Below are 71,637 nucleotides of genomic sequence, written 5' to 3'. Positions count from 1 at the left end.
GTCCGCGCCGCCGCTACCGACCAATCGGAGCCCGACACGTCACCGCCGCCGACCCGCCGCCGCCGCGGGCCCGGAGAGCCCAGAACCGGCCCCCGCGGCCCATCTCCTCGCCGCCACTCGCGCCCGCGCGCCCCGCTGTCTTCCTCCTCGACCCGCGCCGCCCCGATCCGCTCCGGCGGCCGCGCGCCAAGTCCGGCGTGCCGCCCGCCGCCCGGCGTCCTCTTCTCCGACCGCCGTCCGGCGTCCTCTTCTCCGACCGCCGCCCGGCGCCTCCACGCGCGCCGCGCCTCGCCGCCGCTTCCCCGACACCGGCGAGCACCGCTCCTTGCCGTCCTCCGTCGCCGGCCCCCTTCCCCAGCTCTGGCCGGCCTTCTCCTTGCCGCCGACGTCTCCGGCGAGCACTATTCTAGCGACCTCGGTTTCTGTGCCGCCCGATCCGGATCCAGATCTGGAAATCCTAACGGTTGACCTAATTTGCCCAGTTTCAGTAATTTTTGCATATTTTCATCATGCCATAACTCATCATCCGTGACTCCGTTTTGGGCGTGTAGCATATCAAATTGTTCGTCTCGACGAGTACTACATTTCATTCCATTGCACCATGTTCATTTGAGCTCATATTGATGTCCCAAATGCTATTGCAAGAGTGCTAGTTTATATTAGTTTCAGATTCTTATCAATAAGTGGACATTTGTCATTTTTGTCATGATTGTTGTGTGCCTCCTATGAACTTGAGCCCTACATGTGATTTGAAGTATGCCATGTCATCTTTACAGGGGTGTATGCCATGTATTTTTGTGATCATTATGGTGACTAGCACCAGCAAGCAAAGTAGCTCTCATAATGTTGCTGATTTCAGGGACTTAGAAATCTTCTAAGTCATTGCCCTGATAATATTTTTATGCCATGTATTCTTGCTGCTACAGAGTGATCCATGCCTCTTGTGAGCATGATCAGTAAGGATATTTTGTAGATATTGTGGTGCTCTATCCATCCATGTCTTTGTTTGCAATTACGGAGCAACCTAACTTGACTCAATCGAGCTCTACTTTTGCTATAAAATGTTCCTGGCAGAATGTTTACATGTTAAGCATTTTTGCCAAGGTTGTTGTAGTTGATCCATGCATGCTATGATGTTGCTCTTGCCATGTTTAGCTTCTATGCCATGTCTACTTGCTGGGTGTATGCTTAGTTTATCATGCAATGCCTTGTGGTGAGTGCATCGAGCTCGTAAATATGCCTACTTAATATCTGTTTTGCCATGTTCCAGTTTTTCTATTAAGTCTGAATCTGTTAACGTAAATTGCTATGTTCACATGGTTGCCATTGTATTTTTTGATCCCTTTTGGCTTATGGTCAGTAAGGGACTTTTGTTGTATGCTTTGAGTAGCTTCATGCCATGCTTTGATTTGCCATGATATGTTCCTGTAGCATGTTCTTATCTTGCTCTAAACATTGCTTCCCGATGTTAAATTCCTGACATGTTGTTATTTTCACTAAGTCTGTAACCTGATATCTTTTACTTTTTTGCCATGCTTGTTTGAACCTGCTATTGAGTGAATTAGCCGTAGCTCAGTGTTCATCTTTTGTCAAGCATCTTTAGTGGATCCCTGCCATGTGCTTTGTTGCTATGTTAGAGTGCAGTAGCTTGTCGTTATTGATGCATTTAGATGGCTTCGTGCTGTTAATCGCAGATCGGTGCCATATTTGTTTTGCTTGCCATTTGCAAACTGTGCATCCGATTCCAGTGATCGTTATATCGATTTCGACCGAAATCAACCCCTCTTTCCAGCGGCACTCTTGGTTTTCCAAGTTGAGGCCAGGTTCAATCTTTCCTTTCCGCCACATGCATATGCATTGCATATTACATCCCGCATATCATGCCTTGTCTTTGCATCATGTTGCTTGTGCATTGCACGTGGTTGATTGTGTCTCCCTTTGCTTATGTTCTTGCTTTGGGTAGAGCCGGGAGACAAGTACGTGATCGAGGAACCCGTTGAGTATGCTTACGAGGATCAAGCTAATGTCAACTCGGAGAACTTTGCAGGCAAGATGACCATACCCTCGAAATCACTTCTATCTTTGCTTGCTAGATGCTCGCTCTTTTGCTATGCCTATGCTACGATACCTACCACTTGCTTATCATGCCTCCCATATTGCCATGTCAAACCTCTAACCCACCTTGTCCTAGCAAACCGTTGTTTGGCTATGTTACCGCTTTGCTCAGCTCCTCTTATAGCGTTGCTAGTTGCAGGTGAAGATTGGAGTTTGTTCCTTGTTGGGACATGTTTATTGTTGGGATATCATTATATATATCTTGTCTCTTTTAATGCATCTATATACTTGGTAAAGGGTGGAAGGCTCGGCCTTATGCCTGGTGTTTTGTTCCACTCTTGCCGCCTTAGTTCCCGTCATACCGGTGTTATGTTCCTTGATTTTGCGTTCCTTACACGGTTGGGTTATAATGGAAACCCCTTGACAGTTCGCCTTGAATAAAACTCCTCCAGTAATGCCCAACATTGGTTTTACCATTTGACGCCTAGCCTTTTCTTTTCCCTTGGGTTTCCGGAGCCCAAGGGTCATCTTTATTTTAAACCCCCCGGGCCAGTGCTCCTCTGAGTGTTGGTCCAAACCGAGTAGAGTGCGGGGCCACCTCGGGGCAACTTGAGGGTTGGTTTTACTCGTAAGATGTCTCATATGAGTGTGCCCTGAGAACGAGATATGTGCAGCTCCTATCGGGATTTGTCGGCACATTCGGGCGGCTTTGCTGGTTTAGTTTTACCATTGTCGAGATGTCTTGTAACCGGGATTCCGAGTTTGATCGGATTGTCTTGGGAGAAGGAATATCCTTCGTTGACCGTGAGAGCTTGTGATGGGCTAAGTTGGGACACCCCTGCAGGGTTTTGAACTTTCGAAAGCCGTGCCCACGGTTATGGGCAGATGAGAATTTGTTAATGTCCGGTTGTAGATAACCTTAAACTTAACTTAATTAAAATGAATCAACGGAGTGTGTGGCCGTGATGGTCTCTTTTCGGCGGAGTCCGGGAAGAGAACACAGTCTCGTGTTATGCTTGAACGTAGGTTGATTTAGGATCACTTCTTGATTATAGTTTATCGACCGTGCCTTTGCCTTCTCTTCTCGCTCTCTTTTGCATATGTTAGCCACCATATATGCTAGTGCTTGCTGCAGGTCCACCTCATACCTTTTACCCTTCCTATAAGCTTAAATAGTCTTGATCGCGAGGGTGTGAGATTGCTGAGTCCCCGTGACTCACAGATTACTTCCAAAACCAGATGCAGGGACCGATGATACCGCTCCAGGAGATTCGACTGAGCTCAAGTGGGAGTTCGATGAGGACTCAGGACGATATAACGTTTCTTTTTCAGACGATCAGTAGTGGTGCCCAGTTGGGGCGATCGACGACTTTGTTGCATTTGGGGTTGTTCTCTATTTTGGTTCCGTAGTCGGACCTTGTTTGTATCAGGATGAATGTAATGATATTTATGCTATTGTGTGACGTGGCGAGTGTAAGCCAACTATGTACCTCTTTTCCTTATTTATTACATGGATTGTGTGAAGATTACCCCACTTGCGACATTGCTTACAATACAGTTATGCCTCTAAGTCATGCTTCGACACGTGGGAGATATAGCCGCATCGTGGGCGTTACAACTAGCCAAACTGATTAGAGTCATATGCTCTCAAGCAGCTGGTCTTGGGTTCGAACCATGGTACTAGCGCAACCTCTTTTTATTCCAGTGTTATCTACTTGTCGCCTAGCGAGCTGGGCCCACTAAGCCCGGACTGCACTCCCGAGGACGTGAGGCACGCCTTGTACGAGCAGACCATGCCCAACCTGTGGTCCATCCTGGAGAAGGATGATGTCCGACGATTCCTCAACCTGTACGCCCGCCACTCGAGCAACATCGCCTGGGGCCTCATCGTCATCCCGGAGGCACTCAACCAGATCATCATCTAGGACGCCATGCGGTGCGCCAAGGTCATGCTGGAGGGCAAGGCGCCCGAGCTCGAGGTCGATGGCGTCCGCGAAAACCCAAACTGCGTGAACAAGCAAGGCTACTTCCCCCTGCATGAGGCCGTCGAGAGGTTCTCCGTGGACATGATCGGGCTACTCAACCACGGTGCGCTGACGAGCATGCGCATACGATCAAACACAACCAGTAGATCTCCACACTCTCCATAAACACATGCTTACCGTAAAAAATAATGGCCAGTCTTTTGTGTGTGGGAAAAATGGTCGGTCATAGCCACAAATAAAAAAAGATAAAAATGGATAGAACTATAAACTTATTTATAGTCACTTTCAACTAAGGCCACCCTCGCATTTGCAAAATCCACTATCCTAGTAGAATGGTAGAAACAGATTCTTCATGTAGAGCACGAATGGTCCCTCCCTCCAACTATTCTTTTTTTTTTCTTTGAACAACGCAGTAGAGCTGCATTTAAATTCATTTTTTACTGCCTCTCAACTTGTGAAGAGTGATATTTCAAACTACTATATAAGTTCTGTTGGCCAACCTATATAACGACTTAAATTAACATGTTTAAATTGGATGATAAATAGAATATTTTTCGGTATTAGCTTATAAATGTGCTAAAACTCATAATATATACCATATCCATATTTTAATTTATTTTCCTAAAAATGTCATCTATACGACAATTAAAATAATCGCATATGCTTTACTTTGAGGTAGAAAGCATGCATCATATTAAAAGACAAAAGAAGACCTGTTTATGTGATTTATGTTCGTGTTGAGTCGAGTCTCCTAAAAAAGCCTGCACTTTATTACTAAATAAATAAATGCAAGAATTACACAAAGAAAGTTATACAATACAGGTCTAGCCACGTGTTTAGACAGGCCATTTGGGCACGGTTGTGTCTCACCCACAGCGAGACACAAGAAAGTCTCGCCTCAAGGACGCTCTAAATGGGTAGGCCCATAATCACGCATGTAAAAGTTTAGTGTCTGTTATTGACGAAGCTATGAATTTAGGGTAGGGTTATGGACCTGCCCTAACTGTCCTATCCAAGGACATCTCTGAAAGAAATCACCTTTCAATCGACTTGAATGTGTCCCACTCGACAGATTCGAAGACACTCGACCAAGAAGCAATCACTCGACCAAGACCCAACCACTCGACGGCCAGGAGACCTAAAGGCGCCCCGCACACTAACGGCCGGTCATTAAGTAGTTTTTATGGTAATCATAACACTTTATTACTAGCGTTACCAGTAGCGCCCTGCCTTAATGTACATTGAACCCTTCGTAACGGGGGCTGGCCGGGATCCTGGCGCACTCTATATAAGCCACCCCCCTCCTGCGAGATAAGGGTTCGCACCTCTGTAACTCATACACACATAATCCAGTCGACCGTCTCCGGGCTCCGAGACGTAGGACTTTTACTTCCTCCGAGAAGGACCTGAACTCGTAAACCTTGCGTCCTTACAACCTCTCCATAGCTAAGACCTCACCTCTCCATACTTACCCCCCTACATTACTGTCAGAGTTAGGACCACGACAGTTGGCGCCCATCGTGGGGCAGGTGTTTTAGCGTTTTATTGGAGGAGTTGCGATCTTTTCCGACCCGAATCATCATGGTTTTCGACGGAGTTTTGGTGGAGGGCCGCGAGATCCGTCTCGGCGCTCACGTTCATCGCCGACGACTCCGCCTGGCTTCAGGAGGCTCCGCTCGACGTGGACGCACTCCCTGTCCGCGGGGCAACGCACTTTCGCGCGTGCGTCCGCGGCGTTCTCCTGCGGCAACTGTCGACCCCTTACCGGTCGGCTCCTGTGCTGTCCTCCCTCCCCGTTTCCCGCCGGCGCAAGCGCTCCGGTCGGTCGAGACTTCAGCGGTGGGTGAGACACGCGGTGGCCCGTCAGTCGGCCATCCCTCAAGTCGCGGCGATCAATCCCGACGGATCCCTCTACGGCCTGTTCGACTGGCTCCGAAGAGACCGCATCCGAGTGGGACAACAACGATCCGGCGGCGGAGGTTCTGATGGTCGATGGACCGCCCAGTCCCCCTGATTTTACCCGCACCGACGGAGACGCAGGAGGAGGCAACCCGTCGCATCCCCATGAGGAGTATCTTCCCGAGCCTCTCACGTCACTGCAGAGAGAAGAACTTCGCCGCCGGAACATGGATGCGCTGCACACTCCTATCGTTGGAGAAACCCCCGAGGCTCGCGCCTTGGAGGACGCGTGCCTGGCAAACTTGGCCGAGCACACTCGACTGGAGAACCTCCAGTGAGCACTCGACGAGCGGGCGCGACAACGGGTTCCCGAATCTAGTCGACGTCAGCTCTTCCCGCCCCCGCAGGTATATCGGACTCCAATTCAGAATTTAGCAGCTGCGGCCCGTATAGCGGAGTCGATTCAGCCTTCCCAGTCGGAGGCTGGCAGAGGCTTGCTGCAGATCAGAGTGTTACTCCGGGCAGCAGGAGATCAGAATTCCGCTGTTTCTCAGTCACGGAACAGAATCCACAGCAGATCCGTTGCCGCGGACACAGTCCAGTCGGCTCACAGCCCGAGATCACCCCCGAGGCGTGAGGGACGCGGGGACCGGCGCGACCAGTATGGAAACCATGAGCAGTATGATCACCGAGTCGATCGTGATGGTCGACGCCGAGTGCCCACGCCTCCCCCGAGGAGCGGGTCGTATGTGCCTCGCCAGCAGGATGACAAGCGCCCTCATAGTGGTGGGCGAAGGATTCCAGTCGACCCCAGAGGGCCAGGCTTTGACACGAGATCCATCCTCGTCCAGGGTCTGGTCGACAGGAACAGAGCTCACCGAGAAGGCCATGACAGAGATGCGCCTGCCAGCAGCAGAGTACATGTTTCGGGGCCAGAGTGCTTTAGTAGAGCCATCAGGGCTGCTGTGATTCCTCTCAATTTCAGGTCGGCGACTGGAGTCAGTAAGTTCACTGGCGAGTCCAAGCCTGATACTTGGCTTGAGGACTACCGAGTGGCCGTCCAGATTGGCGGCGACAATGATGAAGTGGCCATGAAGCACCTGCCTCTCATGTTGGAGGGCTCGGCCAGAGCGTGGCTAAACCAGTTAGCACCTAGCAGCATTTACACTTGGGAAGATCTCTCCCGAGTGTTCGTCACCACATTTGAGGGCACATGCAAGCGACCAGTAGGACTGATGGAACTGCGGTCTTGTGTGCAGAAGCCGGATGAAACTTTGAGGGATTACATCCAGAGATGGATCACGTTACATCACTCAGTGGAAAATGTGCCTGACCACCAAGCAGTTTGTGCCTTCAATGAAGGCGTCAAGTACAGAGAGCTAAATTTGAAATTCGGTCGAACCGGAGACATGTCCCTGAATCGGATGATGGAGATTGCCACCAAGTACGCTAATGGTGAAGACGAGGATCGACTCAGAAGTGGCAAGCTCAAGTCAGTCACCCAAGAAACCGGAGGCAATTCCAATCGGAAGCAGAAGCGGAAGGCCGAACCAGCGGCCCCCGGGGAAGCTTTAGCTTTAGCCCAAGGAAAGTCTAAAGGGAAACCTAAAGGACCTTGGAACCCCAAAAAGGTTAAAGACCAGGAGGGAAATGATGTGTTGGACTTACCGTGTCTTGTCCACATGAAGAAAGATGAAGAGGGTAATTTTATTTACCCGAAATATACCACTCGGCAGTGTCGACTCTTGATCCAGCAGTTCCAGGGTAAGCAGCCCAAGGGAAAGGAAAAGGAGTCAGACAAGGTCGAGGACAAAGAGGACAGTGATGACAGATACCCTCAAGTCAATTCCACCCTGATGATTTTTGCTGATGTTGAGAGCAAAAGTTGACTGAAAGTTATTAACCGAGAGGTGAATATGGTCGCTCCGGCGACACCTAGTTACCTGAAATGGTCTCAGACTGCCATAACATTCGACCAGTCCGACCACCCAACACACATCACCACCCCTGGGAGGCAAGCTTTGGTGGTCGACCCAGTTGTTGAAGGCACTCGACTGACCAAAGTCCTGATGGATGGTGGCAGTGGTTTGAACATATTATACGCCGAGACGTTGAAGGGGATGGGCATTCCGATGTCCAGACTCAGTGCCAGCAACATGAGCTTCCATGGAGTCATTCCTGGGAAGAAGGCTGAATCACTCGGCCAGATTGCTCTTGATGTGGTTTTCGGTGATTCCAAGAATTACCGCAAAGAAAAGTTGACATTTGAAGTTGTAGACTTCCAGAGTGCCTATCACACTATTTTGGGAAGGCCGGCTTATGCATGCTTCATGGCCCGACCATGTTACGTGTATCTCAAATTGAAGATGCCTGGCCCCAAAGGTGTGATCACCATTACGGGCAATCGGAAGAAAGCGGAAGAATGTTTTCAGAAGGGTTCGAAGATCGCCGACGCACAGATGGCAGTGGTGGAGTTGCAGGAATACCAGAAGACTGCAGACCCGAGTGATCTGTTGCGAGCGAAGAAGCCCGCTACAGAGTCAGCTTTCCAGTCAACTGGCGACACGAAGACAGCTCACATCCACCCGACCGACCCCAGCGCCGCCCCGACTCATATCTCTACAACACTTGACTCCAAATAGGAAGAAGCGCTCGTCCAGTTCCTCCGTGAGAACTGGGACATCTTCGCATGGAAGCCTTCCGACATGCCTGGTGTTCCCAGGGAGTTGGTTGAGCATCGCCTGAGAGTCGACTCAAAAGTAAAACCTATCAAGGAACATCTTCGACGGTCCGCCATCCAAAAGAGAAAAGCTATTGGCGAAGAGGTGGCTCGGCTCTTAGCAGCAGAGTTTATCCGGGAAATCTACCACTCTGAGTGGCTCGCCAACGTTGTCATGGTCCCCGAAAAGGACATGTCACTTCGCATGTGCATTGAATTTAAACATATCAATCGGGCTTGCCCGAAAGATCATTTTCCTCTCCCCCGCATCAACCAGATAGTTGACTCGACTGCGGGATGTGAGCGACTGTCTTTCTTAGACGCCTATTCCGGGTACCATCAGATCCGTCTGTATGGACCTGACGAGATCAAGACAGCTTTCATCACTCCATTCGGGTGCTTCTGTTATGTTACCATGCCGTTCGGCCTTAAGAATGCCGGAGCCACATTCATGAGGATGATTCAGAAGTGTTTACTCACTCAAATCAGTCGGAACGTGGAAGCATACATGGATGATATTATGGTCAAGTCACGGAAGGGTTCCGACCTGCTGACTGACCTTGCTAAAACCTTTGCCAACCTCAGGAGGTATGATATCAAGCTTAATCCATCAAAATGTACATTCGGAGTCCCTGGCGGAAAGTTACTCGCTTTTCTCGTTTCCGAACGGGGAATCGACGCCAATCCAGAAAAAGTTGGCACTATACTCCGAATGAAAAGCCCTGTGCGAGTGCACGACGTCCAGAAGCTTACTGGTTGTTTGGCCGCCCTAAGTCGATTCATATCTCGTCTCGGTGAAAAGGCATTACCTCTTTACCGATTGATGAAGAAGTCAGACAAGTTCGAGTGGACTCCCGAAGCTGATGCAGGGTTTGCAGAGCTCAAAGCTCTGCTCTCCACCCAGCCAGTGCTTGCTGCCCCAATCAACAAAGAGCCTTTGCTGCTTTACATTGCAGCCACAGGACAAGTCGTCAGTACGGTACTTACGGTCGAGCGGGAAGAAGAAGGGAAAACCTTCAAAGTTCAGCGCCCAGTATATTATATTTCCGAAGTCCTGACCCCATCGAAGCAAAGATATCCTCACTATCAGAAGCTTGTATATGGGATTTATATAACCACCAAGAAAGTTGCTCACTACTTCTCTGATCATTCCATTACAGTCGTCAGCGACGCTCCATTATCAGAGATCCTGCATAACAGGGATGCAACTGGTCGAGTGGCGGAATGGGCGATTGAACTCCTTCCCCTTGATATCAAGTTTGAGGCAAAGAAAGCTATCAAGTCCCAAGCAATCGCAGATTTCATCGCCGAATGGATTGAACAGCAGCTGCCGACTCAGATTCACTCGGAGCATTGGACTATGTTCTTCGACGGCTCCAAGATGCTGAGTGGTTCCGGTGCCGGAGTGGTGTTGGTCTCCCCCAGAGGAGATAAACTCAGATATGTTCTTCAAATCCATTTTGATTCCTCCAATAACGAGGCAGAATATGAAGCACTTCTATACGGGTTGCGCACGGCCATCTCACTCGGCGTCCGTCGCCTCATGGTCTATGGCGACTCAGATTTGGTGGTTAATCAGGTGATGAAGGAATGGGATGTCAGAAGTCCAGCCATGACTGGTTATTGCAATGCAGTGAGAAAGCTGGAGAAGAAATTCGAGGGGTTAGAGCTTCATCACATACCCCGACTGAAAAATCAAGTAGCTGATGATTTGGCAAAAATAGGTTCCAAAAGAGAAGATATTCCCAGCAATGTGTTTTTGGAGCACATCCACACACCATCAGTCCAGGAGGATCCCTTCACGGAAGAGGCCCCGCAGCCAAAAAGCGCCACGGATCCGACTGAAGTTGAAGTTCCAGCTGTGGTCGATCTGATAATGAAAGTGCTGGTTATCACTCCCGTCTGGATAGAACCGTACATTGCGTACATCCTAAGGAAAGAACTTCCAGAAGACGAGGAAGAGGCTCGACAGATCGTCCGTCGATCCAAGGCCTTTACAGTCATAAAGGGACAGCTGTATAGGGAAAGCGCGACTGGGGTCGGCCAGAAGTGTATCACACCAGAAGAAGGTCAGATGATCCTTAACGATATTCACTCGAGGACCTGTGCTCATCATGCGTCCTCTCGGACCATTGTGGCTAAAGCATACCGAGCGGGGTTCTACTGGCCAAGGGCCAATGAGATGGCTAAAGAGATAGTCGACAAATGTGAAGGATGTCAGTATTACTCCAATATGCCGCACAAGCCCACGTCAGCCCTGAAAACCATTCCACTCATCTGGCCCTTCGCTGTTTGGGGGCTGGACATGGTTGGGCCACTGAGAACAGGCAGGAGCGGCTTCACTCATGTGCTGGTAGCAGTCGACAAGTTCACCAAATGGATTGAAGCCAAGCCTATCAGGAACCTCGATGCTTGCACCACTATCAGTTTCATCAGAGAGTTGATATTCAGATATGGAGTTCCGCACAGTATCATGACGGACAATGGGTCAAACTTCGACTCCGACGAGTTCAGAGCCTTTTGCGCCTCTCAGGGCACTCGGGTCGACTATGCTTCGGTCGCTCACCCCCAGTCGAATGGACAAGCAGAAAGGGCAAATGGCCTAATTCTCAAAGGACCGAAACCCCGATTGATGCGCGATCTCAAGCACGCAGCAGGTGCATGGGTCGACGAGCTCCCATCAGTCCTTTGGGGATTGAGAACAACCCCGAATCGATCGACCGGAAGAACCCCATTCTTTCTGGTCTACGGAGCCGAGGCAGTCTTACCGAGTGACCTGCTTCACAACGCTCCCAGAGTCGAGCTCTACTCAGAAGATGAAGCAGAACAAGCCCGGCAGGACGCAGTCGATCTCCTAGAAGAAGAAAGAGAAATGGCCTTGATCCGATCGACCATCTACCAGCAAGACTTGCGTCGATTCCATGCTAGAAACGTGAAGAACCGAGCCTTCCAAGAAGGAGACTTAGTCCTTCGAGTGGATCAGCAGAAACCACACAAGCTTGCTCCTACTTGGGAAGGCCCCTTCATAGTCACCAGAGTCCTCCACAATGGAGCACACCACCTCTACAGTGTCGATCGCCAGATTGATGAGCCACGAGCCTGGAATGCGGAGCTGCTCCGCCCCTTTTATACTTGAATTCTCACTCGGACGAGATGTAATAAGGAAAACTCCTGTAGTTTATTTATCAAAGACAAGAGCGTTATAATTTTCCCAGTGATTATTATTGTTTTTGTTTGCATAAGAAATCCCCCAGTGGGTGTCTTAGCTGCGAATCCGCTTCGCCTAAGTTTGAAAAATCCTACCGAGTGGAGAGCAATCCTCCCACTCGGGGGCTTAGCTGCAGTCCAGTACTCGCCTAAGTTCTCCCACTCAGAGACTTAGCTGCAGTCAGGCACTCGCCTAAGTTTGAAAAATCCTACCGGGTGGAGAGCAATCCTCCCACTCGGGGGCTTAGCTGCAGTCCAGTACTCGCCTAAGTTCTCCCACTCAGAGACTTAGCTGCAGTCAGGCACTCGCCTAAGTTTGAAAAATCCTACCGAGTGGAGAGCAATCCTCCCACTCGGGGGCTTAGCTGCAGTCCAGTACTCGCCTAAGTTCTCCCACTCAGAGACTTAGCTGCAGTCAGGCACTCGCCTAAGTTTGAAAAATCCTACCGAGTGGAGAGCAATCCTCCCACTCGGGGGCTTAGCTGCAGTCCAGTGCTCGCCTAAGTTCTCCCACCTAGAGACTTAGCTGCAGTCAGGCACTTGCCTAAGTTTGAAAAATCCTATCGAGTGGAGAGCAACCCTCCCACTCGGGGGCTTAGCTGCAGTCCAGTACTCGCCTAAGTTCTCCCACCTAGAGACTTAGCTGCAGTCAGGCACTCGCCTAAGTTTGAAAAAACCCTACCGAGTGGAGAGCAATCCTCCCACTCGGGGGCTTAGCTGCAGTCCAGTACTCGCCTAAGTTCTTCCAAACACATCTCAATCCTCAAGGACGACGAAGGGCAGGTCGACTGCCACCTTCTCCTGGAGAGCTTCGCCACAAATACAATGCGCGATTCATCCCGCTCTACAGTAACGAAGTAAGAGTCGACTGCCACCTTCTCCTAGAGAGCTTCGCCACAAATACAATGCGCGATTCATCCCACTCTGCAGTAACAGGGTGTGGGTCGCCGCCGCCCGCCCCTGGGGAGCTTCGCCACAAATACAAGGCATGGGTCGACTACTTCCCCCTCCTTCGGAGCTGTGCTGCGAATACAGAAAGTTGTCTCAAATAAAGGTTGGGTTCACTCAGCAGGAGATTCATAAAGATATTCAATGGTAAACCAAGTTCAAATAAAATCCTAAAGGTTCTGGATCACGGATCGAGGTACTCGGGCATGCGACCCGAAAAAGTTTAACGGTTACAAAAACCACTCGGCATTCCGAGGCAAATTTAAGGTGGGACATAAGAGTTTGTTCACTCCGCGGGAGGAGGGCTGGTGTAGCGACCAGACCTCAAACAGTCTGATCTCTGTGCTCCGGTGTCATCCCTGGATCAGTAATGCTTACACCACACAGTACTCGGAGGATTTATAGCAGAGTAGCAATCACACACTTATTACATCGAGTGTCTCAAAAGAGAACTTATTACAATAAGTATGGCTTAAGGCCATCTAATAACGATAACAGCGGAAGGCTTGGAAGATAAGTGAGTCCATCAACTCCAACGGCATCACTGAGTATAGAACCATGACCTAAAAACTCCTTAATCGTCGTCTGAAAAGTTTGCAACATTAACGTTGCAGCCCGAAAACGGGTCAGCACATGGAATATGCTGGCAAGGTAACACAAGAGAGAATAATGGAATGAAACAACTATACTATATACATATTTGGCTGGTGGAAAGCTCTATGGTTACAGTTTTTGCGTAAAGCCAATTTTCCCTACTACAAAGGAATAAATTAGTTACTATCATGGTGGTTGTTAAACATTGAGAATGGTTGACATCATTCTCAATCCCAATTAAAGTAGCATCATTAAAACCCATCAAAATTAATTTAGAGTAACATGTTGAGATTCACATGATAATCCAGGTACTAGATACTCAAGATTTGTCCATAACCGGGGACACGGCCAACCATGAGTAGTTTATTACACTCTGCAGAGGTTTGCGCACTTTTCTCCACAAGACTCGATCGCCTCCGTTTGGTTTCTCGCACTACAGGGTGTTTGAGAAGACGGATGACCGAGACATAGTCTTTCAGAAGCGCTAGCACCTTACGATCGGGTAGACCGTACCACCTACATCCCCTACATCTGCTAGTCTACCACTGTAATAGTTCGCACAACTTAGTCAACTATGCCAGAGCCCATAATGGCTTGTGGCTGCACACGGAAGTTTCTAGTATGAATAATCTCATGATCCCTTTGAGCCTGGGTGGCGGTCCAATAAAAACAGGCAAGTCCTGGTAACCCCAGGTGCCTCAATCCACCCAGATGTGTGTTAGGTTGCCACCTTAGATAAACCATTAATTAACAATCTCACATCTGTCATGGATATCACTCACCCAATCCACGTCTACTAGCATAGCATGGCATAATAAGCAAACGTAGAAGTAACTCCCAAAGGTTTGATAATAAACAGGTAATAGGTACTACCTCATCTACTTCCCATCCCACAATTTAATTAGATCCTAATCATGCAATGTGTGAGGATTGGTCTAATGCAATAAAACTGGGTTGTAGAAAAGGTATGATCAAAGTGTTACTTGCCTTGCTGATGATCCGCGTAACCTAGAGATTCGAAGTAACAGGCGGCGCACTCCGGGTATTCTATCGCAGACAAACAACAAGCATACAATAAGTACTCATCTAATGCACAGGTAAAACTCAAATAGAAGATCTAACCAGAAAATTCAACTTAAGAACCCTGGTTGGCAAAAGAATCAAATCGAACTAAGCAAAAGAGATCAAACGGCGAAAGAAAATAACTTCGTTCTAGTAATCTGAATCTAGGGCAAATTTTACAGTAGCAAAAACTTGTTTAAGTTGATTATTCGGAAAGAGGGTTTCGAGACGAAACTCCAGGCGCTTGAATCGCCTGATTCCGATAAACGAGCGAAAAGTTATACTATAACGAAAATCGGATCAGAAATCGCGATCAGAAAATAACCGCGAAAAATCCGACGAAAAAGAAAAACGACGAACAGAATTTTTTTTTAAACAGCACGGAAAACTAACGGGGCGGCGGCGAACCTCGAAAGGCGCGCTCTCCGGCGACGGCGGCGGCGGCTGGCTAGGGCGGCGGCTAGGGTTTCGGTGGTGGCGGGCTGGCTCTCTCTCGCGGGCCTCGGGCGCTATTTAAAGGCCCCGGGCGGAGGTTTCCTGGCCGGGTACGGCCTGGAGTCGGTTCCGTTTTTTTAATCCGCTCGGAAGAAAAATAAAAAGAAATACTAAACGGACTCCAAAAATCACGAAATAAATTTTGCCGGGTTCCTAAAATCAAGCCCGATAAAGTGAACATTTATATGGGCCCAAACTACAACTTTGAAAAACGCGCATTTTTTCTAAATTCAAATAAAATACCGAAAAACTCCGAAATAAAATCTTATTTGATTTTTTTATTAAATCCTCAATATTTCTATATTTTGGGAAAGTCATTTTATTCCTGCTCTCATATTTTTGTAATAGAAATAATTGATGATAAAATAAATAAAATCAAATGATCCTGTCTACATAATTTGAGAAAACTCAAATACGTACATAATGAAATCCTCAACTCTCTCCGTGGGTCCTTGAGTTGCTTAGGATTTTCTAGGATCAAAACCAAAAGCAAAATAAAATATGATATGCATGATGACCTAATGTATAACATTCCAAATTGAAAATTTGGGATGTTACAGCTGGCAGGCTCGACGGACTCATCCAGGTCGACGCCGTCGGCTATCCGAATGGCTGCAGCGATGAAAGTCTCCATAAAGGTTCGGAAGTCATGCTTCTGGGTGTTGGCGACCTTGATTGTTGCCAGCTTGTTTTGTCGCACCTCCTTGCAGTGGACATGAACCAAGGACAGAGCCACATCAGCGCCGCACCGAGCAGAAGACTTCTTCCACTCCTGCACTCGGTCAGGGATTCCGTTAAGACGAGTCATCAAAGACTCGAGATCGTTTTGGAGCGTGGCCTCTGTCCAAAGTGCCGGGTTGATCCGTGACATGGCGACCTTCAGTCGAGCCAAGTAGTCCACGGCACCGTCAATGCGAGATTCCAGTCGGAGCAAATTCATGGCAGCTTCATCTTTCACGGGAGAGTTGATTGGATCCAAACCTGGTTCGATCCGCCCAGTTTCCTCTTCAAAGTTCTGACAAAACTCTGCATTCACGATCCAAGGATAAGTCAATTTTCATACACTGAGTTGACACCAAAAAAAATCAGTCGGAACTAAATGTGCACCTTCAGGCTTGACATACAACTTCTTGGCAAGGCTCCTCAGGTAGCTCTCCAGATCGTTCCTCCTACGAGCAACGCCTTCCATCTTTTCGGTCAGGTTGAGGTTCTCCTTCTTCCAACGTGTGCACTCCCTGTTGGCTTCATTCAGAGCAGTCTTTAGCCTGGTGTTCTCTTCTTCCAACTGGCCGACTGAAGCCAGCTTCTGTTCGGCCAGAGCGGTCCTGTCATCAGCCTCCTTCTGGGCAGCAGACAAATCCTGATCCTTTTTCGCCAAGGCCTCTCTCAATTTTTCTACAAAGAAATGATGATTGATTCAGAAATAGCAGAAGGGGGCTCGGGTCTAAAACTGACCAGTCGACAGACTTGTCTTACCGGCGGCGCCGTCTCTGACCGTCTGCAGTTCTGTCCTGGCCAGCTCCAAGTCAAGTTTCAGTTGAATCTGCTGACTTTCCAAATCAGCGAAGCGAGCTCCAAGATCACAAGATTTCTGAAATCAAAGGGGAGAAATTATTCCATAGCAAAAAACGACAAATACTAAGACTATAGTCGACTGCCCGCAGTCCACCATAGTCTCGGGGACTACACCCAGTGGGTGCACTTTGCGTGCCCCCACCAGTTCTGATCCCACTCAACCGGCCCGCCGGAGTCGAGTAGTAAAAAAAAGAGACAAAGTAGAACTCAGACCACAGTCGACTGCCAGCAGTCGACCGCGGTCTCGGGGACTACACTCAGTGGGTGCACTTTGCGTGCCCTGACCGGTTCTGATCCCACTCGACCGGATCGAGCGGAAGAAACAAACTACCAGTTCGGTTTTACTCGACAAAATACAAAGACTACGGTCGACTGCCAGCAGTCCGCCGTTGCCTCGGGGACTACACAGTGGGTGCACTCAGCGTGCCCCCACTAGTCCAAAAAATTCAATCGACACACCCAGTGGGTGTACAGATGAAAAGATTTTCGAAAAGAATCTTTAGATAACATATTCTAACAGAACAAGCGGCGACCAACTAACCTGAACATTGCTCTGGAGAGCCGAGCTGGCGTCATAGGCGGCTTGGCTGGCGTCCCGCACCGTCTTCATCTTCTCCATCATAATGCCCGCCTGGCGTATGGCTTCCCTAGCAGCATTCACCTCGTCCTCCGGGACATGATGAGTTGCAAAAAGTGAAGGCGGGTCGACAAGGGCCTGAGCAGTCGAAGAAGAAGGCAAGGCGCTCGACAGGGGCTCCGCGAAGGTAACAGAACCCCGATTGACGTCACCAGTGTCCTGAACGACTGGTTCCGCCCTCGGCGTCGACTGCAGTGCCTCACTTACAGGAGCTCGCCTACTCTTCCTCGCCAAAGACCTCTCGGGCTCTTCATCATCATCAGGGAGGTCAATAATGTTGGGAGCTATACAAAGTTCAAATTGCCAAAATCACATCACCCAATGATGCACGATGCAGTTGAATCGACCAAAGAAAGATAGTATGGCAGAAATCATACCCGGATTAGAAGTGACCGCATCCTCCATCACCTCATCATCATCCCTGTAAGCTGAGGTCCCGGAAGTGGCAGCACTAACAATTCCAAAGCTCGTCCAGTTAAAACAAGAAAAATAAACAGCGCGGAGCGTCGAGCGAATACAAGGAGAAACACTCACGCGGAGGCGACAGGGATATCGATCTTGATCTTCGGCAGCGCCTTCCGAGTCTTCGGTTCTGCAACTTTGGGGTGCTTTGGCGCCTTCTCAGTCATGGTTGGTGAAGAGATCCGAGGACGCTTCGAAGACTGACCAGCCTGAGCAGTCGCCTTGTCGCGGGCACTCGGCCGATCCTGGTCAAGCTTGGATCGCCTCTCTATGCGAGGAGGCGGCTCGACTTCTTCCTCATCACTCGAGTCGTCGCTTCCTCCATCCCCTTCACCATCGGAAGTCCACTCGCCACTTTCGCCACCACTCGCCTCGCCTTCCTGAGCTTGCTCTTGCTCCCCGTCGGGCATCGAATACATTTCAATAATGGCCTAAAAGAAAGCAGGGAGAACAAAGTCAGTCGACGCAATACAGACAGCTGCGCGAGTGAATTCAGATTACAAGCAAAAACTCAGAATCAGACCTTCTCTGGTGCATGAGACTGGTCGAATGGAGGGACTCTCCTGGCTCCCCTGGGGTTGTCCTTGTTCCCGGTAATGCTCGACAGCCACTTCTCCAGTGTGTCGTCATCGACCTCCTCCGGGTGGATCCGAGTGGAGTCTTCTAGACCCGAATACATCCACATAGGGTGGTCTCGGGCTTGGAGAGGCTGGATGCACCGCTAAAGGAAGACCTCCAAGAGATCCATACCAGTGACCCCGTCACGAATGAGCTGGACCACTCGGTTGACCAACACCTTCACGTGCGCCTTCTCCTCCGGGAGCACCTTCAAAGGGGAGGGTTTTTCCACTCGGTCCACGGTAAAGGGAGGGAGGCCGGTCGATTGCCCTGGCGTCGACTGGTCTTTGCAGTAGAACCAGGTCGACTGCCATCCGCGAACTGAATCGGGAAGAATCATGACCGGAAAGGAGCTTTTTCCCCTCGTCTGGATGCCAAGACCCCCACACATCTGGATCACTTGGGTCCTCTCGTCACTCGGATTAGCCTTTTTCATTGTCTGGGAGCGACAAGTGAAGATATGCTTGAAAAGACCCCAGTGAGGTCGACAACCCAAGAAGTTCTCACACAAGGAAATGAACGCGGCAAGATAAACGATTGAGTTGGGGGTAAAATGGTGGAGTTGAGCCCCAAAGAAGTTCAGAAACCCTCGGAAGAAAGGATGAGGGGGCGAGGAAAACCCACGGTCGACGTGGGTGGCAAGAAGAACGCGCTCACCCTCCCTGGGTTGCGGCTCGGATTCCTTCCCCGGAAGCCGCGCCGAGTCGTAGGGGATCAGCCCTCCCTCGGCCAGGTCGTCGAGGTCCTCTTGGGAGATCCTCGAGTCGGTCCAGTCGCCCTGGATCCAACCCCTCGGCAGGCCAGTCCTCGAAGAAGATCCGCCCCGGCTCGTCGCCTTCCCCTTCGATTTCACCGTCGCCTTCTTCGCCCGCTCCAGAGCCGCTGTCCTCTCCTTCACCATTGTCGCCGACGAGACGCGTGCGGTGCGGTGGCGCTGGGGCGAGAGCGAGCGCAGCAGAGAGGCGTGAGGAGGAGAAGAAGTAATGGGGCGCACTGTTCGGGGGACTCCGGTCCAACGCATTATATGAGGCCGCTTCCGAGTGGCTGACTGGTAGGCCCAGACGGCACCGTCAAATCCCGTAACGATCGCGCGAGCGATACGTGGCAAAAAAGGTGGCGCGGGGATCGAGGCGATTCCGCTCTATCCCATCCGATTACTGCGGCATCCCCTGTCCCGCGCGCTTCCCAAAATTCGGATCCCACTAAATCCGCGGGCAGCAAACAAACTTGTCAGACTAAAAGATCTCCTCCGCACCGTCACTCGGAGCCTGACAGGTAAAGAAACTCACTCGACGAAGAACTGAGAATGGATCAAGGTGACTAAAAAGGAAGTTGCTGTCATCACTCGGGTCCGTTGATCCGAAGCAAGACATGCTCACGGCATGAAAAACAAGTCGGAGAGGTCCTCAACTCCTTTCTCACTCAAACCTCGATCCATTCGGGGGCTAATGACGAAGCTATGAACCTAGGGTAGGGTCATGGACCTGCCCTAACTGCCCTACCCAAGGACATCTCTGGAAGAAATCACCTTTCAATCGACTTGAAGGTGTCCCACTCGACAGACTCGAAGACACTCGACCAAGAAGCAATCACTCGACCAAGACCCAACCACTCGACGGCCAGGAGACCTAAAGGCGCCCCGCACACTAACGGTCGGTCATTAAGTAGCTTTTATGGTCATCATAGCACTTTATTACTAGCGTTACCAGTAACGCCCTGCCTTAATGTACATTGAACCCTTCGTAACGGGGGCTGGCCGGGGTCCTGGCGCACTCTATATAAGCCACCCCTCTCCTCCGAGACAAGGGTTCGCACCTTTGTAACTCATACACACATAATCCAGTCGACCGCCTCTGGGCTCCGAGACGTAGGGCTTTTACTTCCTCCGAGAAGGGCCTGAACTCGTAAACCTTGCGTCCTTACAACCTCTCCATAGCTAAGACCTCACCTCTCCATACTTACCCCCCTACATTACTGACAGAGTTAGGACCACGACAGTTATATTTTTCATTTTTCATTTTTGTTTAGATTTTGAAAAAAAATATTTATTTATAAAAACATATTTTATTTCAAAATTTTAAAAAAATCATCGCGAATTTGAAAAATGTTAACACAATGTAAAATTTTGGTACTGTATTTCAAAATGTCGATTGAATTTTAAAAAATGTTCATGATAGGGAATATAAGTTCAACCATTATAAAAATTGTATGTGACATTTTATTACATGCTTACCCAAGGTAAAAAAGTATTTATGTAATTCAAAGAAAATGTTTCGCACCATTCAAATAATGTACTCCATCCGTAAAGAAATATAGATCATTTAGATGTAGTGAACTAAGCGCTCTTATATTTCTTTACAAAGGGAGTAAATTATCTATATCTATATCTATACCTCTATATCTATATCTATAGTCTATATCTATAGTCTATATCTATATCTATAGCTACTAATAAAGCAAGGTGTGTTTCGCCGATTTTTTTCATCCATTCACCATCGACTTTTTTTCTACCCGAGGTGGTACTTAATTCTTATTCGTTTGTCTGCTTGAAAAGAATTTTTCGTACGTGGGCCGCATGCTGTGGCCTAGTGAAGGCAACCCACTTATATTTCCGCCCACGCACCTGAGAAATTCTATTTTCCGCACAGGTCGACAAATAGTCGGAAGTTCGCATAGGACAACCAATAATGGGCTAGTCCATTTCCCGGTTTTTCTGTGTTTTATTTCTATTTTTATTCTCCTTCCCCTATCTCTTTTCCCTTCCAATTTTATTTTTATTTTCGAATTTATTTAATAAATTGAAAATTCTCAAAAATATTCAGACTAAAAATAATAGTTTTTTGAAAATGTTCAACATTCCAAAATGTTGTTGCTAATTCCAAAACTTTGCCCATTTCTTAATTGTTTTATAGTTTTTCAAAATTGATCGAGATTTCTAAAAAGAAAATGGCATTTCAGAAAATCCTCAAAATTTTAAAAATATTCATGTTTTAGTGAAATTTTCAAATTTTCAAATAATGTTCGTGTATAAAAGATACTCATTCTCTCAAAATCTTATGAATTTTCAACATATGTTCCTGTTTTAGAAAAAAGTTCACAAATTTAAATAATGTTCATGTTTTTTATAGAAAAGTTGGTGCTTTCAGAAAAATGTTTTTGAATTTTAAAAGATGTTTTCTTTCATAGTTTGTTCTTGTTTTTTTAAAAATGTACATAGTTTAAACAAGGTTCAGGATTTAAAAAATTGTTCGTATTTTCTAGAATATTCAGAAATTCGTACCTTAAAATCACCTCGATTGAGAGTATTGAAAGGAAGAGTAGATTAAATAACTCATTTCCTGCAAAAAAAAGAGATTGAATAACTAATGGGCCTTCTCTGGCGTATGATGACGTAACAAAACTCTTAAATGCCATCGAGCAATGAATGAAAAATAGCGGATTGATTCCTTCACACGCGCCGAAACCGAGAAACTAAATGTTCCTTTGTCGTGTGCACAAAGGGTTTTGCTTGCACATGTAATTCTCATTGACTTCAAATGCATACTATTTCATCTCCCATTGCAACGTGCGTGCATATGTGCTAGTATTTTAAAAATAGTTCACATTTTCAACATTTGTTTGTGACACTTTAAAAAATATTTATGAACTTTTACATAATGCTTTGCATAATTCATAAAAAATTAACATATATTTGAAAAATAATTAACACATATTAAAGAAAGAGTTCAAAAACATGTATTTGAAAACATGTTATTCATGTATTTGAAAGAGCATTTAAAAAATGTTGTATTTGTATATCAAAATGTATTATGTCTATAAAAAGTGATATAAAAACAGATAACTAAAATTTTAATCATGTATTTTATAAGTTTAGACATGTATAAAAAATGCTCCTGGTGTACATAAAAATGTTTACATATTTTGAAAAATGGGAAAAAGCGAAAAAACTAGTGTAAACCATGATAGAAACAAAGAAAAAAAAAGAAGAAAAACGAAACATAAAAAAGCAGAAGAAACCAAAAAAGTGCAAATTCGAAAAAAACCTTACAAAAAAACTGCCACCAAGCAACCACTGCTACAACAATGGCCAGATATAGCAGGACCCACGCTATAGGCGAGACGGAGCTTTGTCTTGCGTTAGGCGCCAGAGTAACCGTTTGGGCCGTCTCGAATTCTCAAAGATGGAAAAACAAAAACCACGCAAGAAGAACCGAAATCACTAATTGAGAGGTTGTTCTTTCAAATATCATTTCCACCTCCTAGGTTGCGACAAGTGACGTGCTGCATGTTCGCCACTTGTCGCAACCAGGGAGTTTTCCTATTTTCGTAAGTCTGTTTATTCAAAATGTTTTATCTGTTAAACCGTGCATCCAAATCTTGAACCGTTTTCACTGTTGGATTCCTTGCGTCGAGATTTTCAAAACTAGATCCCATGTTGATAGGTTGTGACAAACTTTTTTTCCTGAAAAAATTGGATGAAAAAAACTGTATCTCTCACGAAAGGAAAAAACAGAAAACACGTTTTTCTCCGTTTTTGAGAGGCACGACTGTGCCTCTCGCGGAAGCAAAATCGTGCCTCTTGAAAGTGCGTTATATCGACTAGAGGGGGGTGAATAGGCAATTTTTATGAAAGTCTTCAAAACGTGGAAATTTTGAAGACAAACGATAGAAATAAACTTATTACCATGCAGCGGAAGGTAGACTACACTAGGCAAACCATAGTCAAGTATTCAATGAAGTGAAAGCACATTGACTAATAGCAGCTATGTAGTAAGGATCAGGTAGGAAGATATTATGAAGCCAAACAGAACACGCAGTCACTCAGTAAAGACAGAAGATAGTTCAATCATACAATGACTTCACAAGGACCAACAGTAAGTAAAGGAAAGGGAAGGATGAAACCAGTGACTCGTTGAAGACAATGATTTGTTGGACCAGTTCCAGTTGTTGTGACAACTGTACGTCTGGTTAGGGCGTCTAGGTATTTAAACTTGAGGATACACAGTCCCGGACACCCAGTCCTGAACACGCAGCTCAGGACACCCAGTCCTCACTGTATTCCCCTTGAGCTAAGGTCACACAGACCTCGCCCAATCACTCTGGTAAGTCTTCAAAGTAGACTCCCAAACCTTCACGGACTTCGTTAACCGGCAATCCACAATGTCTCTTGGATGCTCAAAACGCGACGCCTAACCGGCTGGAAGATTCACAGTCCTCAAGTGTAATAAGTCTTCAAATCACACCGACAAGAAGACTTAAGTGATGCCTAACACTCTTAGGCTCTGGGTGGTTAGGGCTTTATCCTCGCAAGGAATTCTCTCTCAAAGGCTTCGAGGTGGGTTGCTCTCAAACGACAAAAGCCGTAGTCTAACTCTGAGCAGCCAACCGTTTATGGTTGTAGGGGGTGGGCTATTTATAGCCACTAGGCAACCCGACCTGATTTGTCCGAAATGACTCTGGGTCACTAAGGAACTGACACGTGTTCCAACGGTCAGATTTCAAACTCACGCGGCAGCTTTACTTGGGCTGCAAGCAAAGCTGACTTGTCTGACTCTGGACAAGTTTCGCTCTCATAGTCTTCACTCGAAGACATAGGTTTTGGTTAAGCATCACTTCAGTCATTCTGACTGGTTCTCTTGGACCCCACTTAACAGTACGGTGGTTCCTATGACTCAACAAATAAGAAAAAGAACTACGAAAGATCTAAGTCTTCGAGCTCCATAGGCTTCATGCGATGTCTTCTCTTGTCATAGTCTTCAATGTGAATATCTTCATATACCACCTTTGACATCAATGTCTTCATACATTTTTAGGGGTCATCTCTGGTAGGAAAACCGAATCAATGAGGGACTTCTACCTGTGTTATCCTGCAATTCTCACAAACACATCAGTCCCTCAACTAGGTTTGTCGTTAATACTCCAAAACCAACTAGGGGTGACACTAGATGCACTTACAATCTCCCCCTTTTTGGTGATTGATGACAAACTAGTTGAAGTTTTCAACGGGGAATATAATATGTGAAATTGTAAATAATAAGGAATTGTCTTCATAAGTTGCAAGGGCTCCCCTTGAAGATGTGCATATAAGTAATTTGCTTTTGGAATGCAAATGCACATGGCAGGTTGTGCTTATGGAGATCCTCTTTAACTTATGATGACAATCCACTATGTAAGTGAAGGTATGTGAAGATAATGACATGCATAATGGAAAATGGACGTCTGCAAAATGATCTAAGTGCGGAATTTATCGCCGCACATGCGGAATTTATCATCGCATCACAAAGTGGAAAATAAGTAGCAGACGACCATTGAGTTTAAGTGTTACAACTCAAAGAAGCAAAAGTATCAAAACAAGAGTTGTAAACATGAAGCAAAATATAAAGCACCCGTCCATATGAACCCGCTTGAAGACTATCAAACTCATATGCTTATCCCCCTTTTGTTAGTAAGGACCAAAAAAATTTGAAGACATAGAGCATCTACTCGTTCCCATGAAGAGTAGGTGAAGCAGCAGGGTCGTCGGTGGTGTTCGACGGTGCAGAAGAATTTGGAGCAGTGTCGAAGCGTGCTGAAGGAGGTCGCGGTGAAGTAGCATCGTCTTCATCCTCGATCACTCTGACATTCACAGTTGCAGCAGAGGAAGAGAACTCAGAGTCTTCAAGAGATGGAGTTCATCGCACCACTGCCCTTCGAGGAGGTGTGGAGTCAAACTTGAAGCGCTCAGAGAAGCCATCCTCTTGAAGATCATCTTCAGAGCACATCAGCGTCAGCCCCTTCCATGTGCGTCGAGAGGTTTCATGGGAAACAAAAGCATTTTTGGTGGCAAGATTGCGAATGCGGTTGACATCCACCAAGAGGCTTTACATTTGACGCTTCAGCCAGTCATGATGCCTATCCTGTTTCTGATGAAGAGCCACCAGAAGCTCTCGGTCATTAAGAACACGAGTACGCTTCTTGGGTCGTTGGGCAGTTGTGCTGTTGGTGGCTTCAGTAAGGGCAGGATGTGGTGCACGTGTAGTTCTAGCCAAAGGATACATACGAGTGACTGCTTCAACTCCTTCAATGTTCTGAGAAAAACTTTGATGCTCCGCATTCTGAAGACTTAGAGGTTCCTTGGCAGGCTCAGGATAAATGGCTTCTGGTGGCTGATATGATGATTGCGATCAGATGGCTGATATGAGATAGCGGAGTGAAGTTTGATCAGCCGCATTACCCATGGGGCGTAGAACTTCAAGTAAAAAGATCAGAGCCTGATGCAGCAAGTTGGAGAATGAAGAAGTCCTGGGCATTGAAGCATTTGCCATGAAGAATATAGAAGAACAAAGTCTTCATTGCACCTTCCAGCTTGGCATGTGGAGAGTGTCCTTTGATGGGCCAGAGAGTTCGCCTTATGATATGATAAATAGTCCTTGGCAGATACTCTAGGTCTTCAACAAAGAACTCTTTGGGATATGCATCATCTTGGGGCAATGGCTTCATCATACTGAGCATCTGACTCATGTTAGGTTCAGACTTCTGAAAGATGCTCTCCATGAAGGAAATATGCCCTAGAGGCAATAATAAAGTTATTATTTATTTCCTTATAATCATGATAAATGTTTATTATTCATGCTAGAATTGTATTAACCGGAAACATAATACATGTGTGAATACATAGACAAACAAAGTGTCACTAGTATGCCTCTACTTGACTAGCTCGTTAATCAAAGATGGTTATGTTTCCTGACCATGAACAATGAGTTGTTATTTGATTAACGAGGTCACATCATTAGTTGAATGATCTGATTGACATGACCCATTCCATTAGCTTAGCACCCGATCGTTTAGTATGTTGCTATTGCTTTCTTCATGACTTATACATGTTCCTATGACTATGAGATTATGCAACTCCCGTTTGCCGGAGGAACACTTTGGGTGCTACCAAACGTCACAACGTAACTGGGTGATTATAAAGGAGCATTACAGGTGTCTCCAAAGGTAGATGTTGGGTTGGGCGTATTTCGAGATTAGGATTTGTCACTCCGATTGTCGGAGAGGTATCTCTGGGCCCTCTCGGTAATACACATCACATAAGCCTTGCAAGCATTACAACTAATATGTTAGTTGTGGGATGATGTATTACGGAACGAGTAAAGAGACTTGCCGGTAATGAGATTGAACTAGGTATTGGATACCGACGATCGAATCTCGGGCAAGTAACATACCGATGACAAAGGGAACAACGTATGTTGTTATGCGGTCTGACCGATAAAGATCTTCGTAGAATATGTAGGAGCCAATATGGGCATCCAGGTCCCGCTATTGGTTATTGACCGGAGACGTGTCTTGGTCATGTCTACATTGTTCTCGAACCCGTAGGGTCCGCACGCTTAAGGTTACGATGACAGTTATATTATGAGTTTATGCATTTTGATGTACCGAAGGTTGTTCGGAGTCCCGGATGTGATCACGGACATGACGAGGAGTCTCGAAATGGTCGAGACGTAAAGATTGATATATTGGAAGCCTATGTTTGGACATCGGAAGTGTTCCGGGTGAAATCGGGATTTTACCGGGTTACCGGGAGGTTACCGGAACCCCCCGGGAGCCATATGGGCCTTCATGGGCCTTAGTGGAAAGGAGAAAGGGGCAGCCCAAGGTGGCTGCGCACCTCCCCCCTCCCCTAGTCCTATTAGGACTAGGAGAGGTGGCCGGCCACCCCTCTCCCTCTTTCCCCCTTGGGAATCCTAGTTGGAATAGGATTGGGGGGGGGGGAGTCCTACTCCCGGAAGGAGTAGGACTCCTCCTGCGCCCTCCTCCTTGGCCGGCGCCCCCTCCCCCTTGGCTCCTTTATATACTGAGGCAGAGGCACCCCAGAAACAGACAAGTTGATCCACGTGATCTATTCCTTAGCCGTGTGCGGTGCCCCCTGCCACCATATTCCTCGATAATACTGTAGCGGAGTTTAGGCGAAGCCCTGCTGCTGTAGTACATCAAGATCGTCACCACGCCGTCGTGCTGACGGAACTCTTCCCCGACACTTTGCTGGATCGGAGTCCGGGGATCGTCATCGAGCTGAACGTGTGCTCGAACTCGGAGGTGCCGTAGTTTCGGTGCTTGATCGGTTGGATCGTGAAGACGTACGACTACTTCCTCTACGTCGTGTCATCGCTTCCGCAGTCGGTCTGCGTTGGGTACGTAGACAACTACTCTCCCCCTCGTTGCTATGCATCACATGATCTGCGTGTGCGTAGGAATTTTTTTGAATACTACTTGTTCCCCAACAGTGGCATCCGAGCCTAGGTTTTATGTTGATGTTATATGCACGAGTAGAACACAAGTGAGTTGTGACGATACAAAGTCATACTGCCTACCAGCATGTCATACTTGGTTCGGCGGTATTGTTGGAGGACGAGACGACCCGGACCAACCTTACGCGTACGCTTACGCGAGACCGGGTTCCCTCGACGTGCTTTGCCATAGATGGCTTGCGGGCGACTGTCTCTCCAACTTTAAGTTGAACCAAGTATGGCTACGCCCGGTCCTTGCGAAGGTTAAACGGAAGTCTATTTTGACAAACTATCGTTGTGGTTGATGCGTAGGTGAATTGGTTTCTATAAGCCGTAGCAGCCACGTAAAACATGCAACAACAAAGTAGAGGACGTCTAACTTGTTTTTGCAGGGCATGTTGTGATGTGATATGGTCAAGGCATGATGCTGAATTTTATTGTATGAGATGATCATGTTTTGTAACCGAGTTATCGGCAACTGGCAGGAGCCATATGGTTGTCGCTTTATTGTATGCAATGCAAATCGCGATGTAATGCTTTACTTTATTACTAAACGGTAGTGATAGTCGCGGAAGCATAAGATTGGCGAGACGACAACGATGCTACGATGGAGATCAAGGTGTCACGCCGGTGACGATGGTGATCATAACGGTGCTTCGGAGATGGAGATCACAAGCACAAGATGATGATGGCCATATCATATCACTTATATTGATTGCATGTGATGTTTATCTTTTTTATGCATCTTATCTTGCTTTGATTGACGGTAGCATTATAAGATGATCTCTCACTAAATTATCAAGAAGTGTTCTCTCTGAGTATGCACCGTTGCCAAAGTTCATCGTGCCCAGACACCACGTGATGATCGGGTGTGATAAGCTCTACGTCCATCTACAACGGGTGCAAGCCAGTTTTGCACACGCAGAATACTCAGGTTAAACTTGACGAGCCTAGCATATGCAGATATGGCCTCGGAACACGGAGACCGAAAGGTCGAGCGTGAATCATATAGTAGATATGATCAACATAACGATGTTCACCATTGAAAACTACTCCATCTCACGTGATATCGGTTATGGTTTAGTTGATTTGGATCACGTGATCACTTAGAAGATTAGAGGGATGTCTATCTAAGTGGGAGTTCTTAAGTAATATGATTAATTGAACTTAAATTTATCATGAACTTAGTACCTGATAGTATCTTGCTTGTTTATGTTGATTGTAGATAGATGGCTCGTGCTGTTGTTCCGTTGAATTTTAATGCGTTCCTTGAGAAAGCAAAGTTGAAAGATGATGGTAGCAATTACACGGACTGGGTCCGTAACTTGAGGATTATCCTCATTGCTGCACAGAAGAATTACGTCCTGGAAGCACCGCTGGGTGCCAGGCCTGCTGCTGGAGCAACACCAGATGTTATGAACGTCTGGCAGAGCAAAGCTGATGACTACTCGATAGTTCAGTGTGCCATGCTTTACGGCTTAGAATCGGGACTTCAACGACGTTTTGAACGTCATGGAGCATATGAGATGTTCCAGGAGTTGAAGTTAATATTTCAAGCAAATGCCCGGATTGAGAGATATGAAGTCTCCAATAAGTTCTATAGCTGCAAGATGGAGGAGAACAGTTCTGTCAGTGAGCATATACTCAAAATGTCTGGGTATAATAATCACTTGATTCAATTGGGAGTTAATCTTCCAGATGATTGCGTCATTGACAGAATTCTCCAATCACTGCCACCAAGCTACAAGAGCTTCGTGATGAACTATAATATGCAAGGGATGAACAAGACTATTCCCGAGCTCTTCGCAATGCTGAAAGCTGCGGAGGTAGAAATCAAGAAGGAGCATCAAGTGTTGATGGTTAACAAGACCACTAGTTTCAAGAAAAAGGGCAAAGGGAAGAAGAAGGGGAACTTCAAGAAGAACGGCAAGCAAGTTGCTGCTCAGGAGAAGAAACCCAAGTCTGGACCTAAGCCTGAAACTGAGTGCTTCTACTGCAAGCAGACTGGTCACTGGAAACGGAACTGCCCCAAGTATTTGGCGGATAAGAAGGATGGCAAGGTGAACAAAGGTATATGTGATATACATGTTATTGATGTGTACCTTACTAGAGCTCGCAGTAGCACCTGGGTATTTGATACTGGTTCTGTTGCTAATATTTGCAACTCGAAACAGGGACTACGGATTAAGCGAACACTGGCAAAGGACGAGGTGACGATGCGCGTGGGAAACGGTTCCAAAGTCGATGTGATCGCGGTCGGCACGCTACCTCTACATCTACCTTCGGGATTAATATTAGACCTAAATAATTGTTATTTGGTGCCAGCGTTGAGCATGAACATTATATCTGGATCTTGTTTAATGCGAGACGGTTATTCATTTAAATCAGAGAATAATGGTTGTTCTATTTATATGAGTAATATCTTTTATGGTCATGCACCCTTGAAGAGTGGTCTATTCTTATTGAATCTCGATAGTAGTAATACACATATTCATAATGTTGAAGCCAAAAGATGCAGAGTTGATAATGAAAGTGCAACTTATTTGTGGCACTGTCGTTTAGGTCATATCGGTATAAAGCGCATGAAGAAACTCCATACTGATGGACTTTTGGAACCACTTGATTATGAATCACTTGGTACTTGCGAACCGTGCCTCATGGGCAAGATGACTAAAACACCGTTCTCCGGTACTATGGAGAGAGCAACAGATTTGTTGGAAATCATACATACCGATGTATGTGGTCCGATGAATATTGAGGCTCGTGGCGGATATCGTTATTTTCTCACCTTCACAGATGATTTAAGCAGATATGGTATATCTACTTAATGAAACATAAGTCTGAAACATTTGAAAAGTTCAAAGAATTTCAGAGTGAAGTTGAAAATCATCGTAACAAGAAAATAAAGTTTCTACGATCTGATCGTGGAGGAGAATATTTGAGTTACGAGTTTGGTGTACATTTGAAAAACTGTGGAATAGTTTCGCAACTCACGCCACCCGGAACACCACAGCGTAATGGTGTGTCCGAACGTCGTAATCGTACTTTACTGGATATGGTGCGATCTATGATGTCTCTTACTGATTTACCGCTATCGTTTTGGGGTTATGCTCTAGAGACGGCCGCATTCACGTTAAATAGGGCACCATCAAAATCCGTTGAGACGACGCCTTATGAACTGTGGTTTGGCAAGAAACCAAAGTTGTCGTTTCTTAAAGTTTGGGGCTGCGATGCTTATGTGAAAAAGCTTCAACCTGATAAGCTCGAACCCAAATCGGAGAAATGTGTCTTCATAGGATACCCAAAGGAGACTGTTGGGTACACCTTCTATCACAGATCCGAAGGCAAGACATTCGTTGCTAAGAATGGATCCTTTCTAGAGAAGGAGTTTCTCTCGAAAGAAGTGAGTGGGAGGAAAGTAGAACTTGACGAGGTAACTGTACCTGCTCCCTTACTGGAAAGTAGTCATCACAGAAAACTGTTTCAGTGACACCTACACCAGTTAGTGAGGAAGCCAATGATAATGATCATGAAACTTCAGATCAAGATACTACTGAACCTCGTAGATCAACCAGAGTAAGATCCGCACCAGAGTGGTACGGTAATCCTGTTTGCAAGTCATGCTACTAGATCATGATGAACCTACGAACTACGAAGAAGCGATGGTGAGCCCAGATTCCGCAAAGTGGCTTGAAGCCATGAAATCTGAGATGGGATCCATGTATGAGAACAAAGTATGGACTTTGGTTGACTTGCCCGATGATCTTGAGAATAAATGGAAAGAAGAAGACTGACGCTGATGGTAATGTTACTGTCTACAAAGCTCGACTTGTCGCAAAAGGTTTTCGGCAAGTTCAAGGGATTGACTACGATGAGACCTTCTCACCCGTAGTGATGCTTAAGTCGTCCGAATCATGTTAGCGATTGCCGCATTTTATGATTATGAAATTTGGCAGATGGATGTCAAAACTGCATTCCTGAATGGATTTCTGGAAGAAGAGTTGTATATGATGCAACCGGAAGGTTTTGTCGATCCAAAGGGAGCTAACAAAGTGTGCAAGCTCCAGCGATCCATTTATGGACTGGTGCAAGCCTCTCGGAGTAGGAATAAACGCTTTGATAGAGTGATCAAAGCGTTTGGTTTTGTACAGGACTTTGGAGAAGCTTGTATTTACAAGAAGTGAGTGGGAGCTCTGTAGCATTTCTGATATTATATGTGGATGACATATTGATTGGAAATGATATAGAATTTCTGGATAGCATAAAGGGAATATTTGAATAAAAGTTTTCTATGAAAGACCTCGGGTGAGCTGACATATTATGGCATTAAGATCTATAGAGATAGATCAAGACGCTATGGACTTCACAAAGCACATACCTGACAAAGTTTTGAAAAAGTTCAAATGGATCAAGCAAAGAAAAGGGTTCTTTGCCTGTGTTACAAGGTGTGAAATTGAGTAAGACTCAATGCCCGACCACTGCAGAAGGAGAGAGATGAAGATGTTCCCTATGCTTCAGCCATTAGGCTCTATCCTGTATGCAATGCTGTGTACCTAGACCTGATGTGTGCCTTGCTATAAGTTTAGCAGGGAGGTACCAAAGTAATCCAGGAGTGGATCACTGGACAGCGGTCAAGAACATCCTGAAATACCTGAAAAGGACTAAGGATATGTTTCTCGTATATGGAGGTGACAAAGAGCTCACCGTAAAAGGTTACGTTGATGCAAGCTTTGACACTGATCCCGGACGATTCTAAATCGCAAACCGGATACGTGTTTACATTAAACGGTGGAGCTGTCAGTTGGTGCAGTTCTAAACAAAGCGTCGTAGCGGGATCTACATGTGAAGCGGAGTACATAGCTGCTTCGGAAGCAGCGAACGAAGGAGTCTGGATGAAGGAGTTCATATCCGATCTAGGTGTCATACCTAATGCATCGGGTCCAATGAAAATCTTTTGTGACAATACTGGTGCAATTGCCTTGGCAAAGGAATCCAGATTTCACAAAAGGACCAAACACATCAAGAGACGCTTCAACTCCATCCGGGATCTAGTCCAGGTGGGAGACATAGAGATTTGCAAGATACATACGGATCTGAATGTTGCAGACCCGTTGACTAAGCCTCTTCCACGAGCAAGACATGATCAGCACCAAAACTCCATGGGTGTTAGAATCATTACAGTGTAATCTAGATTATTGACTCTAGTGCAAGTGGGAGACTGAAGGAAATATGCCCTAGAGGCAATAATAAAGTTATTATTTATTTCCTTATAATCATGATAAATGTTTATTATTCATGCTAGAATTGTATTAACCAGAAACATAATACATGTGTGAATACATAGACAAACAAAGTGTCACTAGTATGCCTCTACTTGACTAGCTCGTTAATCAAAGATGGTTATGTTTCCTGACCATGAACAATGAGTTGTTATTTGATTAACGAGGTCACATCATTAGTTGAATGATCTGATTGACATGACCCATTCCATTAGCTTAGCACCCGATCGTTTAGTATGTTGCTATTGCTTTCTTCATGACTTATACATGTTCCTATGGCTATGAGATTATGCAACTCCCGTTTGCCGGAGGAACACTTTGGGTGCTACCAAACGTCACAACGTAACTGGGTGATTATAAAGGAGCATTACAGGTGTCTCCAAAGGTAGATGTTGGGTTGGCGTATTTCGAGATTAGGATTTGTCACTCCGATTGTCGGAGAGGTATCTCCGGGCCCTCTCGGTAATACACATCACATAAGCCTTGCAAGCATTACAACTAATATGTTAGTTGTGAGATGATGTATTACGGAACGAGTAAAGAGACTTGCCGGTAACGAGATTGAACTAGGTATTGGATACCGACGATCGAATCTCGGGCAAGTAACATACCGATGACAAAGGGAATAACGTATGTTGTTATGCGGTCTAACCGATAAAGATCTTCGTAGAATATGTAGGAGCCAATATGGGCATCCAGGTCCCGCTATTGGTTATTGACCGGAGACGTGTCTCGGTCATGTCTACATTGTTCTTGAACCCGTAGGGTCCGCACGCTTAAGGTTACGATGACAGTTACATTATGAGTTTTTGCATTTTGATGTACCGAAGGTTGTTCGGAGTCCCGGATGTGATCACGGACATGACGAGGAGTCTCGAAATGGTCGAGACGTAAAGATTGATATATTGAAAGCCTATGTTTGGACATCGGAAGTGTTCCGGGTGAAATCGGGATTTTACCGGGTTACCGGGAGGTTACCGGAACCCCCCGGGAACCATATGGGCCTTCATGGGCCTTAGTGGAAAGGAGGAAGGGGCAGACCATGGGCATTAGGACTAGGAGAAGGTGGCCGCCCCCCCCCTCTCTCTCCCCCCCCTTGGGGAATCCTAGTTGGAATAGGATTGGGGGGGGGTCCTACTCCCGGAAGGAGTAGGACTCCTCCTGCGCCTCTCTCCCTGGCCGGCGCCCCCTCCCCCTTGGCTCCTTTATATACTGAGGTAGAGGCACCCTAGAACACACAAGTTGATCCACGTGATCTATTCCTTAGCCGTGTGCGGTGCCCCCTGCCACCATATACCTCGATAATACTGTAGCGGAGTTTAGGCGAAGCCCTGCTGCTGTAGTACATCAAGATCGTCACCACGCCGTCGTGCTGACGAAACTCTTCCCCGACACTTTGCTGGATCGGAGTCTGGGGATCGTCATCGAGCTGAACGTGTGCTCGAACTCGGAGGTGCCGTAGTTTCGGTGCTTGATCGGTTGGATCGTGAAGACGTACGACTACTTCCTCTACGTCGTGTCATCGCTTCCGCAGTCGGTCTGCGTTGGGTACGTAGACAACACTCTCACCCTCGTTGCTATGCATCACATGATCTTGCGTGTGCGTAGGAAATTTTTTGAAATTACTACGAAACCCAACACTCCACAGCTTCACTGTGAAGTTGACAGCCAGATTCATAGAGATCGCCAGGAGTGGGTAAACCAGTGAGCTCAATGATGTCAAAGGCTTTGGCTTCGTGATGAACATTTCCTGTCATCCACTCTAGGACCCAAGTCTTCGGATCTCTGTTGTACCCGCGGATGTGAAGTGTGGCATAGAATTGGAGCAGCAACTCTTCATTCCAATGCTCTTGGTCGGTGACGAACAGCAGCAGTCCAACCTCTTTGAAGCAATCCAGAGCTTCTTCCAGACAGGGCTGACCAGCTATTGCTTCAATGTCAAGACGCTTGTGTGGGAAGATGCGACCTTGATTGTATAGAATGCAGGAGTAATAGCTTCGCTGCGGATAGCTTCAGAACCGATCAAATGATATTCTTTTCCCTTGAGTAGGGGTTTTTGGAGCTATTGAAGAATGTGTTGTCTGCTCTGAAGCCATTGACATTGAAGGATTCAGGTGCTGATGCAGAACCTGGAAACCTGGGCAATCTTGGGATTGGCTTCTGTACCTGAGGCCTGTGCTCAACATGATAGTCGAACTGAGGACCGGCAGCAGGCGCAGGAACAGAAGCAGTGGGATCAGTGGCTTCGCTGACTTCTGGTGCTTGGGTTGGTGAAGGCTCCACATTAGCTTCAGCCATGACAGCGTCAGTGGCTTCATTGGTGTTGATGGTGGCAGCCTCAAGATTTGCAACCTCCACTTGACGAGCTGGAGGGTCGGTCATAGTCACGTTCTCTTCGAGAACAGTTTCTTGGTGGGGCAGGGGAGTAGCAGCTTGTGGGCTTCTTCTTCATCGGCTGATGCAGCCAGAATGTCTTCAACAGCTTTAGCTTCAGACTCAGAGACTGGAGGCCTTGGTCCTTTGTGAAGCCTGCGCAACGCTGGCGACGCCTGTGGAGTTGGAGTTGGCTGGACCTCAAAGTCTTCTTCCTCTTGTGGGCGATCAGCCCATGAAGCATCCTGAGCAATTGGCATCAGAGGACGACCAATGCTGATGAGTTCGCTGTGCCTTAGCACAGGCGATGATACTTGTTGGTGCTCGATCTGAGGAAGGACTGCATCATCTTCAACATGATCTTGGTGACCAATGTCTTCAGCAGCGATGGGATCAGCTGCTGGAAAGTCTTCAGCTTCATGAGCCTCTGTGAAAGCAGACTCATGGACAGTTAGTTGACGTTCTTGCGGTTCAGCGTCAGGGTGAACCATGGAGATGGGTTCAACAATTAAGGGCTCTGTGGGAGCAGCCCGTTCCTTCTTGGTCTTCCTCTTCTTCTTGGAGGGGGCAGTAGCAGAGGCTTCAGGATGTTTCCTCTTCCTGGCTTCAGCCTCAACAGTCCTCGTCTTCTTCAGCTCTAAAGTGGTTGACCGGGCCTTTGTCTTCGAACCAGTCATGCTAGTTGGGAAGATAATGGGATCTGCTTCCTGCCTTGGTGCGTTGGGTTCGTCCATAATGGGCTTCTTCTTCTGCTTAGCAGCCATCCTGGGATCAATGCCCGGACGCCCAAGGGCCTTGCGCTTCTCAGCCTCGTTGTAGCCTTGCACACACTTGTCAGCCAGACTCTTCATGCGCTCATGAGAACTCTGAGCTTCTGCGCGTTTCTTGAGAAAGGCTTCTTTGAGTTCATGCAGCATAATCAAGACATTCGACAGTTTCAATAGAATGCATATGACTTGGAGAGATGGAGTTTGAGATAGAGAGCATAGAGAGGTTAGGGTCCGATCACATTCACTTAGTTCAAAAAACTCAACATGAAGACATAGCTATAAGTAAATGCTGTAGAGGACAGAACACTAGTATATATATATTCAACATAGAGAAGATAATTATGAAGACATGTTGAAATTTAAGCCAACCAAATATGAAGACATAGCAAATGTAACGCCATGAGTGAAACACTTCGAACAGAACCTTTGATGGTGGCGTTACCCACCGTATAGGAAGTATTAGACCCAGACACGGCGCACAATTATCGTGGCGTTCCGAAGTCAAATTCCACATTAATGTATTCACACTTAGAATGTATGTCTTCATTGATTGAGGATATACTTTACTTCGTGTGTTGCACATCTAAGTCAACAATATGCATAAGTGTTAGGATGTGTGCCTGATCACAGGACATTTGAGGATTCCAGGATATTTAGCTCACACCATAACTTGCAAAATCTCTTCTCATCCAAGGGCTTGGTGAAGATATCTGCCAATTGCTCTTCAATGTTAACGTGTATGATATCAATATCTTCCTTCGCAACATGATCTCTGAGAAAGTGATGACGAATTTCAATGTGCTTTGTCTTCGAGTGCTGAACTGGGTTGTTGGCAATCTTGATGGCGCTTTCGTTGTCGCAGTAGAGTGGCACTTACTTCAGATGAATGCCATAGTCCTTGAGTGTTTGCTTCATCCACAGAAGCTGAGCGCAGCAAGATCCAGTAGCAATGTATTCAGATTCAGCAGTGGAGAGAGATACACAGTTCTGCTTCTTTGAAGACCAACATACAAGTGATCGTCCCAGAAAGTGACATGTGCCTGATGTAGACTTGCGATCCACTTTGTCATCAGCATAATCAGCATCCGAGAATCCAACCAGATCAAACTCTGAGCCCTTTGGATACCATAATCCTAGAGTTGGGTTGTGAGCTAAATATCGAAGAATTCGCTTCATAGCTAAGTGATGCGACTCCTTTGGTGCCGCTTGGAATCGAGCACACATGCAAACACTAAGCATAATATCTGGCCTAGATGCACATAGATAAAGTAAAGAACCAATCATGGAGCGGTATACCTTTTGATCGAACTCTTTACCATTGTCGTCGGGACCCAGATGATGTTTGGCTGGCATTGGCGTCGTGAAGCCTTTGCAGTCTTGCATACCGAACTTCTTCAGGCAATCTTTGAGATACTTTTCTTGAGATATGAAGATGCCGTTGCGTTGCTGTCGTATTTGAAGACCGAGGAAGAACTTCAGCTCTCCCATCATGGACATCTGATATTGCTCTTGCATCATATATCCAAACTCTTCGCTGTACTTCTGATTGGTGCAGCCGAAGATGATGTCATCCACATATATTTGGCACACAAACAGTTCACCATCATATGTCTTCGTGAAGAGAGTAGGGTCGAGAGAACCAGGTATGAAGCCTTTGCTCTTCAGGAAGTATTTGAGTGTGTCATACCAAGCCCGAGGGGCTTGTTTGAGGCCATATAGTGCCTTGTTGAGCTTGTATACCATGTCAGGATGTTTTGGATCTTCAAAGCCAGGCGGTTGTGCAACATACACTTCTTCTTCAATCTTGCCATTGAGAAGGCGCTCTTCACATCCATTTGATATAGAAGTATGTTATGATGATTTGCATAGGCTAGCAGTATGCGTATGGCTTCCAGTCTAGCCACAGGAGCAAATGTTTCATCAAAGTCAATGCCTTCCACTTGAGTATATTCTTGAGCAACGAGACGAGCTTTGTTTCTGACAACTTGACCATGCTCATCTTGCTTGTTGCGGTATATCCATTCGGTGCCTATTATGTTGTGCTTCCTAGGATCAGGACGCTTAACCAGTTCCCATACATTATTCAGCTCAAACTGTTGAAGCTCTTCTTGCATAGCTTGAATCCATTCAGATTCCATGAAGGCTTCTTCAATTTTCTTGGGTTCTGTTATTGAGACGAATGCGAAGTGCCCACAGAAATTTGCTAGCTGAGTTGCCCTTGAACGAGTGAGCGGACCAGGGGCATTGATGCTATCAATTATTCTCTTAATCTGCACTTCATTGGCAACACAAGGATGTACAGGGTGAAGGTTTTGTTCTTGCTGATCATTGTCATTGTTAGTGGGATTGTCTTCAGGCTGAGCATTGTCTTCAGGTTGATCAGGTGCGGAGATGATAAGTTCCTTTTCAGATTGAGCTTCAGAGGGTATGATTTCTCCAGTTCCCATTAGCTTGATTGATTCGTTGTATGGAACTTCATCTAGCACATTTGGGAGGTGCTCTCTTTGTGAACCGTCTCATCAAACCGCACATCCACTGTTTCAACCACTTTATAATGAAAGAGATTGAAGACTCTGTAGGAGTGCGAATCCTTTCCATATTCAAGCATAAAACCCTCATGTGCTTTTGGTGCAAATTTTGAAGTGTGATGTGGATCCTTGATCCAGCACCTGGCGCCAAATACTCTGAAGTAGCTGACATTTGGCTTCTTGCCAGTAAGGAGCTCATAAGATGTCTTGTTCAGAAGCTTGTGAAGATAAACACGATTGATTGTATGGATGCAGTATCAATGGCTTCAGGCCAGAATTTTCTTGGAGTCTTGTATTCATCTAGCATCGTTCTGGCCATCTCTATGAGTGTTCTGTTCTTGCGTTCGACGACGCCATTATGCTGTAGCGTGTACGGAGCTGAGAATTCATGTGTGATGCCCAAAGTATCAAGATATGTATCAAGGCCAGTGTTCTTGAATTCAGTGCCATTGTCACTTTTGATGTGCTTTATCTTGGCGCCATAGTTGTTCATTGCTCGATTGACGAAGCGTCTGAAGACATCCTGCACTTCAGTCTTGTAGAGGATTATGTGCACCCAAATATATCTAGAATAATCATCAACAATGACAAAGCCATAGAGACAAGCAGTAGTAGTAAGAGTTGAGTAATGAGTGGGATCGAAAAGATCCATGTGGAGTAGTTCGAAGGGTCGAGTGGTTGTCATGATTGTCTTCGAGGGATGTTTGGCCCTCGTCATCTTTCCTGCTTCACAGGCACCGCATAAGTGATCTTTCTTGAACTTGACGCCCTCGATGCCTATGACATGCTTCTTCTTTGCAAGGGTGTGGAGGTTCCTTATGCCAGCATGCCCTAGTCTCCGATGCCAGAGCCAGCATTCTGAAACTTTTGCTAGAAGACATACGGCAAGATGTGGTCCTGCTGAGAAATCTACCACGTACAAATCATCTTTCCGATACCCTTCAAACACTAGAGACTTGTCAGATTCCATTAGAACAAGGCAGCGATATTTTCCAAACATTACGATCATGTTCAAATCGCAAAGCATTGAGACAGACATTAAGTTGAAGCCAAGGGATTCAACAAGCATGACTTTATCCATGTGTTGATCCTTTGAGATTGCAACTCTACCTAGACCCAATACCTTACTTTTACCAGTGTCAGCAAATGTGATGTGACTCTTGTCGGATGGACGTAAGGTTGAGTCCATAAGAAGACTTCTTTTGCCAGTCATGTGATTGGTACACCCACTATCAATAATCCATTCTGAAGACGCTGGTGTCGTACCCTACAGTGCAGTTACGGGGATAGGCTTCACGAAGAAAATTGTGAAGCAAAAACATTTGACGAACCAGTGGGTTATGAAATCTTAGATCCAGATTAGAACTAATAGGGAGAGTAGAAAGCGATTCAGGAACGAAGTACATAGTAAGACCATTCGGGCATTCTCCTCCTACAGGATTTTTGGAGGAGACTAATCATCATGATGATGGTGATCAAGATGTTGATGATGATGTTTACAAGAATAATTGAAGCAGAGATTAGAGGGAGTGTTAGGATTAATTATTAATTAGTTTAATTAAGGAAATCTCTGTTTTATGGAACCGACATGTGGTTTTTTTTCCGAACAGTCGCGATCTAATCTAACGAACGCGTCCCTCTATTCCCGTTCTCTGTAACAATCGCGCATGTGCGATGCGCCTCTTCAGGAGGTATAAATATGTACAACATCATCATCAATGGATTAGCGATCATTATTGTTCATCGCCTCGCACTGATTCTTTACAAAGCCTCTCACGTCCGGCGTAGCACTACACATCGTCGCACGCGGTGCAATACGACGGTATACGAGCCCGTGGTAGCGACGGGCGTGGCTCGGGCCGCAAAGCGTACGCCAACGGGGACGGGCGAGCGCGCAACACGGCGGGGGGCGCGTCCACCCTGACCCTGCTGCCGCGCCGGCCGGTGGCTCTCGCGTTCAAAAAAACGGATAAAAAGGCGTTGGCGGCACCACACCCCACCCCACCCCACGCAGGTGACGAAAAAGCCGGCGCCCCACCACCAGTCCCGTCCCGCTGCGACACATTCTCCACGCGTATCGTGTGCAAAAAAAGAAAAAGAAAAAGCTCCTCTCAGACCTGGACCGGACCCGTCTACGCACACGTACGTGCGCGCCTCGTTTGTTTCTCGCCAGCCAGCCAGCCGCCACACATACATTTCCCTTCGTACGGTACAGCTGGAGCAAGCGCGTACAGTACGCACGTAGTACAAAGCGGGAGCGCGTATCCCGATGCGCGGTAGGATCGGGATGCACAGGCGAGGGGGAGGGAGGGAATGGAAGCGACAGGCGCTCTGCGCGCATCGGATGCCCTCCGGGACCCGAGGCCGAGGGAGGGGCTTGCGCCCCAGCGGAAAGTACGGTCCTGCCCCTCCTGCGTGCACACCTGTCCGTCGCCGGGGCCTCGAGCGAATACGACCTCCGTTTCTTTTCCGACGAGCTGGCTGTCGTCCAGCGAAAATACATTTATTGCTTGGATTTGTTTTCCTCGCGGCGATACGAGGCGGGTCACGTGGGCCCCACGCGCCCCGAAAAGTCACACGCGCGAGGTTTGCAGATCGAACCCCGGTGACTGCGGAATTTGCGGAATGCTCCTAAATAACGATGGAATTTGTAAATGCCAGTGATGTTTGTGTCATGAACTAAAATGCGGGAAACACAGGGGTGCGCGTGGGAAAGACGCGCGGGGGTCAAATCCGGCACAGGCCGAGGTCAGGTCAGGCCAGGCCCTCCTCCGTGCTCCGACCCCGCATTTCAAATTTCCTCAACAGCCTTCCTTCCTCCTCCGCTCCGCCTGCGCCCCCTCCGAACAAGCACCTCGCCGGCCGCCGGCCGCCGGCCACCGCCGCGCGGCCTCGGATCCGCCCCGCGCCGTCGCGGCCCCCCTGGCCGAGCGCGCCATGGAGAGCGACGACGAGGAGATGCGCGACGCCTCCTCCTCCTCCTGCTCCGTCGCCGACGACGACGACGGGGACGCGGGGTTCCAGGAGGAGGAGGGGGACGGGAAGGAGGGGGTGATGGTGATGGAGGTCCGGTGGTTCGAGGTCGACCTCGACTACGAGTACGACGCGCCGCGCTGGTTCGACCTCGCGCAGGACGAGGCCCCCGCCGAGGCCGCCGCCGCCGAGCTCTGGTTCGCCACCGCCCCCAGCTACCCGCCCTCCCGTACGTCCCCCTCCCCTTCCACCCCGCCCATCCCTCCTTCCCTCCCCCGCGTTCCGTGTTTCCTGCTCTGCTCCACGATTCGAGAAATCAGACACAGTATTACTCGATCGATTCCTTGTTCTGCGCCTGCAATGCGCCAACAGATTGATGCATCATGCCTTTTGCGTGCGCATTATGCTGGAGATTGGGTGGGGCAACGTGATGGATTTAGGAAATTTTGCATTTATTAGTACTCTAATTATGGAGTAGCGTATTCCCCTTTCCAAGTACTAGCGTCGCTATTCCTATTTGGAGAAACTTGTTGGCGTGGTTTTAGGCTTATACCAGGGACAAAATCGCGCAGCCATTTATTGTGATTTTCTGACCACTGGGGTCCGGGGGCAATAATGGTGCAGATAAGACGCTTGTTTTCGACATTTTGAGACCAGCATGCTCTATGCCATTCTGAAACTCTAGGAACTTAGTTTAATTTTGGCAATGATGTAGCATGGCAGCATTCTGGGTTAAGTATTGGCCAGTACTTAAGATGGATATTGGCTGGGACTGCGAGCAGTGGTTTCCATGTTTGTGGCATTGCAATTGGTGGTAGATACAAATGTATGGGGCTAGGGGGTGATGCTCAGACAAACAAGCCACTACGATATATATCAACCTCTTCTTTTCCTCACAAAAAACTAAATGTGTTATTGATGCCTCCTCAGTTGAAAGCCTGATGAAGTGCAAAAGTTGCAAGAAATGTGTTAATTTCCAGCAGATTTTTTTTGGTTATTTCCGTACTTCTAAAATCGTCACAGCGAGCAAAAGGATAAACCCATAATTAGTGCTTGCTAGGGAGAATTATAGTTTCAACAGTAGTTATAACCGAGTTTACATATCATCTATTGCAAACACTAAATGATTAAAAATGCGCAAACTGTGTGCAGTTACTTTAGCCATATCTGTTGATCTATATGGAAACATTATGTGTTGCAGTGTTATTTTCTTATAATTTTATATTGCCTTTAATTGCCTAGTCAATACAACTAACATTTCCCTTTTGTTTAAATAGCGTTGATTGCAATGATGTTGGCTGAAGACCTTGGGCTGCCGAACCTAAGAAGCATCACAGTTGCAGATATAGAGGCTGTGCGTTGCCCTAAACCGTCTCAACGTTCTTCTGGTGCAACTGAACAAAGTATATATCGATCACATGTACCAAATGAAGGTACTAATTAGCCAAATGCTTTTATCTGGTGATTTGTTACATCATTCAGTTGTCACCTACATATATGTTATGCTATATGTTTAGGATGGAGTGCTTGCTTTCCAAGTCTTTTTGCTCATATTTATATATACTACTGTTAATACAGAGCATTGCATATCAAATAATTTGATCACTAATGTTGTTTATCATTCTGGAATTTAGCCTGCCATGGTTTCTGTCTTTTCCCCATCCCTTTTTTGATGAAATGTAATTGTTTTGTGTACTCTTCGCAAAATAGGGCGGATACCGTGCCATGGAGCATCGAAAAATGAACGAAAACCTGTCACTCGAAGTGCTGTGAAGGGGAATTTGTCCAAGGGGTCCACACTGATGAAGCCTACAGCCAGTCAATTGGCCAGGCAACACAAGCAACTTGAAGTGAAGAATGCTGTACCGTATGTCGACTCCTTGTGCTAATTGATTTTCTGAAAATCTCTAGGGTTGACTACAAAAATTATTTCTATGCTTTATTGTTTATGGGTAGTCTGCTGTTTCTTTTAGCCTCAAATTTTACCAACCACACTAGCAATTTTGTATGTCTGTGCTACTCATGTGGTTTATTCACCTGTCCCCTTGATTAAATCACCCATGCATACTTAAAAGGTTCTCTTTAACACTGGTATACATGTATGTCGGTTCCTGCTTTGCTTCAGTCACAACTCACAAGCGGTCTTACTTCAAAGGGGAGCTCTCTTTTACTATTCTCTTTATCTGCATTTTGTCTTGTCTCACCACATTTCCTTCTTTTCAGTTATACCTTTGTACTACATTGAATGTAGGAAATATAAAGTAGATGGACGATGTGTTTATTTCTGTGTATAGTGTGTGACCTTCAATTCTGTTTGCTTTCAGGAGTAAAAAATCAGTTGGAGTGAGAAGTGACAGAAGTACCATTAGCTCAAATGATTGCACTCAACAAGCTGGTAAAAGGCAGAAACTTGAAAAAGGTCATCTCAACAAGGTATGCTAGTACTTCCTTTTGGGGGTTTGAATTATCTTGGGTTTTGTTTTCAGCCCATTCTTTATTTGGGGAGAAACTTTGTCTCATTTCTTAGAACACATATTAATTAACTACAGGATCATACTTCGTGTGCAACTTTTTGTCAATGCACTTAGCATGATTAAAGTAACAGGCACAAGAAGAATCGAGTGTTTTCCCTGCTTTACAAGTCAACTTGAATTGTGGCAACAAACTTTCCTAGTGTTTAGCCCCTACAAGTGCTTGTAATTTTGTCTGTACTTGGGGGCTTCAGTGTTGCCACAGGGAAAAGATCCTTGGTAGCTCGTGAGATTATTTGTGCCTTGTCAGTAGTCAAGTGCAGTTTGTCTTCTGTATTGCATCTGCACATCACATGGATTAGGCTTGCATTTACATGAAAATTTATGGCAATCCCTAGTTATCTTCCAGCGAAAACTGACATTTAAGTTCTCTGCTAAATCTGGAATGTACTGTTGTTTACTTTGTTACTGGAAGTACCAACAATTCAGTGAAATTTCAGTAAAATTTCAGTAAAATATTCTCGATTTGATTTAAAAAAAATCCATGACTTGAACTAAAAACGCTTGATACATGTTATTTGTTAATGGTAACAGTTACTGTTAAACTCTGGTACACGAAATATAGTTTATCCAGTATATGCGTAGGGGCTTAGTGTAGATATTGTGCCCCTGGTTGTCATAGTTGAACCATTGGTTGTTTATCCCTAGAGATGTTCCTAATGACTGAAGGTGCTAATTTGCATCACTTTTGTTGCATAACCATGTCTTTTTTTTTTCTACTGAAGCTACCTTTTATTTTGGTACAGGATGTTGCTACAAATCAACATGAGTTGATTCACAAGGCCCATGAAAAGGTAAAAGTGCCTCGAAGCATGACATAGAAGACATTGATTCTTGTACTGTTCATTTATTCTTTAAATCCTGAATAGTTTTGTTGGTGTAACATGTTTCTATTTCTGTCAAGTAACTTTATCTTATGTTTTTAGTAGCATACTTGATTGTCCTTCTAAAAATATAGTAATACATGATGTGCAACTAGTTATAGGTTCATGTTTGTTGCAGCCTGCAGTACACTGTCCTGTAAAGATATTGTATTATGTTAAAAATATATGACGCCAATGAAGGCCTCAAATTTTGCTTGATGTCACTTTATCATGTATCCCGCAGAATGTTATGAGCAGTAGCTATGATCGTGCTACTGTTCTACCTAAATTGAAAATTACAGTTCCGAGAGAACCTGAGTTGGCTACTAAGCTGAGAGCAGAGAGGTCAAGGATTCAAAGATCAGTGTAAAGTCATTTTCACATGCTATTCTGTTTTGATGCCTGAACATAAGATACTTCTGCAATGATCCTTTTCACACCTTTACCTTCAAATTTCAGCCCAAGTAATTCAAAGCAGTTAAACAGACGGGATTTACAACCTGCTTGTAGGACTCAATCGGCACCGACTAGAAAGGTAGGCTATAAAACTGTTGATTATCTATATTCAAGTTTAAGTTCTCATTAATCTCATTGGCAGATGATTCTTGATATCATGACCCTTGGACGGATATTAGCAAACCCTACAAAATCCCACAATTAACATGTACTGATACATTCCATGGTTTATGGCCCATTTTCCCTGAGATAATTTCGCAATCATGGGAGAAGTGTACACATGCAATTTCTTATATCGAGGAACAAGGTTATGAGGCTGTGAATATGTTCTTAGTAGGAAACTGAGGATATATTTCCAGTAACATTTCTCTTGTGGGCTGATAGTCGAACAGTTCAGGAGTGGTTTCACTGATGTTCTATTTTCCCATGAAACAGATAAATGTAAGGATCTGCAAAGAATATAGGTTAGGTATATCAATGTTTCGTGGTAGCTGTACTTGTACACCATAGCTTGTAATTAGCTTTGCCTTAATTGTCTTTGTGGCTTGTTCACTATTTTGCGTCTAATTCTGTGGCTAAAGCCTAAAGCTGTTCTTTTATATTTATACACGATCTTGTGAGTCAACATTCAGAACTTCTCTTCAATCAGGTCGTGCAACCTTTTCGGGCTCATCAGCATGCAAATATACAACATGTCAATGTTGCACCAAAAACGCCAGTGTGTTCATCTAACCGTGCGACTAGTCTTCACAAGTAAGCTTGCTTCTTATTTTCTGCATTGGTTGCAGTTACATTACCAGTTTCCTAAATTCTAATCTATCCTATATGATATTCAATTTGGAAGAATGTATTGCTTACGCCGAGGTCTTATAAATATTTCTGTTGTTCTAGTGTTTGTCAAGGCAGAGTTGTCTTGATCTAGATAAGGGCTGATAAGGTCCTACATATAGTTTTGGAAAAAACACTGAAACTTGGGCATAAAGTGACAATATCTATTTCTCTGTTGTCTGCTAACAGCATTGATAAAACATCAGAAGATGACCGAGATGGCACGACAGGCACGTTTAAATTTAAAGCTCTGCCACTGGATAAAAAGGTATCTGCCCTGTACAAGTCTTGTATATTTATTTGTGAGCTAGTTTTCACTCAAAGCTTCTAGTTTCAACGGGTACATTCAAGAGTGCCCTATTGGCTATTGAAATGATATTTTGATGAACAATTTACGTTCTTGGTGTTAATTGCTTTACATTGATGTGACAAATCCATTTGTATCAGAAGTTGCATAGTGATCAACTACGTAATAAGTATAGGATGGTTCTTACCATATAGTTAGTTCAGACAACAGATGCACCAATGATCGTCGTATTTTTCTCCTTTAAACAGATATTGGCAAGCAGAGGAGACATTGGTGTATTTCAAACTGCCAAAAGAAATCCTACAGTGCCCAAGGTTAGCTTTGTCGCCGTATTCTTTCATCTGTTTTTTCTTTTGTCCTTCCATTTATCAAAATTATCCATATCTTCTGGTTGACAATCCTAGGAATTCAACTTGTCAACAAGCCGGAAGAGCAAGCCGCCTCCATTATCCGAACTCTTTAACAAGGTACATACTGATGGAACAAAAATGGATCACCTTAAAATCACTTCACTCTGATATTGGCACATATTATTTTGGCAGCTTTCTTTAAGTACCGAAGCCTGCCGTGCCATGGGCCGCCAGACCAGTGAACGCCCAAATTATATCACTACCAAGGTTATTCACTTGCTTACCTTTGATGTTGCGTTTGCGATTCCTTTCCATCTTGAATTCAAAGTGCTGAAATATCTCCTTTCTTTTTATTGCAAGGACTGCAAAGAGAACATGATTGGTGCCATTCATTGCTAGCTCTAGTAAGCGGTATCTTTAACTACCTGGTAAGGTACTTGCTGCTATTACTTATAGGTCGCTTCTCACTTTTTTGCTGAATTGCATTTACAACCTCACACTTTTTTTAACTGTTTTCAGACCGACTTTAGTCAAGAAAAACATCATACAGTTCTCTTTGACAGCCTGCACAAAGGTAAACACGTTTTCCCTCTGTTTCTCCCAACGCATAGTTTCTCGCACTGCATCTCATGGTCGATTTCATGTCTTCTTCGTATAACGACGGGGCTGTAACCGAGCTAGTAAAAATGTACCGACATTACAAACGTTTGATTTCTTGTTGAGATCGAAGGCGTTGCAGTTTAAGTCAGCATATTGACACTGTCCCTCCTCCACATCTTGTAGGTCAAGCGTCTAATTTTGGAGAGTAGGACTCCGACCCTTAAGTCTAACAAGATGGATGAAGCGATACATTATTCGCCATTAAGGCGCCCTCCCCGGCGATCTCCGGCATCGGCCAGTTTTCTGCTGCTCCCAGAGACCAGCCCGATTTCCCCGCTCTCGGCCTCTGTCACACGGCTCAACGTAGCTCCTTAGCTGCTCGTCGCCGTGCCGGAGATCGTCGGCCCGTTTTTGTACAGCTAGAGAAGCAAAACAACCCAGCCAGCCATAGCTCGTAGTGGTGGTGTGTTGTGGGGAGAGCGACTCGCCTGACCTGACCTGGTGCGCCTGGTGGTGGGCTCTGGAATTGTAACGACGACACCACCGCAAATCATCTAGCAAAGTTGTTCGCTTGCTGTATGCCATTGATCCCCCAGTTTTCCGTTCCTTTATGCCCTGCAAAATGTTTCTCCTTAGTTTTTCCCCGGGCCTTATCTTGAATGAATCTCGCATCATGAAGCTGTCAACTCTTGATAAGGGCAGAGGAAGAGGGCAAAACATTTAGGGCCAGTTCTTTTGAACGATTCTCTCAGAATCGCCCCCCTCCCCAGCTTCCCCTAGAATTGTCCCTCCATATTTTTTTTACTCTATCTAATTAGACCTTAACTAGGTTGGATTGTAAAAAAAATAAATGAAATGAGGATTCTGGGAGAAGCTGGGAGGCCCAAAAGAACTTTTTTAACCGGGCTCCATTAGGTTGAAGCAGCGGGAATGCAAAGTTTGAGGCAGGAGAAGGGAAGAAGCCAGAAACTGAACACGTGTCCATGTATTTTTGTGCCTGTTCATCAGTGTAGTTGGCGGCACCACGGGTGTCTCCAGAGGCCACAGCTATAGCCGAATCCAGCAGTGCCGGCGCAGTAGTAGTGTACTGTACCGTGCGTCCCTGCTCAGGGAGGAGCGGTCAAGCTCAGCAGCTCGGGCCGGCCCGGGGGTCGATCGGGGGGCCCCGGAGACGGGACGAGAGGATCACGAATCGCCGGCAGCCGAGTACGTACACCACGAATCCTCCCATCAACAGCGGCCGCATCGGGCTCGCGCATCGGTCCGTCCCGTCCATGAGCAGTAGCCGAGGAATAAAGCGTCTTCGCATCATCGGTCGTCGTACACGCCGGCCGGCACAGGACGCGTCCCAGTCCGGCTGCCGGCTGCATGCATGCATGGCATCGCTTCCACATTCCACAGATGGACCGGACAGCACGGGCACGCACGCGTCGGGCGCATGCGCCGATGCCACACGCCCAACGCTGGCGCCGTCGTCGCTGCAGGAACGCCTGTGCCGGCCCTGCTCGGTCTCGGCCTGGGAGAAGGAGATGCCGGTGGCCGTGCCAGCCATGGCATGCAGCAACTGTAGCTTGCTGCGGGCAGGGGGTTCAGGTTCAGTCCGGAGGCTTTTCAGGCAGACCGCGCATGGCACGTCGCGTCGGTCTGCATGGACGCAGGGCCCCTGAGTCCGAGGCCGAGAGGACGTGTGATCGCAGCAGCAGTCGCCGCAGGACACAACCGCCATTGACTAGCTGACGAGGAGGGGACACTAGCGGGCTGTGCAGGCAACGGAAGCGTTTGACGCCGCAACAGGAGCCCCGTTGTCCGCATGCCCTGTCTCTGCCTGCCGGGAACTGCTCTGTTCATCAGGCTGTACATTCAGGGCATCATCTTTCATCCAAAGAATTCTCATGGGATCTCTGAAGGACCAGAATCTTTGCTAGTACCTCTTTGGACTTCATGGATATGAAAACGTAGGGTTGAGGACGGGCCTCGACCCGTCGGCTGGGCAGCTGAGGTTGTTGCCAGCCCACCCGAGTTCGAGTCCCGACTCGCACACGCGGTGCTCCCGGAGTTTCTTCTATAAAAAAATGCCAACGAAGATTAATCCTTGGGTTGGTCTCATTTTTTTTTAGAATGGCACGTAATGTGAAATCCTACATGATTCCAAAACACGGTGATTCCGGCAATGCACGCCTTTGGATGGTGCATGAGAAAGAGACACAGTAGTAATATCAGAGGACCGAGTGGAGAAAGAGATAGAGTGAGGGTGCGATGGACTTCTCAAAGGAAAAATAAAAAAGAGGTTTGAGCTCACTTTGGAACTCCTGTGGAATAAGCGGCCCAGGAATGGATTCCATAGGAATTTGGTAGCCCCACTTCTATGATCCAAAGGTTTTCCATAGGAAGAAAGTCCTATGGATTAAAACCTTCAAAATTCCTTCGAAAAATCCCTCAATCCAAAGAAGCCATGATTGTTTGATTCGCATGATTGAATTTCATAAGATTTATATATAAAAAAGACATTCGTAGAGTATCTAGCATCAACTCCAATGTATTGGAAAATAATCCTCTGTTCAATCAAACAAACCAAACGAAAGTCATCATGACCTTATAAAAAAGAAGAATGAAGCCCATTTCCACGAAGCACATTTGATGCGACCTTCTCATTTCATCTCATCCCACCAAATTAAGGCCCAGTTCTTATGGCCGATTCTCCAGAACCGGCCCTCCATTCTCATTTCATCTCATCCCACCAAATTAAGGCCTAGTTCTTATGGTCGATTCTCCAAAATCGACCCTCCATCCAGTTTCTTCCAGAATCTTGAACCCATAAATTTTTTTTACAATCCTGCTAAAAATATGGATTCAAGATTCTGGAAAAAGCTGAGTGAAGGGTCAATTCTCAAGGTTACGAGAGAATCGTCTAAAAGAACTGGACTTAAATGCCAAAGTTTGCTCATCATCAAGGAGGCATGAGCTACGCGTGCATGATGACACCATCTACCGCGACAGGCACGCAACGCAGGGCGGCGAAACAGACATAAATTGATACACTACTACAGTCTACAGTTCAGCGGCAGCAGCTACCCTACACTGATGTTCAGAGATTCAGAGGCAGAAAGCAAACCACCACCACCACCCTACAAGCTACGGCCACAATACAGCAGCAAACTCATAAATACCGTCCAAAAAACAGGAGTAGACTGGACAACACCCATTTACATCGCACAATCCTTCCCTGACGACGCATCACGCGGCAGGGCATGGGGTTCGATCAATTCAATTCAATGCGCTCACAGGATCCAAGAACCCATCATCATCGTCACAGTAGCAGTAGTATCTCTCCCTCTGGTCATCGTCATCATCGCAGCGCATAAAGTTTTGCAATGGGCCTTCAAGGCGCTCACGAGATAGGTCACTCGGAACATGACCTATCCACACCATGAATGCCCAGCAAGAGCTCCCTCCATGCTTGCTTCTGATAATCAACACCACCGAGAAGAAGAAGAAGAGCAAAATGGGAAGGTGTGAAGAAGAGCAATGGCACCATCCATCCATGTACTACTCAGAAAGAAACCCTAGGCCTATTTTCCCTGCACTGTGCTCTACTATGCTGTCCTAGCTGCATCTTCCGGCTCTCGCTACACCTTGGGGAGGAGAAGACTTTGGGGGGCGTGGTCGGTTCGCGTGTCGCGTCACATGGTGTGCTTGGAGATGACCTCGCCGAACCGCACGAACCACTGCTCGTCGGGGGAGCTGTTGTCGCCGCCCATGTCGTGCTCCGTGTTGGGGGCCGCCGCCGCCAGGTACCGCGTGTAGTCCACCTTCTTGGAGGCGTCCGTCGCCGCGTAGGAGGAGGGCTTCGCGGCGGCGGGGGCCGGCATCAGCGAGAGCAGCACCCGGGCCACCTCGTGCATCGTCGGCCGGTCGATGGGGTGCCGCTTGGTGCACAGCAGGGCCAGCTGGAACGCCTTCCGGACCAGCCCCATGTCCGTGCACGTCACCGACACCTCCGAGTCCACCGCCTCCATCACCGTGTTGTCGTCGGCTCTCGACATTATCTACACACACACACACACACACACAGGGTGGTCAAATGATCAGATCATGCATGCTGAAGATCATAATATGGTTGACAAAAAATAACTTCAATCTCACTCTTATCAGTGACTTGCACAATGCAATGAAAAGATAGCTGCAATATGATCTGAGAATCATGAGTTCAGTGTGAATGACTTACCAACTGGTGCAAGTTGGAATCGTTGTCGACAGCCTTCATCCCGGTGAGCAACTCCAGAAGAACGATGCCGAAGCTGTACACATCGGACTTCTCGTTCAACCTTGACGTCCGGGCGTACTCTGGATCGATGTAGCCGATGGTTCCTAGCACATATGTGGACGCGTGGGTCTTGGCTGCCGGGACGCATTTGGCGATGCCAAAGTCCGAGAGATGCGCTTCAAAGTGCTCGTCGAGCAGGATGTTGGAGGACTTGACGTCCCTGTGGACTATCCGAGGGTTGCAGTCATGGTGCAGATAGGCCAGCCCTTGCGCCGCACCAACGGCGATCCTCAGTCGGGTGTCCCAGTCAAGTTTCACCTTCTTTGATGGACCTGAAATCAAGCACAGATCATGACACAGATGCTTGTGAGACAGATCATATAATTCTGCTAAAGAAAACAGGGTGAATTAAAATGTCACTGATCCTTACCATGGAGAAGATCCCACAAGGAACCGTTTTCCATGTAATCGTAGAAGAGCAGGTTTCCATTGGGAGAGAGTGAGAAGCCATGAAGGCTGACAAGATTCCTGTGCCGGATGCTACCGACCGTCTCCAGCTCTGTCTCAAACTCCCGGGCGCCATGGTTGTATTGACTGTAGAGCCGCTTCACAGCAATTGCCTTGCCACTCTTGAGCACACATTTATACACAGTACTTGAAGCGCCATAGCCAATGATGTATTTCTCGCTCAAGTTCTCTGTCAGCCTCATAATATCATCATAGGTATGGATAGCCATGTCCATTTGGAGGAGTACTATCTTTGGAGGTCCTGAACATGATTAAGAAACATTGAGATGAGTGCCATTTGACAAGATGATTTTCTGGCATAGATTACAATTTAAAGGACAGGATGCACACAAACCTTGCACTGGTTTATCAGATGCTTTGATAGGTGGCTGTGGCCGCTTTGTCTTATATATTGCCAATAGCAGAACACAGAGCAATATGACGAAGCCCGAGATGATGCAAGCAATCGCTGTCCGAATATTCACTGGAACATGAAACTACCTAAGCATGAGTTTAAAAGCATATTGAATGAAAAGCTAACTTCAGCTTATGACTTGGTTGATACCTTTTGATCCATGAGAGTTGCCACAGCTGGAGTCTTTGCAATGAACGCTCAGCATCGGATTCCCCAAGAAGCTGCGTGCAGGTATTGGTTAGTATCAGCAAAAATAAGGTAGTAACAGAGAGGCATCAAACAGAGCAGATGGGAGTCATTTTGATACCTTTCCACGGGGAACTTTGAGAAGTTCTTAGCGAATGGGACATGTCCAGAAAAGTTGTTATATGACAAGTTCCTGAAAAATGTCATGCCAATGCAGTTAGCAAACAAATCAATAAGCTAATGCAGACTAAGTAATCGCCAATGCTGCAGGGCAGAGCTGGCAAAAAGAACTTACAAGATGTTTAAGCTGAAGCAGTTAGCCAACTGAGCAGGGATCTCCCCAACCAAAGTATTGTTGTTAAGAATCCTACATATATGATAAATTACAGCTCAGTCAAATACTTGCATGGACTTCAGATATCAAAGTTCATACTAATAGCATGATGAAAGAGAACTCACAAACTATCAAGGTTCTGAAGTTGGCCTAGTTCTTCAGGGAGATAACCAGACATGGCGTTGTTGGATAAATCACTATCAATGTTGAAATTAGGATGAATCATCATCAGCCATCACAACTTCATAAGATGGCCACCAACAGAACTTAATACACAGATGACAAGGGTGATCACTTACATTACTTGGATGCTTCTCAAGTTTCCGAACTCAGCAGGCACAGACCCACTAAGATGGTTTTTGCTCAAATTTCTACATTCATAATTTTGTACATCAGAAAATAATGACCACATCAGATGAAATACAAATTTTAAGAGGCTGGTACTGAACATACAGTTGAAGAAGGTGCTCAAGATCACCAATAGTAGCAGGAACTGGTCCAGAGAATTCATTGTAGGAAAGATCCCTATGCCAAAAAGATAGATATAAGGGTGAACAATATTAGAGAATGAAGTAGAATAGTAGATGCAGTAGGAACATGTAACCAAATATAGATACAAGGGCCTCCTTACAGTGTGTCCAAATTGATGATATGACCAAGTTCAGACGGGATATGACCTTTAAAATTGTTCGAGGATAGGTTCCTGTTATTCCATATTTGAAACAAAAACAATTCATGAGACTCTGCTCCAACAGAGTAATGCTGTAATATGAATTAGGTAATGCAAGCAAAATGGTACAAACGCATGTACTCACAAGTTAGTCAAACTCTCCAAATTCTGGAAACCAGCAGGGATAGAACCGTTCAATCTATTGCCGTAAACATTGCTGAAGAGGATAAGTTCTGTTAAGCACCAAGAGAGAGATACTCATGGTTCAGGAAAAAAAAGACACTTGATTTCTAACTTACAATTTGTTTAGTGCAGTGCAAGAACTGATGTTTGTAGGAATAGGACCCTCAAGATTGTTGTTGGCAAGATTTCTAGACAAAAATACAACTGGTCAAGAATTGCACAGATGAAAGGAAATATTAATCTGTACGAAGATCCGTCCTTACAATTCGAATAGCTCTTCAAGTTTCCCAAGCTCAGCTGGAATTGTGCCCACTAATTCATTGTCATTCAGTTGCCTGCATGGAAAAAGTTCTAAACCTCAGATAGTGTTTCAACCCAATTAAAGCAGAGTATTATCAACATCAGCAAACAATCACTTACAGGTAGCTAAGTTTCGTCATGTTCCCAAGTTCCGGGGGTACTTCTCCAGTAAGTTTATTGCCATGTAAATATCTGAAGATAAACGAAGCCAGAAAGTGTTAATGGAAAAGGAATATTGTTTCAGTGAAAAAACAGGTCTTACAAATGATACTAACAGTTTGCCTGTGTAGGATAGGTTGCCGAGTATCGGAGGAATGGGCCCTACTAGTTCATTTTCGCTCAGATCACTGAGAAACAAGAGTCATACACAAAAAAAGCCATTATTGACTATTTCAGCAGCTAACATCTATGCAGACTAAAGAGTTGTGCTTTACTCACAGAACAGCAAGAGCTTGCATGAGGCCAATCACTTCTGGAATTTTCCCAGTCAGTCTATTTCCTTGAAGTGACCTACGAAAGAAAAATGCAAGCATTTAGCACAAGTCTGAATAAAAGAACAGTATATTACAAGAGTGCAGATAAGCTAAAGTATAGAGAATTTGAGTAAAATCAGGAAGGCTTACAGTGTAGCTACTTGAAGGAAACCTATGTTGTAAGGTATTTCTCCAGAGATTTTGTTATATGAAATGTCCCTGTGTTCCATAAATGAAATTTATAATCAATAAAAATCTTGATAAATGAGCACCAATACATCAATGATAAAATCTTAGCAAGCAACATACAGAATCTCAAAGCTAGTGCAGTTCCCTATGCTCTGTGGAATTGTTCCTGTTAGATTGTTGCCCCTCACATCACTGCAGATTTGGAAGAAATTTCAGTGCTGATAAGATCAGTTTGCATGATATAAAGCAGCATCTCCAAATAAGCACAAAACTTACAAGTACCACAGGCCAGTGAGTTGGCACATGTCAGGTGACAAGGTTCCAGTCAGTGAGTTACCCCTCAAGCCTCTGAAAATGAAGAGGATAACAATGTTAGCATCTTCTTTTATACCGACTGACTGCCGAACGAATCTGTAAGCGAAAATAACATGGTGCAGGGGAACTTCTTACAGGTATTGCAGAACTTCATTCCAGTAGATGAGCCTTGGGATGTCGCCTGTGAGCTGGTTCTGCGCCAGATCCCTATTCCAGGTAGAGAAATGATAATTTTCAGTACTAAGAACCACATGAGGCAGAAAAGGAAAATGTCCCCAAGATAAACACTTTGAAGGCAGTATGGAAGGTAAGAAAAGATAGATCATCAAGTTTTCCCAAGAATCCCACAATAAGTAGAGTCACGGGGAAAGAAAGGTACTAGGAAACTCACAGGATCTTGAGATTTGGAATCTGGGACAGTGTGGAAGGGATGGGGCCCGTGAGCTGGTTGTTCTTCAGAATCCTGCAGCCAGAATAAAGAGAAAAGTAAAACATCTTAACTGAAGCATTTTAAACCATAGAAATTTGACAGCAATCCATAAATCACAGAGAACCAAAACTTAAACTAGTTTCACAGCAATATTTCTGTTATAACCCCAAACCATGCTTTGACCCCAAAATATCCATAAAACAGATAAAAGCAAGTAGCCTCTCATTCCTCAGTATAATCCCAAAAAACCCCAAAGATGGGGGTGAAAAAGCGATCATATCTCAGAAAAAGGCATGGCTGTGCCAAAACCCAAAAGGCAGGCAAGATAAACAAATGATGATCCAGTGCTTACAAATCCTCGAGTTGCTTGAGCTTGGAGATGGAGAAGGGGATGTCTCCATACAGCAGGTTGAAGGACAAATCCCTGCATGACACACACACACACACACACACACACACACAAGAAGAGGCACAGGTCAACTATAAAAATACTAGTAGTACTAACAAGAACCATCCATCTCTACAGCAGAAAGGTGGGAGTATAGTAAGTGGGACAATAAAAGAAGACCCGGATTAGGTGGCGTACAAGTATTTTAAGGAGACGCAGTCCCCAATCTCGTCTGGGATTTGGCCTGTGAGCTTGTTCCCCTTGAGATCCCTGCACAAGCAAAGGAAGCAAGCAAATCATTAGGGCCGAGAGAGATAAACTAATCACCAAATCAAGGAGGGTGTGGTAGGCTGGTAGTAGGCTTGATATATAAAATAGTAAAGAAGCTTTGTCACATCACGGCATGAGGGGTCAAATCGGATGGATGGATATTTTAAAGAAAGAGAGAGGGATGGGAAGATTCAGGCGCCGTCAAATGCACAAAATCTTAAGAAGATGCAAGGGGGAGGGGGGAGGGATGGTGGTCTGTGCTGCTTACACGAACTGTAGGGCCTTGAGCTCCCCTATCGCCGGCGAGATCTCCCCTCCCAGGTTCAGATTTGACAGGTTCCTGCATTTTTTTAATTTTATTCCAGGGAGAAAATCAATCACTCGTCAGAGATAGATAATAATACTCCAGTGTATTTGAGTAGCGAAACAAACAGAGGATCATTTGTTGTGCGAGAATGAACCGAGGGGATAATCGGTCCCCTGAGAGAAAAAAAAGCACATTTATTTTGTTTTCGGGTGTGCAGCGGGAGCAAGCAGCATGTTTGCAAAGAGCGGGCGAGCTTTGAGAGAAAGCAAAGAGCGGCGGCCAAGAATCGAATGAATGGGAGGGGGGAAAGGGAAAGGGAGAAGCTTGTCATGGCGTCGCAATGCCAGCCGGAGGAGCAAAAGAAGAGGGGAGGGAGGAGAGGAGGCACGCACAGGGAGAGGACGGCGAAGGAGTTGGCGTCGCAGGCGACGCCCCGCCAGGCGCAGTGGTCGCGGCCGCCGTCCCAGTCGGCGAGCGCGTTGGCGGCGTTGCCGAATCCCGCCTTGACGGCCATCAGCGCCGCCCCGTCCCCTCCCCCTTCCGCCCCCTCCGCCGCCGCCAGCCCAAGAACCACCACCAGTAGCACCACAGTCGCCGCCCACCGCCGCAACGACGACGGCGCCATTCCCTCCCTTCCCTCCGCCGCCTGTGCACTCTCTAAGAAATCAAGAAACCTCCTCCCCGGACGACCGTGGAAGCTACTACTCCTACCACCACTGCTCCAGCACCGCCGCCGCCGCTCCCAGACCCAGACCCAGTCCCATCTGGCGAATGGATGGATGGATGGATGGAGTAGATGGGGGGAGCGAGGGGGAGGGGGAGGGGGGCAATGTATTTGTCGTGGCGACGGACGGATAGCGACGTGACTGTGGTTGCTTTCGGGGGGCAGCCGCTGCGCCGCGCTGCAGGGGAAGCAGGGCCAGCGCCCGCCGCGGCGTGTGTGGTGCCAAGAGAGAGAAGCGAGGCGCGAGGAGGCGGGCAAGGCTGGCGCCGCGGGGCCCGCCTTGTCAGCGGGGATGGCCAGCTATACGTGTAGTACGAGAGGGCGTGGATCTCCTCCCGTTTCCTTTCCAACGCCCTCATGTCGCCCGCCGCGGCTTTTTACCGCGACGATGACATGCGGGCCCCAGCGGGCCCGGAGGCCAGGCTGTAGATGGGTGGGCTGTGGTTAGATGAGCGGGCCGGCCCGCTCGTAGGTGATTACCGGGGTTTGTTTAGGGGGAGGGGGTTAACAAGGTTGGAAAAGGCCTGGTTCGCGCGCGAAACGGGATTGGATTGGCGGCCGGATCGGGGTGCGGAGGGGGGCAACTCCGTGGCCGGCGGTGTGGCTGCGGGTGGGCCCGGCTCGGGGAGTCGGGGTCATGCGGCGGCCGTGATGGACGGGCGGCGTCGGTGGACGGTGGTCCACGCCCCCAACCGGCCGGCGACGGACCGGCTGGGCATCGGCGCGTGCGCTGTGCCGCCGGACCTCAAGGCGAGGTGAGGCCGACGGCGTGATCGATGGATGGAGTTAGCTAGGCTAGGTAGGTACGTGAAGGAGGTACGAGCGTGCATGAATGTTGCGTGGCCGATCAGAATCACAACGACGCTCAGGCTGAGGCTTTGGATTGATCACGGTTCGTGGGATGGATCTAATGAGCGAAGAAGGTTCGGCTCAGCGCAATACTAGAACACAAGGACGCTGGGACAGATACTCGTACTGCATTCCAAGCACGGTTTGGTCGACCGGCGGCAAGCCGTGGAACACTGCCTGAGAACCACCGTCACTTTGATTGCCCGCGGCTTTCATTTCTCCACAGGTTTTGTCGTAACTAAATAATCGGATAAATCGGTCGTGCGGGAGGAGGAAACCATTGGCCGAAGGGAACACACAAGAAGATAAAATTGTCTCTGTGTGTGTGTTTTGTGTGCAGGTCTGATATGAAAAGGGCGCAACATCGATTGACCATTTTTCAGATTTGTAAGGTGGATAACTTTACTAGGCCGCATCCCGCTGGCCCGCAAAACCGTTTTTGCGGGCCGACGCGGACAGCCACAGATGCAGACCTTTCAAACAGACCCGCATAAAAGTATATTCGAGAAATATGTTTTTATGCGGGTCGGCTGGCTTCTGCGGGTTCTGCTCGGGCACCGCCGTAACGACCCGTAAACAGAAAAACTGCAAAATCTCGCATTTGACATAGGGTCTCACAAATAAGTTCAAATTCAAACGACATAACACACAGTTTTACGTGCAAATAAAAGTCAAGTTCATTACGGCAAACGCAAAAGAGGGCCTTGCAAAAGTTTGCGCCCATGTCCGGCATCATCTTGACCGATCTTTACTCCGCGCCACCGAGTCCATCTTGAAGTTCATCGCCACCACCGAAGCCACCTCCCGCGCTTGTTCCAACTACCGCACCGAAATTATCAACATTGCCACCATATGGAGCAGAAAAAACATCTACAGAATTGTAACACGCACCGGCCGACGCAACAATTCTCCTCTTCAAGATTTCTCTCCTTGCCATATCGTGCCATGTTTTGGTGAGATCGTCCATGTCATTGCAGTTCATTGACATTATCTTGTTCTCTTCGGCAAGCAGCTTGGACATGGCTTTGTTTTCTGCAGCGCGTGCTCTTCTCTCCTCAATGGCAGCTTTGCGCAGCCCCTCTTCTTTGAGCAACTGTCACTTTTTTTGCTTCTCCTTTGCCTTCTTCTCGGCCAATTCTTTCTTGATCTTCAATGACTTCAACAACATCGACTCGTTTGATTGCACCATGGCATCAATCTTCTCCCCCAAGCTCGATACTTCTTGCTCTCTCTTCATCTTCTCCTTGGTCTTCTTGTCGCCATCGGGCTTGTGCAAATTTCTTGGGCCATCATCATCCTCATCTTCATCCATGTTTGTTAGTAAGCCTCTCTTTGGTGGGGACTCTTTGTCGATCAACTTTCACTTCTCGCACTTTTGGAGCAAGTCCCAACAATGCTCTACTTTGAAGAATTTGCCTTCTGAAGCTTTCATGTCCTTGTATCTATGTTGAGCAATCTTGTCCTACAAAACGTGAACAAAGTGATGCAATTATTTTCCATGATGCAAAATATGATGATGCACAACTTGAACAAAGGCAAAACAAACTCGCATAGTCGGACTCCACGGTGCCACTTGGAGGTCCATTGCGTACTTGCTCCAAGCAAGCTGCCCAACGGCTGCACATTGGTTTGATATTCTCCCGACGCCCTTGAAGCAGCCGAAATGTGCGTGGAGTCCTATTGGGATGCTTTGCCATAATGCGGAAGTATTGATCTTCAATCCTTTGCCAATATCTCTTGGCGGTTTGAGAAGTACCCGTGCATGCATCAAGAGACACCACACTTCATGCTTTGATCAAAGCTTGATCTTCCAAGATCGTGTAGTTCTTCGATCTTATAATTTTCCCAGTTTTTGTTTGCGATTGCTCATACGCTTCCGCTTCGATCTCCTCCAATTCGTCCTCACAACCATGATCATCCACGCTGCCCTCCGTTTCATTATAGTCGAATGCGGCGAAAGGGGCTTGATCAATGACAACCGCGTTCGTGTCCAACAAGTTCACGAACTCGGTAGTTGCATTGTTTGAACCACCGCTATAGTGAACAATAACAAGTCACGAGCTATCGGTGATAATGGCGAAAATGAAAGGAAATCGCCATGACCGAAGACGCATACCTTCCGGCCATTTCGTCGAACACCTCGCTTGCGGGGGGAGAGGCACCGTTGAACAGCATAGCCAGAGCACCTCCTTGCGGGGGGATGGAGTGAGAGGATGAAGAAGGTGGCTTCTTTGTAGCCGGAATCTTCCTCCGCTTTACGCCCGCGACCTTGCTGACCTTCTCCGCCGCCGGCTGGGATCGCGCTGCCGGGTTGGTGCCCGGAGCGCGGGCCATCGCGGCGGGGGCAGCCGGATTCCCGCCCTGCACGACCACGTTGCCCAGCCGCTTGCGGGCAGGCGCGGCGTTTGCTTGGGCGACGGCGACGAGATCCTCCCGAGGGGAAGGAGCGTGCGCGACCTCGACGGCGACGGGGGACAGCATGGGGTCGTCCATGGCCGCGAGGGACGGCCGGGGAGGAAGCACCGGAGCGTGCGGAGGCGGGGCAATGGTAGCGGAGGGTGGGGGAAGCGGGAAAGGGCGCGCGGAAATGTCCCTCCCGCCAAATCTCGCTGCGGATAGGGGTTGAGCTCGGGTCGGCCTCCCAGCCCGTGAAAATAGAGATTGGGGGAGAAGATTTACCGCGCCCCGCAAAAATATTTGCAGGCCGGGACGGGATGCTGGGTCTAATCGGGCAGGTTTTCCCGCCCCGGCTCGCAATTTGGTGGTTATTTTGCGGACCGAGGCGGGATGCGGAGTCTACTAGAGTCGCTCTAAATGGCTCCTTCATGCACTCACACCCGGCCGGATGAAACAACCAACAAGTCAAAATGAAATCAAAAATTTAAATTCTGTTTTACGGGGTAGAAGAAGTTTCATTCCATAATTATAGAGTTATAATCGCAAGGCAAGAGAAGAGATCCTCTAGATGTATGGAGGCCCTCTGTCGTATCTAGCGGGTGAAGAAACACTTGGCATTGTAGGGTCTGGTGGCACAGGCTGCAGGTGGGCCCTGCCCGTGTGCCTCTTCTTTTTTACCTTATACTAGAGCGGTAGAGCCTACGATGGGAGTGAGGATCATACCACGGGCGTGCATTGTGTGCTCTGTATCTGCGTGGCACGACCGATCGAGCGGGCTAAGGAACTGCGATGTACGGACACACATGAATGTTGTGTGGCCGATCAGATTTAACTACATGTTAGGTTGCCTTAAGGCCAGTTCTTTTAGGCGACCTTAACTAGATAGGATTGTAAAAAAAATATGGAGTGGCGATTCTAGGAGAAGCTGGGGAGGGGGATGACTTTGAGAGAATCGCCGAAAAAAACTGGCCCTAATTTTGATAGGCCGTGTTACTTGTGTTGCATGTGTCCTTTGGACCTACGGTTGATTGATTAAGAAGGACAGAAATAAATAATTACAGACGGTGGTAAGCTGCGGCACAGCTAGAAATTTTCATCATTGGGTTCATTAGGTGGTAAAATTATTTTAAATTTCATAGTAAACGGGAAATAAGTACAGTTTTTGTTTTTGCAAGAGAAAATTTTAATCTATTCAGAATCTGTCATGGCACTACAGAGAATAGTAGAGGCAATACAAATTACAATTAGGTTCATGGACCATCTAACGATGACTACAAGCATTGGAGTGACACGCCGCCGTCTTCGCCCTCCCTCGCCGGAGCCATGCAAACCTTGTTGTAGTAGACAGTCCAGAAGTAGTTGTGCTGAGGCCCCAAAGTACCAGTGCACCCTAGCCGGAACCATCGCCAACGAAGAGAGTCGTGGACATAAATGATCAAACATGTGACCACACCAACAAAGATGAATGGAAAACTCGATGCAAATAGATCAACCAAAACCAACACCAACCAAATCCCGCGAGATCCGATGAAAACAATCTTCATACACCCTCTTACGACGCTATATGCACCATCAGAGCAAAGATGTCGTGGGAGACATTATTTCTACCGAGGGACATTGCCAGTACAACACAGCCCCAGCTAAGACGCCGAACCAAAACAAAACCGGGAGCGAGGTCCGTCCTGCTGGCGGGGGGCCGAGATCCTTCGCCCTTCCACGACCCAGAGGTCATCGGAGTCGAGGCAGACTAGCGGCGGCGCTAGCGAGAGGAGGAAGAAGACTTTTGGGGAGGAGGAAATACATGCACGCTTGGGACTTTGTAAAGGAGGTTGTCTAATTTACAACCCGTGAGTATATATAGATAAATTTTATGAGTAAAAAGGAAGTATGCTTCTTCTGTCCAGATCCATGGGGTATACGTGTAGTGAATATGATGTTTACCGATTTTGTGTCGCATAATAAAAGTAATTATCAGCCAAAGTTTTTTCTTGACCGAATGAACCCTCGGAAATTATATCGGAGGGAGGGGGGCAACAAACCCTGGGAAAAGATACCCGAGGAAGACCAACTGAACCCTCAGAAATTATACCGGAGGGAGGGGGGCAACAAACCCTGGGAAAAGATACCCGAGGAAGACCAACTGAACCTTCGGAAATTATACCGGAGGGAGGGGGCAACAAACCCTGGGAAAAGATACCCGAGGAAGACCAACTGAACCTTCGGAAATTATACCAGAGGGAGGGGGGCAACAAACCCTGGGAAAAGATACCTGAGGAAGACCAACTGAACCCTCGGAAATTATACCGGAGGGAGGGGGGCAACAAACCCTGGGAAAAGATACCCGAGGAATACCAACTGAACCCTCATAAATTATACCGAAGGGAGGGGGGCAACAAACCCTGGGAAAAGATACCCGAGGAAGACCAACTGAACCCTCGGAAATTATACCGGAGGGAGGAGGGCAACAAACCTTGGGAAAAGATACCCGAGGAAGACCATCTGAACCCTCGGAAATTATACCAGAGGGAGGAGGGCAACAAACCCTGGGAAAAGATACCCGAGGAAGACCAACTGAACCCTCGGAAATTATACCGGAAGGAGGAGGGCAACAAACCTTGGGAAAAGATACCCGTGGAAGACCAATTGAACCCTTAAAGGGATTAACAAAATCCTCGGAGAACAAAACAAACCAACATGGTTGCACGTGAATTCCTAACTGTGAATGTGGTTTTTATATGTTAATAGAGAAATTTTTGCACGATCAATAAAAAGTGAGGCGCTATGCTGGGGCGAGGGTACTGAAAATGAAACTGCTCCGAAGAAAGATATCGGGTTTCCCAATGCTTCTCCATGCCGAACATGATGCGGGTTCCTGCATGATGACGATAAGCAACGCATCACAATCCTTGACTTCATAGAAAAAACGGTTAGTTTACTCGAATAAATGACTCAATATTTAGTAATCAAATCATTAGGTTTTTAGATCATTTAGTTCTGAATGAAAGGAGAGAGAGAGAGAGAGAGAGAGAGAGAGAGACCTCCTCATTGTGTTTCAAGAGTGACAAACTAAAGACGAGTAACTTTAGAAGATCAGAATGGCTCCCAATGAACCTGCGCCGACAAGAACAATCAAACAAAGACTTCTTAAAGAGTTAATAGTTACTCCCTAGATTCGATAATGTAAGACATTTTTTGACATGAGACAGAGGGAGTAGATCGTACGTGGAGGTGGAACACGAGAGGCACTACAAATATTCCTCTAGCTCTATACGCATGCCTTTTTTTTCTTCAGAAACACGGATAAAAACTTTGGTCGATCTCCCTCGAAAATTCAAACATTTCGGCGGGCTTTACCTGATCGATCCCTGCAACGTAGTACCTGCACTGTACGTACGCGACACATGCAGGCAGTGCTGCAGAAATATACACGTACGATTCGGTCCATACACGAAATACCAATTTAAAGCCATTTACACAAACATAGCCTGCACACAGGAGCTCTGAGCCCCTCCTCTGCTCTGCGCCGTAGCATGCATCTACTGCTCCTTGCATGCAAAGTATGCGATGCAATTACGCATATCTACGTACGACGTACTCACGCCGCTGCCTGCAACACTTTGCATAGGTATCTATGATCAGGACGCTCTGCTGGCAGGCGGCCATTCAAGTCGCTGCTGCATGCATGCTGCGTGCATGGTTCACACTTGCTACATGATCGTCGATGTCGATCGACGGCTGGCTCTGCACCATGCACACACACATAGGAGCTGTGTCTGTGCTGCTCCAGAGGCTGGCCAGAGGTTGTGCGCGCATCAAAGTGCCAATATCTTTTTTGCTTTTTCTGCGATGACACGACGTACGTACATGCATATTAATCCGTGGGTTCGTCGATCAGCCACGTACCGCGCACGTTACGTCCTGTTGAATGGTTGATGATGAGATAGGATAAGAGTTATGTGTACGTTGGGAGCACCAACGGTGACGTGCACTTGTGTTCCCCGAGAGAGGAGTGACCAGCCAAAGGTTTCATCTGAGGTCACACACGATGATTCAATCTTAGTTGACTTTTTTTTTCCGTTCAGTAATTATTTTGGGGTTTTCTTAATTAGAAAAATTGTATTCCCCCCTTCTCTCTTCTACTTCTCGTGAGATGGCGATGAGAAATGATGATGTAGGCACCGAAGACACGCTTACGCTACTACATATCCGAGCACTACTAACCCCTCGTCACTGACCGGTCGCTAACCATGTGTCGCCGGTAAGTGAAAACTAATTGATGGGTTATCTGACTCTAACTTAGCACCGGCTGGTCGTTAAGTAGTGTCTCGTCTCTGATTTTTTTTATCACGACTGGTTTTTAGTTGCCGGTCTATGATGTTTATTCTTTACATACTGCTTCGGACTTCAAATTCCTTTGATCACCACTTCGGCTCCTCTCCCTTGCTCACTGGATGTAGCGACACCGATTCACCTCTCGTCCGTTATAAATTCCCACTGGCACCCTGCACAAACCCGAGCTCTTTCTCGCCGCCACCCATTTCTCCCAAATCACATCGGAATTTGGCCAGAATTCGCCATGGTGAGGCTGCTCTTGACCCACCATTTCGCCTACTCCTTCCAGCATGTCCCGACCATCGTCTTGTCGGATGATTCCCCGAGATTGGACGACGAATACGAGGAGGAGGCTTTCAACTGGAGCTCCTCATAGGAGGAGGAGGTAGATGGGGAACAACCCCCCACCGGCGCGATCGTGCGCGACGGTGGTGTTGTGGTGCCCTTCCAACCATGGGAGGAGGAGGAGCGCCTCGTCGTCGAGGCACAGCTTGGCGCGGAGCATGCTGACGTTGTGGCCGTCGCCACCCTTCACACCGATCCGCACGCGGTGGCAGAGCAGCTCACTACTGAGCGCCAGTCATCAGGAGTAATACCGGTTGCCGTGACTCCGGTTGTCACGAACCTCGGTGACAACGATGACGGCGAAGAGCCAGAGAAGCCCAGGGGCAACCATGAAGATGAGGCATCAGGGTTCAAAACCTTTGTTGTGCTCCATGCTATATAGATGTTATTTTTTATTATCATATTGCTTTGCGTGATCATAAAAAGCTGACATGATATTAGTGTGGCAATGCCACCTTTCATTACTGTTTCATACATGCTACACTAGATCATTGCACATCCTGATACATTGCCAGAGGCATTCATTAGAGTTCCTACATCATTTTATTGAAAAGATCTATAATTGGTCCCCAACACTCGTGGGATATCGGGTTGTGATGGAGGAGCTTTGTGGAAATTATTGTATTGGAACAATGACAAATGATTACTTGTTTTAAGGAATAACGTTGAAATCTATTTTTGGATACAAGATAAGGTTTAAGGAAGAGCTTTTGATTGTTTACTTTGAATCATGAATCTATAGCTTAATTTGGTTGTAACCTTTTGTATTTTCCCCTTTTCTTTCCGTAATATGTCATAACACCGTTGTTGTCGGGGAAACAACTTTCGACTAGGTGTATCCTTAGTAGCGCGATGTAAGTAAGTTAGTGTTAGCAAGGGCGCGTACAATGGACTTATAGCAAAGGTGGATGCACACATGACAAGAGTGGCATAACACTGTTTTTACTAGGTTCAACCGCCTCGTTGGAGCGTGACGTAGTGCTTTGTTAGGAGGGCCTCAGGTGGGGTTGTATGATCACAAGGCTCTGGCTCTTGCATGACTCCTCATAACGCTCTATTGAACTCTTGGCCAAGGTCGACCCGAGTTGTGCGCGACTCCCCGGACTTGACCCTAGAGTGACTTGAGAGCTATAAATAGGTCCAAGAGCTCCCCTTCCAATCAGTTTATTCAAGTGAAGATGGAATGATTGCACGTTCCCATTGGTGGCTTATACAGGTGAGGATGCCTTGAAAAATGACCAAGGCTACCCATGATGCTAGTGGGCAGGAGATGTAGTATGTAACCTAGGCCGATGAGTCAAGATTAGTCAAAGATTAGGGTGTCTATTGTCCATGGTGCTCGACTCCCCTTCATCCAAGCATGAATAGGCTTATAGCTGGTTGGGCCTCATGTAGACTTGGATTCTTGCCTTCGTTGTTGACTTTGTCCTTTTATTTTCATTTTGATTTGTTGACCATGGCTATTTGCTTGGACTTTCTTTGATCGGTCTTTCTCCTCCTTGACTAGGTTGGAATTTTGTTGACCGCCTTGGTTCTTGTCGAGTGTCTTGGATTTTTGTTGACAAACTACCTAGGACTACTGGGACTCCCCTAATGGGATTATTTATTCCCCTCCAACACACAAAATAATATATATACATAGCAGAAACCTTATAATTATGTTCTTAAAAGATGGATTGGTGGATGAGGTTTTCACTGGTGTCGGATGCTTTAGGGGGAAGATCTGACCAAGTGGCGTCCACATAATATATACAATGGCGATAACCACATTACCGAAAGTATGGAAGGTGAGGGAGGTCCATCTTTAGTCCCGGTTGGTAACACCAACCGGTACTAAAGGAAATTTTTGAATTTTTTTTTATTTTCAAATTTCTGAATTATTTTAACCTCTAATCTCTAATCACCCCTCATCACTGCTCAATTTAACCTCTAATCTCTAATCACCCCTCATCATTCCAAATCATCTAACTTCCCGGACGGTCACCCATCCTCTCACTACTCCAGCCTAAGCACGCTTAGGGCATCTCCAGCCGTTGGCCCCCCAGGGGGCGTCTAAAAGCGCCGCCTGGGGGTGAGCCGGCACAAAAAATGGCCCTGGGGACGAGTCGGTCCCCAGGGCCGCCCCCAGGCGCGTATTAAAAAACAAAAAAAAGAACGTTCGGCGAAGTTATGATAAAAACTAGTTAAATTTCGGCCAAACATGGCAAATTTCGGCGAAATTCGTCCAAACATTACATTAACCTAATCTAAAAAAAGAAAGGGGCTGAAGTCGTCGCCGCCGTCGCCGCCATCGTCGTCGTCGGCCTTCTCCTCCTTGACGCGGGTGCCCTTGCTGGACCCCTGCCCGGCGTCGCCATGGCGAACAGGCGGTGGCGCGTCGTCGTCGTCGTCGCTGTCGCCTAAGACGACGACCCCGCCTTCCTCGCGGCCGCGTCGGCGCTCCTCGAAGCGGCGTAGGGCGGCGCGCTGGCGCTCCTTCTCCTTCTCCCGGCGCACCTTCTCCATCGCAATGGAGTCCTGGCGCGCCCATTCGAGGGTCGCGTCGTCGTCGTCGAACTCCGCCTTCACCGGCGCCAGCCCCGGCTCCGTCTTTGGCTTGACCAAGCGCGGAGGAACCGACGAGGAGGAGGCGCGCCGACCGCCCTCGTTGATGACGATGCCGGCACTGCGAGTGCGCCGGCCGAGCGGCGTCTCTGCCGCGGGTTCGGCCTTGACGCTGAGCAGCGCCGGAGAACCGAAGGAGTGTGAAGAAGAACGCGATGAGGAGGAAGAAGAGGAGGCGCCGAACCTCCTTGGCGCCCATGGCCCGACGCGTCGGTGCTGCGCCGGGGCGGCCACCCTCGCCGGGGGGTACGCCAACGGTGGGTCGTTGCCGCCCTCGAGGTACGTGAGCACGCCCTCGAGCGTGCGGCTGGGGACGCCCCACCAGAGGTGGCGCCCCTCGCTGTTCTGCCGGCCGCCGACCACCGGCGCGCCGTTGGTGGACGCCAAGCGCTGCTGCTGGCGGCGCTCGAAATACGCCGCCCAGGCCGCGTGGTTGTCGGCGGCGTACTGGGGGAGGGAGAGTTGGGCGTCGGTGAGGGACGCGCGCACGATCTCGACCTCCTCGGCGAAGTAGTTCGGCTTCGCCACGGCGTCGGGCAACGGGGGAATGGGCACTCCCCCGGCGCTGAGCCTCCACCCCGTTGGCCCGGCGCGCATGTTCGGCGGCGCCGGGATGTTCGCCTGGAACAGGAGCCAGGACTCTTGTTCGCGGAGCGAACGGCGGCCGAAGCCGTTGGCCGCCGCCTTGTCTCCGGGGAAGCGTTCCGCCATGGTGACGGCGGCGCTGGGCGGGCTCGGGAGAGGTAGAGGGAGGGGCTGGGCGGCGGCGCTCGGGAGAGGCAGGGAGAGGGAGGGGCTGGACGCCGGCGAGGGGCGGGACTAGTGTGGGCACAGGCGAGTGGAGGCCGCCGGCTTTTATAGCCGGGCCACGCCCGTGTGTACGCGTGCGAGGAAGGGAAGGCGTCGGCGCGCCGTCCCGTGACGCGCCGCTCGTGAGGAATCAATGGCAAGGCTGCCGGCGTCGGCGCGCCGTCCCGTGACGCGCCGCTCGTGAGGAATCAATGGCAAGGCTGCCGGCGGCAGCCTTGCCATTGATTCCCCGCGGGAACCGAGGCCGTTGGGGGAAGACGAGGCGCCGAGTCGCTGACGCGGCTGGCCCGCATCTTTTTCACGCCAAAACAGTTCGCCCCGGCGCCCCCGGGCGCCCCCCAGCGCGTCGGGTTCGGCTTGGGTCCGCCGGCGCTGTTTTCGGCCCAAGCCGGCGAAAAACGGGCTCCTGGGGGCGCGACTTGGCCGTTTTTTCGGCGCCGGCGCGAAAAAATCGCCTGGGGAGGCCTTCCTGGGGGCGCGGCTGGAGATGCCCTTAACTTCCGGGTTCTATTCTCCCTCGTTTCCAAGTCTGCACTTGTTGTTTTCCTGATAATAGTAAGATGTCAATCCTATTAACCCTCAGGAATTTAGCTTGAGCATGAAGTCACACATTTCACTGTTTGAGTTTGAAACTATTGTTCTAAAAAACAATATTAATTTAGTAACACTAATATTTCTTGAATAAGTAGTTTGACCACAGTTTGACCAATGTTTGACCAGATTTGACCAAAATACAAAAAAACTGAAATAATTATTTAGTAACACTAATATTTCTTGAATAAGTAGTTTGACCATTGTTTGACCACAGTTTGACCAGATTTGACCAAAATTTAAAAAAACTGAAATAATTATTTAGTAACACTAATATTCTTGAATAATTATTTAGTAACACTAATACTTTTTGAATAAGTAGTTTGACCATAGTTTGACCAGATTTAACAATAATTCAAAAAAACTGGAATTTGAGCATAATTTTTTTTCTTTTAGAATTTAAGGATTCTAAAAATTTGCAAACAGGCCGTAGGCTGTCAAAATCGGATGCGGATTTTCGTGCTGAACATTTTAATATATTATACGTTTTTTTCTAACATCGTATGCAAAAGCTATAGCCGTTTTACATTTCCCTGCATTTTTTGCAAAACATGTCCAAATTTAAGTTTTTAAATTTTTCTAACTAGTAGATGTGGTAACATAACTACATCTCGAAGGATTTTAATTTTTGAAGTTTTTATCATTTTCTTTTGCTTTTTGCAAAACTGAAAAGGCGATACACGGGGGAGGGGGGGGATTTGAAAACTGCACCATTAGTACCGGTTCGTGGCACGAACCGGTACTAAAGTTCTCAACCCCATTAGTACCGGTTCGTGGCATGAACCGGTACTAAAGGTTCGTTTCACGAACCGGTACTAATGGGCATCGCACCCTTTAGTACCGGTTCGTGGCACCAACTGGGACTAAAGGTCCCATTTGAACCGGGAGTAATGCATGTACGGTGCCCTCGCCGGTCGAACCGGGACTAATGCTCACATTAGTCCCGGTTTGTAACACAACCGGGATTAATGCTCTTTTCTGGCCGAACGAAAGCCCTGTTTTCTACTAGTGAAGTGTCAAATAACTAGCCTCGTTTCATACCGCCAGCCGTTTTTTTAATGTTAATTCGCCATAGAAAAGCCTAAACAATGAATATCGAGACAAAATCTAATTATTCTTGAATACGCACTAGTCTTCTATATCTCAGTATCCAAGGAGACGGTAGGAAGTGAAGTCCGGGAACTTGAGGCCCGATCACGAGGAGATTGAAGTAGTGTCGCCGATTGCAGGGCCGTATGAGTCATACACCAAAATATACAAACAATAGAACCTCCCACCAACTCAGGACAACATGATTGACACAATGAACTAGTGGCGGCATTAGGTAATCCATATGCTTGAAGTTGTAAGTATCCTCTCGTGGCTATTTTGCTGCTAGGTTGTAAGACGATGCTCTAGATTTTTGCAATTCCTGTTGGGTTGGAGATAGCTGTGAGGCTAGGATTCTCTATGTAACCGGAGGTGGTAATACACTTGTACAAACAAGAATTGCATAGCAATATTACTCGCATATAGTCATCCATTCATCAAGTTATGTATATCTTCTTGCAGCCTATATTGTACTTTTTTCTTAGACAATTACTACTTTTGTAAAGAAATATAAGAGCGTTTATAGATCACTAACGCTCTTATATTTCTTTACGGAGGGAGTACCACTTGTAGGTTTTGCATTTTTACATAAAGCAGCTAAACAAAAATTAAAAAAGAACATAAAGGTGACATTGCTCCGAAAGGGCACATAACAGGGAATTGTTTTTGTCGTAACATTAACAGAGGCATGCATCTTTTTTTGTGAGAAAATTTTCAATCTATTCATCTTCAATCATTGCAGTACAACAAATACCAGTAATAATAAAAATTATATCCAGATCCGTAGACCATCTAGCGATGATTACAAGCACTGAAGCGAGTTGTTGACATGCAGAAGAACCGTTTAATCACTGGACGGACGCAGAATTTGACATAAAAGTTTTAATCACTTATAGGGATAAAATCCGTATCTGCAAAGATTTAGGGCATGTTTGGTTCCAAATAAGTCACCAACTTATAAGTCAAAAATGAAAAAAGTGACTTATTTTGCCAAACAGACCCAACTTATAAGTCACCCCAACTTATAAGTCATAAGTTGCTCCACCCCAACTTAAAACTTATAAGTCACCCCCTTTTGCGTGGGTCCCACCACCTTTACATAAAAAACAAGGTGGAAAAGTGTGCTCAGGTAACTTATAAGTCCGATAACAACCAAACGGGCATGACTTATAAATCATTGGTTTTAAGTCACCTAACTTATAAATCAGGTGATTTATTGAAACCAAACAGGGCCTTAGGCATCCCTCAGCGCTAAGCAGACGCACCAAAACTTGTCCAATGA

General features: G+C 47.0%; 2 protein-coding genes across 3 annotated transcripts; one reads left to right on the top strand and one right to left on the bottom strand.

The window, feature by feature from the left end:
• The first annotated feature begins 41,227 nt into the window (after positions 1-41,227).
• LOC125524120 (protein TPX2-like) lies at positions 41,228-48,006 on the top strand. 2 transcript variants are annotated; one of them, XM_048689191.1, is made up of 15 exons: positions 41,228-41,677; positions 42,726-42,881; positions 43,159-43,315; positions 43,773-43,881; positions 44,726-44,773; positions 45,087-45,208; positions 45,302-45,377; positions 45,948-46,051; positions 46,316-46,394; positions 46,682-46,747; positions 46,838-46,900; positions 46,976-47,050; positions 47,144-47,211; positions 47,303-47,357; positions 47,567-48,006. In XM_048689191.1, the coding sequence occupies exons 1-13, from the start codon at positions 41,413-41,415 to the stop codon at positions 47,180-47,182; spliced, it is 1,359 nt and encodes a 452-aa protein (XP_048545148.1). In that variant the 5' UTR covers positions 41,228-41,412; the 3' UTR covers positions 47,183-47,211; positions 47,303-47,357; positions 47,567-48,006. The 2 variants fall into 2 exon arrangements, with proteins under 2 accessions (XP_048545148.1, XP_048545149.1); XM_048689192.1 differs by having other exon boundaries at positions 47,144-47,216.
• A 2,541-nt stretch (positions 48,007-50,547) lies between these two features.
• Positions 50,548-57,560, bottom strand: LOC125524119 (LRR receptor-like serine/threonine-protein kinase SIK1). Its single transcript, XM_048689190.1, has 26 exons — positions 57,007-57,560; positions 56,576-56,647; positions 56,236-56,307; positions 56,002-56,073; positions 55,611-55,682; positions 55,355-55,426; positions 55,181-55,252; positions 55,025-55,096; positions 54,866-54,934; positions 54,681-54,752; positions 54,518-54,589; positions 54,363-54,434; positions 54,206-54,277; positions 54,059-54,130; positions 53,905-53,976; positions 53,721-53,792; positions 53,543-53,614; positions 53,389-53,460; positions 53,215-53,286; positions 53,051-53,122; positions 52,877-52,948; positions 52,720-52,790; positions 52,510-52,638; positions 52,078-52,416; positions 51,609-51,979; positions 50,548-51,429 (listed from the first exon to the last, which is right to left on the bottom strand). The coding sequence occupies exons 1-26, from the start codon at positions 57,237-57,239 to the stop codon at positions 51,064-51,066; spliced, it is 2,946 nt and encodes a 981-aa protein (XP_048545147.1). The 5' UTR covers positions 57,240-57,560; the 3' UTR covers positions 50,548-51,063.
• Positions 57,561-71,637: the final 14,077 nt, after the last annotated feature.

The sequence above is a fragment of the Triticum urartu genome, chromosome 7 (assembly GCF_003073215.2).
Source record: "Triticum urartu cultivar G1812 chromosome 7, Tu2.1, whole genome shotgun sequence".
NCBI classification, from domain to species: Eukaryota; Viridiplantae; Streptophyta; class Magnoliopsida; order Poales; family Poaceae; genus Triticum; species Triticum urartu.
This window is presented reverse-complemented; position numbering and strand designations above follow the sequence as displayed.

Coding starts and splice junctions, on each gene's coding strand:
- LOC125524120 (XM_048689191.1), top strand. CDS start 41,413: ATGGAGAGCGACGACGAGGAGATGCGCGACGCCTCCTCCTCCTCCTGC. Junction 46,395..46,681: donor CTCTGCCACTGGATAAAAAG/GTATCTGCCCTG, acceptor TCCTTTAAACAG/ATATTGGCAAGCAGAGGAGA. Junction 46,748..46,837: donor GAAATCCTACAGTGCCCAAG/GTTAGCTTTGTC, acceptor TGACAATCCTAG/GAATTCAACTTGTCAACAAG.
- LOC125524119 (XM_048689190.1), bottom strand. CDS start 57,239: ATGGCGCCGTCGTCGTTGCGGCGGTGGGCGGCGACTGTGGTGCTACTG. Junction 54,753..54,865: donor TTCCTTCAAGTAGCTACACT/GTAAGCCTTCCT, acceptor TTTCTTTCGTAG/GTCACTTCAAGGAAATAGAC. Junction 52,417..52,509: donor ATCTGATAAACCAGTGCAAG/GTTTGTGTGCAT, acceptor AATCATGTTCAG/GACCTCCAAAGATAGTACTC.